This window comes from Melampsora larici-populina, assembly GCF_000204055.1.
Source record: "Melampsora larici-populina 98AG31 unplaced genomic scaffold MELLAscaffold_9, whole genome shotgun sequence".
NCBI classification, from domain to species: domain Eukaryota; kingdom Fungi; phylum Basidiomycota; class Pucciniomycetes; order Pucciniales; family Melampsoraceae; genus Melampsora; species Melampsora laricis-populina.
The window spans coordinates 160,764-224,904 of NW_006768773.1; the positions used below are offsets into that span (position 1 = coordinate 160,764).

General features: G+C 41.9%; 16 protein-coding genes across 16 annotated transcripts; 8 read left to right on the forward strand and 8 right to left on the reverse strand.

The window, feature by feature from the left end:
- Nucleotides 1-7,162: 7,162 nt before the first annotated feature.
- Nucleotides 7,163-8,860, reverse strand: MELLADRAFT_96263 (uncharacterized protein; the record flags this gene model as incomplete). The annotated part of the gene is made up of 4 exons (XM_007407630.1): nt 7,163-7,377; nt 7,427-8,197; nt 8,298-8,348; nt 8,743-8,860. 4 exons carry the CDS (start codon nt 8,858-8,860, stop codon nt 7,163-7,165), a joined length of 1,155 nt encoding a protein of 384 aa, XP_007407692.1.
- Nucleotides 8,861-8,910: 50 nt separating this feature from the next.
- Nucleotides 8,911-10,903, reverse strand: MELLADRAFT_71259 (uncharacterized protein; the record flags this gene model as incomplete). The annotated part of the gene is made up of 3 exons (XM_007407629.1): nt 8,911-9,976; nt 10,079-10,184; nt 10,618-10,903. The coding sequence occupies one exon, from the start codon at nt 9,969-9,971 to the stop codon at nt 9,516-9,518; it is 456 nt and encodes a 151-aa protein (XP_007407691.1).
- A 2,751-nt stretch (nt 10,904-13,654) lies between these two features.
- MELLADRAFT_104263 (uncharacterized protein) lies at nt 13,655-15,038 on the reverse strand (the record flags this gene model as incomplete). The annotated part of the gene is made up of 6 exons (XM_007407628.1): nt 13,655-13,701; nt 13,785-14,346; nt 14,436-14,558; nt 14,661-14,698; nt 14,810-14,896; nt 15,011-15,038. The coding sequence occupies 6 exons, from the start codon at nt 15,036-15,038 to the stop codon at nt 13,655-13,657; spliced, it is 885 nt and encodes a 294-aa protein (XP_007407690.1).
- Nucleotides 15,039-15,622: 584 nt separating this feature from the next.
- On the forward strand, nt 15,623-16,077 carry MELLADRAFT_104264 (uncharacterized protein; the record flags this gene model as incomplete). Its single annotated transcript, XM_007407328.1, has 2 exons — nt 15,623-15,837; nt 15,990-16,077. 2 exons carry the CDS (start codon nt 15,623-15,625, stop codon nt 16,075-16,077), a joined length of 303 nt encoding a protein of 100 aa, XP_007407390.1.
- A 1,623-nt stretch (nt 16,078-17,700) lies between these two features.
- On the forward strand, nt 17,701-18,572 carry MELLADRAFT_61240 (uncharacterized protein; the record flags this gene model as incomplete). The annotated part of the gene is made up of 2 exons (XM_007407329.1): nt 17,701-18,208; nt 18,322-18,572. 2 exons carry the CDS (start codon nt 17,701-17,703, stop codon nt 18,570-18,572), a joined length of 759 nt encoding a protein of 252 aa, XP_007407391.1.
- Nucleotides 18,573-18,873: 301 nt separating this feature from the next.
- MELLADRAFT_61241 (uncharacterized protein) lies at nt 18,874-21,224 on the forward strand (the record flags this gene model as incomplete). Its single annotated transcript, XM_007407330.1, has 7 exons — nt 18,874-18,926; nt 19,208-19,316; nt 19,780-19,895; nt 19,964-20,054; nt 20,175-20,277; nt 20,341-20,533; nt 20,714-21,224. The coding sequence occupies 7 exons, from the start codon at nt 18,874-18,876 to the stop codon at nt 21,222-21,224; spliced, it is 1,176 nt and encodes a 391-aa protein (XP_007407392.1).
- Nucleotides 21,225-21,751: 527 nt separating this feature from the next.
- MELLADRAFT_104267 (uncharacterized protein) lies at nt 21,752-23,515 on the forward strand (the record flags this gene model as incomplete). The annotated part of the gene is made up of 4 exons (XM_007407331.1): nt 21,752-22,358; nt 22,646-22,723; nt 23,291-23,413; nt 23,463-23,515. 4 exons carry the CDS (start codon nt 21,752-21,754, stop codon nt 23,513-23,515), a joined length of 861 nt encoding a protein of 286 aa, XP_007407393.1.
- A 6,711-nt stretch (nt 23,516-30,226) lies between these two features.
- MELLADRAFT_96267 (uncharacterized protein) lies at nt 30,227-31,079 on the reverse strand (the record flags this gene model as incomplete). Its single annotated transcript, XM_007407627.1, has 3 exons — nt 30,227-30,347; nt 30,435-30,488; nt 30,568-31,079. 3 exons carry the CDS (start codon nt 31,077-31,079, stop codon nt 30,227-30,229), a joined length of 687 nt encoding a protein of 228 aa, XP_007407689.1.
- A 980-nt stretch (nt 31,080-32,059) lies between these two features.
- On the reverse strand, nt 32,060-33,705 carry MELLADRAFT_96268 (uncharacterized protein; the record flags this gene model as incomplete). The annotated part of the gene is made up of 7 exons (XM_007407626.1): nt 32,060-32,075; nt 32,135-32,321; nt 32,381-32,434; nt 32,493-32,709; nt 32,765-33,038; nt 33,157-33,165; nt 33,236-33,705. 7 exons carry the CDS (start codon nt 33,703-33,705, stop codon nt 32,060-32,062), a joined length of 1,227 nt encoding a protein of 408 aa, XP_007407688.1.
- A 1,639-nt stretch (nt 33,706-35,344) lies between these two features.
- MELLADRAFT_123299 (uncharacterized protein) lies at nt 35,345-35,824 on the forward strand (the record flags this gene model as incomplete). The annotated part of the gene is made up of 2 exons (XM_007407332.1): nt 35,345-35,697; nt 35,794-35,824. 2 exons carry the CDS (start codon nt 35,345-35,347, stop codon nt 35,822-35,824), a joined length of 384 nt encoding a protein of 127 aa, XP_007407394.1.
- A 1,451-nt stretch (nt 35,825-37,275) lies between these two features.
- Nucleotides 37,276-39,563, reverse strand: MELLADRAFT_61245 (uncharacterized protein; the record flags this gene model as incomplete). Its single annotated transcript, XM_007407625.1, has 11 exons — nt 37,276-37,486; nt 37,559-37,677; nt 37,739-37,834; nt 37,902-37,982; nt 38,046-38,192; nt 38,251-38,367; nt 38,440-38,682; nt 38,760-39,093; nt 39,114-39,318; nt 39,366-39,467; nt 39,536-39,563. 11 exons carry the CDS (start codon nt 39,561-39,563, stop codon nt 37,276-37,278), a joined length of 1,683 nt encoding a protein of 560 aa, XP_007407687.1.
- A 282-nt stretch (nt 39,564-39,845) lies between these two features.
- On the forward strand, nt 39,846-41,382 carry MELLADRAFT_96270 (uncharacterized protein; the record flags this gene model as incomplete). Its single annotated transcript, XM_007407333.1, has 5 exons — nt 39,846-39,931; nt 39,987-40,189; nt 40,240-40,557; nt 40,712-41,275; nt 41,345-41,382. The coding sequence occupies 5 exons, from the start codon at nt 39,846-39,848 to the stop codon at nt 41,380-41,382; spliced, it is 1,209 nt and encodes a 402-aa protein (XP_007407395.1).
- A 5,594-nt stretch (nt 41,383-46,976) lies between these two features.
- On the forward strand, nt 46,977-48,953 carry MELLADRAFT_47521 (family 58 glycosyltransferase; the record flags this gene model as incomplete). The annotated part of the gene is made up of 8 exons (XM_007407334.1): nt 46,977-47,141; nt 47,217-47,329; nt 47,397-47,544; nt 47,632-47,789; nt 47,857-47,977; nt 48,059-48,362; nt 48,435-48,570; nt 48,656-48,953. 8 exons carry the CDS (start codon nt 47,115-47,117, stop codon nt 48,849-48,851), a joined length of 1,203 nt encoding a protein of 400 aa, XP_007407396.1.
- A 478-nt stretch (nt 48,954-49,431) lies between these two features.
- MELLADRAFT_104273 (uncharacterized protein) lies at nt 49,432-51,418 on the reverse strand (the record flags this gene model as incomplete). Its single annotated transcript, XM_007407624.1, has 6 exons — nt 49,432-49,952; nt 50,067-50,498; nt 50,624-50,902; nt 50,960-50,989; nt 51,093-51,167; nt 51,319-51,418. 6 exons carry the CDS (start codon nt 51,416-51,418, stop codon nt 49,432-49,434), a joined length of 1,437 nt encoding a protein of 478 aa, XP_007407686.1.
- A 1,580-nt stretch (nt 51,419-52,998) lies between these two features.
- MELLADRAFT_104274 (uncharacterized protein) lies at nt 52,999-54,361 on the forward strand (the record flags this gene model as incomplete). Its single annotated transcript, XM_007407335.1, has 2 exons — nt 52,999-53,190; nt 54,146-54,361. 2 exons carry the CDS (start codon nt 52,999-53,001, stop codon nt 54,359-54,361), a joined length of 408 nt encoding a protein of 135 aa, XP_007407397.1.
- Nucleotides 54,362-58,167: 3,806 nt separating this feature from the next.
- MELLADRAFT_96272 (uncharacterized protein) lies at nt 58,168-60,624 on the reverse strand (the record flags this gene model as incomplete). Its single annotated transcript, XM_007407623.1, has 5 exons — nt 58,168-58,324; nt 58,396-58,685; nt 58,733-59,220; nt 59,281-59,445; nt 59,490-60,624. 5 exons carry the CDS (start codon nt 60,622-60,624, stop codon nt 58,168-58,170), a joined length of 2,235 nt encoding a protein of 744 aa, XP_007407685.1.
- Nucleotides 60,625-64,141: the final 3,517 nt, after the last annotated feature.

Below are 64,141 nucleotides of genomic sequence, written 5' to 3' on the forward strand. Positions count from 1 at the left end.
AGCTGTTCCAGGAATTGGTGTCATGGTCGCACCAATTCCTGGTGTTTTTCCCCCCAGCGCCACCGGGCTGTACAGGCAGTGCGCAGCGCAGCACAGCTGTAACGGGGTGTGGACTAGTCTATCCGGCATCATCGGATGCCCTAATGTACCGGTCACGGTAGTTTGTTTGGGGTTATTTGCAAAACCGGTTCAGTCACCCACTAGATCTATCCACCACCACACAAATCCACCACGATACCTCCATCCACATCCACCACAATCCACAATACCTAACTCCTCCACCACTTCCTGACCTATATCGACCTATATCGATCCAAGCCCACGAATCGACACAGGGTTGACCCAAAATGAAGTCATGTTTGGTCAACCCTTCTTTCAATTCAGTCACGCAAAGCCATCCGAACAATCACTTCAACCACGAAGTGACCCATCGCTCCTCCCGGCCTCGCTCACCCCTTAAAATGACGGCGTCTCTGACTGATTCCCCCATCAAGAAACAATTTATTGTCAATAAACACTCATTTGTCATCCAAGATTCCGTGTTCTCAATTATCACTCGCAGTATGGTCAATAAAAAAACTTCCAACGTATCCTCGTATGCTTGTTCCCTTCAATCTGTTCATGTCCTATCTTTTTATTCTTTTTGAAACCCTCCAATTCGCCTTATTTTCTTTTTGATTCCCTCCAATGATTCCATATCCTTTCTTTTTTTCTCTTTGATACATCCACTGACAAGTTTTACTTTATTTCTTTACAATTCCATCAGGTCGGCTGCTGGCAAGATCAATGTCATGTCCTGGGTCCTTCGGAATCGCACCTATTCACAAGTTCTTATGGGACAAAATATTGAGAGACCTACGTAAGTTTTTTTTCCAACTCATTGAATCACACTGACTAACTTTGGTACTTATTGTTTCTCCAACCTCCACACCAAACGTGCCCAGGGTTACCAGGAGTTCAATATTCCCCACTTCGAATGGTTCAATCATGCCACCCCACCTTATTGCTCCCTCGCTCATTAGTGCCTCATCACCCCTAGCATCGCCTTGCAAGGAGCCTTCTAAGCGAACTTATCACCAAGACAGCACGATAAACCCCTCAATGAAAGCTTTTCGAAATGGTAGACCTTCGGCCCTCACTCCTTCCGGCTCACAAGCTTCTTTGGTATCAACCATGAACCCAGCTTCTTCGGTATCAACCTTGAACCCCCATCTCAACCCTTTGATATGTGACACGCCCGACTCTTCAGAACTGTTCCCAGAGCTTCCTCCTTCGATTGTCCGCTCAACTTGGTCAACTCCGGTCAACCCGATTCCAGATTCTTGTTCCTCAAAGAAGAGGTCGGCTACGGCGCTTGACCTGGACTGTGACCACCCGGACAACGATTATGGTAGGTCCAAAGTGATACTGGTTCTTTACCCGAAATGAAATTCATACTGACATTCATGTGATGTAGATCTAAGTCAGGAAACTGACCAACTAGATGCTGATTATGGTCAGTGATGACATCAATTTGTTCTTTACCTGAATGATCGTCAAACTGACAAACCATGCTTTTCTTCGCAGATCAATCTCTCGATATGCTCAACGAGGACGAAGATGATGGTAAGCCCTTTCTCGAGCTTTCTCTTGTTATTTCACCCTCATGAATGTCAAACTGACATCTATGCTTTTCAGATATACCTTTAGATATTTTCGAAGACCCCAAACCAAACCCCGATTTTCCAGTTGCTGGACCTGTTGACTCTCAACCTGAAGACCCCAATCGTGCGCGTACCTTCCAAGTCGCGTTCAACCTCTGGCAACCGGTGGTTCCCGAGGATCCCGAACCCTCGGCTTCTAACGGAAAGAAACGCAAGAAATCTCAAACCTCTCGCAAGACACCAACTCCCAAGTTCGAGAACTACAACCCTAAGGTCCCCCACAAGTTTTTCATCACGGACCCCGATATCCACTTTGCTTTATTCAGATCGGGGCTATTCAGCAGCTGTGACAAGCGACTCGATGGGGTATCTGTTTCACTTAGAAAAGCCTGGTATGACAATACCATCGAAATTCAGGGTTTCATTCACGGGTCTCGTCATCACAAGGCCACCAAAATCGGTATTGATGATAACAATAGTTTTCAAGAGTTCATTGGCTTAACTCTGTCGGTTCCTGCTTCCACGGTCATGGGTTTCAAAATCTACCACGAAAACCCTAAACTCACTTCCAACGTCCAAAGGAACTTGGAGATTGCGCGAAAACGTTCAGCCCCTAAGGTACCTTCTTCTGATGACGAAGCTCACCCGGAATCAGACCACTCGGCAGGGGTAAGTGATCTTATTCTTGCCTACACTCATAAGTCACCTGAGCTCACTTTGCTTTGCCTTTGCTTCATTAGTCCGAAATCTTGAGCAATGGCGAGCGACACTTTCGCAAGCTGTGGGCACGGTTTTCAAAGGACTTCACTGCGGGCGAAAATGTCACGTATGCGCTGAATCCAAAGGACCCGAATCTTTGTGTCGTGCTCAGCATCGCGCGCATCCGCACATGGGCGAGCGATTGGGTAAGTCTTTGTCATCTTCCATCCCTTTGACACTCTTTTTGTTGATCACCACTCGCTCTGGACTTAGGCTGAAGGTGTGGTAGGTGTTGATGAGGTCAATCCACCATCTAAGCGGCCGGATTTCCGTTGGATTCCCGTTGCTGAATACGAGAAGGAAAAACACTGCCTTAATGGTCGAACCAAACCTGGACCTGCGGAGCCGACTTCTACTACTTCAGGAACAGTGGTGCACCACAACTATTATGGTGCACCTTTCCCTTCAGCCACCCAGCCTTTCACCTCAGCGGCTTTTCCTTTGGCCACCCAACCCTTCAGCCAGGCTGCTGTCCCGCCCTCCCAACCCTTTGCTTCGCCCCATCCAGTTCCTGCACCCACTCTCATCGCTCCCTCTGATACGGCTCGATTGTCGCCGCCTCCTGAGATGCCATGTTTCGAAGACTTCCTCATTTTCGCGGGGATCAAACCGGAAATGAAGAAAACTCGGGAAATTTTAAATGACGAAGGGATCAATGATTTTCGTCGACTTTTGGACTGCAAGACATACTCTTTTGAAAGCTTCCGAAGTATGGGGATAGCTTTTGCTCACGCTGATGACCTTTACAAGGCTGTTGCTGAGTACAATCAATACCTGAAATCCCCTCGAGAATCTTCTTGATTCAATTCATGTTTCTCTTTGTTTTTCTTTCTTTGTGATCAAAAGAAATCAATCTTAGGAACTCTTGTGATACGTTTCTTATTACTTTGTGAGATCTTTCTTAATCTTTTGTGAGATCTTTCCCCAATCTTGTGTATTTGGTCTAGTGCAACGCCTCAGTTTGTGTTTGGCGCGATCAAGAAAGAACTATCCCCCCCTTAAAACTGTGTCATGTGTTTGTCAATCTTTCTCTTGGTTGTTCGAGTTTATCAATGTTTCTGTTGGTTGTTGGAGTCATACCTGGTGAATGCTGAGGTTGGTTAAACCTCTATGTGCAAAGATTCGATGTGCGATATCTACGGTGCCTTGAGATTGACAAAATGTGCCTCCTTACAATCTACCCCAGACCTTTACCCCAGAGTTTTTTTCTGGGGGATCTCTCAAACCGGACTTTGCTTTCGCCCTTCAAAGTGGGTCACTTACAAAATTGGAAACTTGTCAAATTGAGAATCGTCTTTTGAATTGAACATGTCAAAAAACGAGTCTCAGCTCTCACATGAGGGACTCTATCTTCGATGAGGTTTTCTCACGGTCCGGCTGTGTGAAACAATCGGATGTCAATTTGAGACTCGTCCTTTGAATTGAACAGTTCAAAAAACGAGTCTTAACTCTCACATGAACGATTTGTTCTTTGATGGGGTTTTCTCACAGTCAGGCTCAGGCAATCATTCGGTGTGATTCAAATAAGCTTGACAGCATGTTCATTTCATCAAGGCAAAAATAGTAAAATGGCTTGACTCCATTTTACTACGGCGGTCGGATCAAGAAGAGTACTAAAGCCAATAGCCACATACTGCATACAACTTGCCCATAAGCTGAGATGTAAACAATTTCCAAGTTGTATCCATAATAACATCAATTTTATCTTCAGTGGCGGTTTGAATGAGGATTTGGGTGCGTCGAAAGTGATATTTAAGCACGCTGAAAGCCTTCTCAATCGGGTTGAGATCGGGCGAGTATGGTGGGAGGTATAAGATGCGGATCCCTCGTTTGGCGGCGAGATCATTGATCCGACCTCCGTGGTGGATCCTTGCATTATCCATCACTAAAACTGAGTTGGCCTGAGGGTAAGGATTCATCATAGGAAACTATGGAAAGTGCAAGTCAGTTTAAGAAATTAAAAGAGGAATGATCGATGGGAAAACAAACTTACCAAACGATGTTTGAGGAATCCCTCAAAGTCATCTCAGTAATAGCTACCCTCTTGGCAGTCCACAGCTAATACACCGCCTTGGAAGATCGCCGGGAGCAGTGGGTATCGTTTCCCGCCACGACTCCATGGAATTCGGGTGGTACGATGACCTCGTCTAGCGCGGCCAAATGTCCTACCAAGATTTCTTTCCTGGACCGAGCACTCGTCTGGATCGAATGAGAAGTCAGGGATGGATTTGATTCAAAAGATGATCAAAGAAAAGACTCACCAAGGAAAACAATCATGTTGGGGTTCAGAGCACTGGCTGCAAATAGATACTTAGCCCTCTTCGAAGGACTCTGGTTAGGGTGCACAGTCCGAGCCTTTTTGTGAGTCAGGTGGAGTCAATCCTTGAGATCACTCGCAATCGTTTGCAATGCGACCCATTCGCCGGTTTGTCGATAAACCACAAAGCAATACTCATCCAAGTACAGAGCCGGATTGCTGTCTAATAACTCTAACATAAAGTCTCGATCGTCGTCGTCCAGACGGGTAGTTCTTCCAAGGCGACGGTAATCTTCAGGGTTTTGAATAACCGAATAGGTGCGTCGATACAAGGAGTGCCAACGGGATATCGTTCGCGCGCTGACTGGAGACTTCAACAGGCGCCGGACTTGATCAATGGTTTTCCCAGTGCGGAGGTGCTGCACCGCCAGGACCTTGATGCCAGTATCGTATGGACCACGTCGAGATCGCATCGCTAGAATGAGGGCATGGGATAGTCAGCAAGTTGGTTTTATCTCTATAAAAGGGGAGAAACAAAGGAGAAACGAACCTAGGGATGAGGAGGTGGTGCGATGATGAGGGTGGTGAATGATTTGGGGGTGGGCAAACCAAATTTGATGTGGAAAATTTTTTCACCTTAGAATGACGGGGTTCGAGTATGGGTAACTCGTGGTTCGGGGCTGAACTGCCCTTCTCCCCGCTGCGCGGCCCACTGCCTGTACAGCCCGGTGGCGCTGGGGGGAAAACACCAGGAATTGGTGCGACCATGACACCAATTCCTGGAACAGCTGTACAATGCTCTTTGTCCTGGATTTTTTTTTGGAGTTCCTTGAAGCCTTATACTCACCATCAACTCAACAACAAATTTATGATGTTTTCCTGAAAGCCATCTCAAAGAAGTTCAAAAAATCCAAAAAAAAAAACAGGAGAGATCAGAGATGCCCTTTGCGATCTCTCCAATTTCTTTCAGATTTTTTGGTCCCTTTGTCTTGAAAAGATGGCAGTATAACATAAAAAGTCTGTAAAATTGATTTCAAATGGATTTTGGGTCACAAATGCATCCAAGTTCCACATATTGTCTCCATACCATGTACATATAATGATACATCCTTTGTTGTGTTGCAAAAGTTTGTTTGAGTGGTTTTGAAGCCTTGTACATATGTCAGTAGCTTTTATATAGTTTTCATAAAACACATGTGATGACTGTTATGATCTCAGGATGTGTGTAAAGGCCTGTGAAAGACCTGTAAGAGATGTCACAAGATCAGACACCAATCCTTGTTGTACATCTCACGCTTGTAGATCCTTTCTCTTTCCCTCTCATCTGACAATCTATATACTAGGCTTGAGATACTACTCCTCAATCCCTGTCAAAAGATCTGCACCATGGCCTTAACAATGAGTTACATGCTGAGCCAGAAAAAGCCCAACCCAAATGTTCAACAAAGGGGATATTGTCCTTCACTTGTCACTTTTTTTTTAGATTTCTCTTGCCATTTTTTAAGGCAAAATCTAGTGGACCAGTTGTGTGTTTCTCTGTATTATTTCAAGAACACCTTCAACATCACCAAATTGTACGCTGGGATTTTGTTAAATTGGCCAAATTCTACCAACAGGAAAAATGTAGCAAAATTTGACTTGCCTCATTTCAAATACTAGATTTGATTGTTTTTCAGTGGGGAGAAACATATGATCTATGCTGTGTTCATGGGGTTCATAATAATAATGCTACACACTGAAAGCAATTTTTCTTCAACTTTGTTATAAAAACCTGAACTACAGGCTAAAAAAGATTGAAGAGGCTTCTTCCAAATATATGAGGGAAATTCAAAAAGTGGATTGTGAGTTGATACATGATTTGGTTCAATATATATTCCATTTTCAAAGTACATGATTAACACCTTCTCACCAGATTCTTCCAGTTCTATAATTCTTACACCAATCAAATTTGCCTTTCTCACACTGTTCTGGCTCAAATCATCCTAAATTTTTTTGATTGCATGAGACCGAACACACTAGTAATGAGCATGTTAACATCCATCCACAAGATAATATTTCTTAGTGTGTTATTTATATTACAATGTGAGTTTGAGGTGCTCTGTATTACTGAACAGTTGTTAGAAGCTCTTACAAAAACATATTTTGTCAATCAAAAGGTTTCCAACTTTATCATCCCCATCATCTACTGTGTAAAATTGGGACCACTTCCTCAGCCCATGTCTTTCTACAAGATTCCTATTTGTATGTCTGGATAAGTTTTGTGCTTCTATTTCATCCAACAAATAGTATTAATATTACAATCAAAACATTTTTAATGAAAGGGTTCTGGTCAGGCTCCAAGTCTACTTGGCCAAGTCCTTCTATCAGATCTCATCATGGAACAAATTTATTAAAATTACATTTCCTCTGTCCAATTCTTTCCGTACGTAGGCTACAACTGACTCTCAGATTGACATGTGCTTCTCACTACTTTTCGTACACATTTTAATGCCAAAGACTTGAACTAGAGAGAGTTACAGTAATTATATAGACTCTGTCTTCCTTCACCATTCCAAAATAAATTTATCTTGCAAGCTTTTTCTGCTCTCTGATAGAGCACCGCAATACAAAACCTGAGTCTAACATGATGAATTAATAAAGACGAGTTTTCCCGAGTTGAGCCTATGAATGTAAATTTGCTTTCCCTTAATTTGATTCCTAAACTTTGATCGGATCTTGCTTGATAGGATGCATGGTTTAGGTAACTCTTTACTAGAGATCTTCGTACTGTTGATCTTCAGCATGGTTGATGAAGCGGTCAAGTCACTTTCAATCAGTTCATCCTGACCGTTGGGATTCGTCAGGGCCAAAGGACGATTCTTAGAAGGTAGGATGTGCGAGTGATCCAACACGGTGGTCTTCATTTTATTGGCTGTAGGTAGGCCACGTTTTTGAAAGGGATAAGGCAAGCCATGCGACCAATCCCGGTTGGGAGCAGAATGAGGCGATCGAACAAAGCCGGGCTCTTCGCCAACCAGACATGTCCTCACCATACCACTTGTAGCTTCGCGCTCCTCAACACCAACATTTCGATTGTGATTCACTGTGTTGAATAATGTTGGTGGTGTGTAGCTAAAGTTCATGACCATTTCTGAAGGCTCTATTGATGATCTTGTCTTGTCGCTGGACCTATTTCGAATTTGCTGAGAACACTCATGTGAATCCCTAGAATTTGGCGACGTTGTGGTTTTCATCTGTGACGACAAACACCACCATCGAGCGCCAGTGATGCCTTTATGATCCGCGCGCTCATTGTAGTAGCAGGTCGAAACAGGACTTTCATCCGCGCAACTTGAGGTAAACGGCCATGTAAGAAACTGCGAAAGAGGTCTCCATACACCAGGTGTATCTTCGCTTCCGTTCTCGCTCTCGCTTCCCTGCATCCGATCGCCAGAGAAGTAGGTCGCCCAAGACATCGCAGTCCGTTTGTCTTGTTGTATGTTTGAAGACAAAGAATAACCTGATTGGATCGGTCTTGAGAGTCGAGAAAAATGAAGGACTATTTGGATAATTGGTATCTATGACAAGCATCCAACAAAAATGTCAATTAGAGTTAGTCCTAAGTAAGAAATCATTCATATCCTCTCGAGCGGGTTTACCTTTTTTGAAAATTTTCACAATTATCGCCACGAGTTTTGCTCTTTGAATAACTGAAGACAATCAACTCTTATGGTGGTCTTTATAGGCAAGCATAAACTACATGATAGCCGGCAGTCAGTGTGACCGGTTGTTATGAATTCAGGGGAACGGTATAGGAGCTAGGAATCGGTGTGAGAAAGCTAGATCATCTATCTGGGTTTTGAAAGAATTTACAATCGTAACAAGGAAACAGTGGTTAACTCAAGTTAGTTACGATTTGTGAAGATGCAAAGACTTGACGACCGACCACAAACTCCCATCAAGTTGTGCAAAAAGCGATTGGCCACGGTGCATAAGACGGGATATATTCTAACACAATTTGAGTGAACTTGCGTTAGGTTAGAGACGTATCTGACAGGGGATCATGCTGGAAACCAGTTTTTTATCGGTCCAGTGGATTGAAACTTGTAGAGTTCCATGAAGTCTTCAGACATTCTTTTTCACCAAATGAAAAAATGGATCGCTGGATGATATCGTCCATAAGATAGCACAGCACCAGGGATTCCCAGAGGTTTTGATTCATTCACTAAGATATCTTGACCATCCTACTTCATTACTTGACTCTGAGGAGTTCCAATGGTAAAAGTTTGTGAATTATTCAACTCGGTCAAGGTTTTCCAGAAGTGAGGTTGTAGTACAGATGAAAGAATGTGACCATGTAAGAATCAAAGGCTCATTGATCGGGACAGAACTCGCTGATGAGGTTTTTGTTAAGATAGAACACCTTGAGACTTTTATAAATCAATCGTCTACATAACTTGCGCCGCTCTGATACATGTAGAGGATTAGTAAAACAGAAACCGACCACAGGAACGTTGCCGATCTACAGACCAACGACATAGTGAATGAAAAGTAAAACAAATTTCCTTGGGTAGGAATCAAAGAGAAAAATGATTGTCGGCTGACTGCAGGAGATAGTAAAATAAAAGAAAGAAAGAGATAGAGAAAGAAAGCATAGCAAGTTTACAACAATCCAACGACCAGATTGAATTTTTTCAAAAAAAAGAGAGAAAGACTGTGCTCAGACAGGACAGTAAGAGAGTAAAGAATGATAGTATGATAAAAGCAATAGAAGGAATGTCTGGAAATCTAAGCTAGGTCATATTTTGTTATGATGGCAGCAGAATGAATGAAATGGAAACGGGTTTTGATTGGTACATAGTGATGAAACGCATACACTATGGTTTATAGGACCACAAGTCACTGAAATCTTCATCACACTCAAATCGCGCCAAAGAAGGTCTCTGAACAGATTCTCTAATCATTTTACGTTCTTCACGAGTTAAACTGAAAAAGTATGGAAGGTATTCGCCTTGTAATGTATCGATCTCGTGTTGATCTTTCTCTTTGGTCTGATGGGTACTAGTGCTGAACCTCGTTTCAGGGTGGATTGGAGAAAACTCAAATTCGATCATCTCGTCGTCCTCCCAAACTTCTACTACTGATGGAGAGTTGAATGGGGTCGAAGTACGAGAGCTCGGTGGCGTATCGAAGTCCATTGAATTAGAGGGGCATGAGCTACTACTGTCCTCGTTGTCCGTGGGTTTTTGATCGAGATTGAGAGATGAGGTCGCGTTCAAGATGAAAGCATCGCACACCTCTACTCGGTTATTGGCCATGATTTGGTTGTTCATGGTGTCTATGAGCGAAAATGATCAAATAATGGTCAGCATGCTTGGAAAGAAAGGGCAGCGACTTTGAATAAATCTACTAATGAACGATCACCTGATCTTCAACTCACTGTTTAGTAAAACAGAATTGCTATAGAGAAATACGACAGACTATTGCAATCCAATGATATTTGATATTTGAAGTGTGAGACAGAAATCAAAGCGTCCTATAAAAGTCTTCAGGGATGCAGGAAAATGTAAAGAATTAGCGAGTGTACCAAACAAACTTTCAGATATGTAAGATTAAAGTACAATCATCAAAGTCGCAATTCATCAAAAATCCGCAGGTCGCTTCAAGCGAGGCATTAATGATCTCATTATTCATAGAAGCAAGTGGAAAGATGCAGTGCCGTAAAGAAAGCGCAGCCATGGGTGTACGGAAGAGATCGTCATGGATGCCGGCTTCATCCTGCCAGCCTGAATCTATAAACAAGGACTTGGCGCGGCACGTGTACTGCACTGATGGGCATAAGTGCGGACAAGATGCGTGAAGCCAGAGCAACATGGATTGCGAGACAGGAAACCAGAGCAACATGTATCACGTGACACGACTGATCATATCCAAATCGATAGAGTACGAAAGAACCGTTTAAAGAAAGAAGATACTGACAATCTGAATTCAGCGCAAGCTTAAGTCGAATGATGAGGTTTATTTTTTGAAGGAGGAAGTTATCGAAGTTTGTTCAGAAGAAGGCAATTCTCCTCAACCTACTTATATAGCTTCAAAGTCACGAGAGAAAGTACGGAAGCAAAAAAAGAAAGGTCCGAACCCTTCTGCACCTCAACGGATGAGATTCTTTATGTATAGAACGCTGAGAAGTACGTCCAAATAAGCGAAAAAATGCTATGTATCGAATCTATGTATTACAACGAAAAGTGGGCTGGGAAACTGTTTTTAATGGAAATTTAACTTGAAGATTAATGGGAGTTGGACTTTGAAGCGTGAGCTTGCGTAAAATTGACTGTGTTGTGAAAATGACTATATGTCCAAGCCAATGGTCAGATTATGTAAGTGTGTTCTTGGTGTTTAGATAATCAAATTTAGGGTGTTCAAACCTGTGCAAGAAATGTGCAAGACCGACGTGCAAGATCCGTGCAAGATCCGTGCAAGATTTTTTGCACTAATCTTGCACAGTAATTTTTTTGACAACCCGAGTTATTGTGTTCCAAACCGTGCAAAAACCGTGCGAGACCGACTCTTGCAAGTTTTGTGCAAGATCCGTGCAAGTTCTATTCATATCTTGCACAGAACTTGCACAAAACTTGCATGAATTGATTTTGAGGTTTGAACATCAGCAACATCTCTTGAGATTGATAATCAGCTAAACACCGCCCTTTGTCACGGTTTTCTGCAATGATCGGGCCTTGGCCCTTCAGGTTTGAAAACAATCGAATTTACAATTGGGCATGTCGTTTCAATTAGCGTTTGATATCTGTCAATTTGATTCAACTAAACAGTGGGAATCTACGTCCAGAGCTGCCGATCACCTGAGACGGGCTCTTCGAGGCTCTTCGGTCAGAGCCTATAAATTCCTCGGCCTCACGACTTCGATAAATTTATCCAAGTCCCACGTTGCTTCTCCACGCTTCGAGTTGAGTTTACGACTTCGAGAATTTTGAAATTATTAGTGTATTGTACAATACATATTTAAATAGACAAATACAATTTAAAATTGCAAAATTAGAAGTTCATTCTCGTTCCTGGCCTCGACCTGGCACGCACAAGAAGCTACAAGAAGCCTTCATGACTTGATCACGGGAGCCGAAAGCTGCCGAACGTTAAGGCCATTCGCCAGAATTGTTCAGGAAGATCGATATGTGAAAGAATTTAAATAGGTATTTCAACATGAAGATCGAAATCTAAATTCGTCTCTATGGGATGAGGGTATGGATCATGGATCACAAGTGGTCAACAATTCGTCAATCCTCTGAGTCTTCTTGACCCCTTTTTCTTGGTTTTCTTCTTTGATAGCCTCAGCCTGTTCCATGTTGGATGCGCCCTTACCTGGGAAACTCAGGTTTTAAATAACAGCTTAAACTTGAAGTTGAGACTGTGGAGACATACATTCTCTTGATTTGATGCAGTATCAAATAGAAACGTTTTGGACGCAACGGTATGCTTGAATGATAATTGGCGGATACTAACGGATGCTGACTTGGTAACTCAAGATCACAGGAAATCCACAGGAACTCTACATAGAAGGCTCGCTTTCATTTACATTTTCTTTGATAGTCGAGGATTGTGATACAGTCAAACCGGAAAAGCTTGTCACAAATTCCCCGCCAAATTGCTCGAGTTTTGCGGGCAGAATCGGTCAAGCTTTTCCGATTTGACTGTAACACTTATTGAAAGTCTTGAGAATTGTACTTTCTTGCTCCTGCATCAACCAAAGTGTGGGGATACGAATCATTGTCATGCTGAGAAACATTTTCCTTCATCTTGCATCAACGCAAAAGTGATGAGAATAGAGATAAATGAGGATAAATGTAATGAGTGAAGAATTTCCTTGTGATATATTGCCTCGAAGGTAATGTGAGTCGATTAGATCATAGAATTACTATCACTAGCTTGGAAACCTCAGAAAGAGTGAATCAAGTCTTATATTGAACAATGTGACATTTCTTGCTACATACTCACTCTTATCTTCGGTCCCCTATTTTTCTTGCCTTCAGCGCACGACCAGTCGATACTTTGAGATCAGCCTTACACGGGCACTTTCATCGAGTCGTTCTATCTACAGTCAAATCGGAAAAGCTTGACCGATTTTGCCCGCAAAAATCGAGCAATTTGGCGGGGAATTTGTGGCAAGCTTTTCAGGTTTGACTGTATCTGATCTTCAAAATTTCTTTCTCAAGCACTGCCCAGCCCAGGTTATGAGTGTGAACGATAAACCGCCTACGTTGGTCAGGCAAAGCCCTTGGTGTGGGTTTTGGTTCGTGCAATTCGAGTGCATGATCAACACCGCTTGGTCGTATGTTAAGGAAAATGATGTGGATGAACAAAGATTTCCACCATGAATGATTGTAGCATTCTCCTCAATCACATTTTCTGAGACAAGTTTTGCTTTTGTGCAATGGGTGTTCAAATCAAAGACAACCATGGTCCCGATTCCCATCTTGAACTTCCCCCAGAGTCCCCTTATGCTCATCACCAATAGTGTAACTATACCATCAGTGTTCTTTTACTCTCATATCTACCAATCAATCATGACACCAAGGAAAACGTGCATCGATGTGTCACTGAAATCTAATTCATTCATGCTTGAATTCATATCTTTCCTCAGTCTATCTCTTGATCACGCACCATTACATACCTCTAGGAAATGATTGTGAGCGTGGCGTATGTGGCACATATCATCATGATATGTCATCTCTCATGTTTGGTCTACGCAATGAACACCAGGAATGATATATGCAAAGAAGTTACAAGTCATAGCGTGCTGAAGACTATGAGTTCAGAAAAAGCTTTCCCTTTCCTCGAACCTCTCCTATGCCTTGAATCCATCAAGCACATTGATAACCAGGAAGTGGAATTCAAGACGTAAGACAGCACAAAGGAACAGGGCCACAGCCAATATCAGCTTTTGCAGAACACAAGACGTTTATAATAGTGACTTGATTGCACTCAAAGGAAAATGGATGCTGGATCAGGATTGTGCATTGAGACCGGATGTAATCGAAGATTTAACCAAATCTATACAATGGATGAATTTGACATACTTGAAAAGATAAAGAAATCCAAAGCTGATGATTGTAAGGTCAAGAATCAAAACCCACGTTCCCTTTCATAACAATCTAATTCTGCTTCACGATACCTAGAATCTGATGCATTATATAATCGATCCTCATCATCATAAAGTCGATCTTCTAATACTCGGTTTTCTAAAATCTGATCATCTAAACGTTCTTCAATATATCTCGCTTCATATGCTTGACGTTCTAATCGGTCCTCTTCCCTCATCCTTTCTAATCTTTGTTCCTCAACCATATCATATAATTCCTCTTCAACTTCTCGACCACGTTCACGTTCTCGATCTTGTCGTCTCATCGCATCAAATAATTCATCTTCTTGAGCAACATAGAAAGCTTTATCAATCTCATCTTGAGCTCTATATAAACTTTCTTCTACTCTGTGGTTTGCTCTTCTTAAACTATCATTCAATCCTCTCATTGATCCATATCGATGACCGAGAGTAGACGAAAGTGGTAATCGATCTGATGTCCAAGTTGTTAATCTATCTCCAAACCTTTCTCTCCATCCTCCATTTCGATGATGACCTACTCCATATCGACCTGCCCACCAAGAGCGTCCAACCAGACCGAGTCTTTGACGTTCGATCTAAACCAATTCAACAACTTAGCTCACTCGATTCTCAACCGATCCTCTTTGTGTAAAATTTAACAGAAAGAATCGACTTTCAAACTTACTTCACTCATTCTTTCGTATCTACGCATCCTTTGTTCATGTTCTAATTCCTCAAAGGCTAATCTTTGTTGCCACCTACTTAATCTTTCGTCTTCGGATAAATCACGAGCTAATCTTAAAGCATGCTAAAATAAACATAAACCAAACCGATCAGTTTCTTGTGTAGAATCAAATAAGAAACTGATTTTAATTTAAGTTTCTCTTGAAGAAAAAGAATGATGACTTACCTCATATTCTAAAAGATCTCCATATGATCCATAATAATCTATGAAAGAAAAAAAAACCAGATCATGATGATAAGAAAAGAATAGATCAGATTGAGAAACGTTAAAAAGATCAGAATCTTTTGACTTACCATCTTCGAGTGTATAATAACTTGAATAAAGTGATTGGTTATAAGGATTTAGTTTATCGAAATAAACTGTAGCTGTACCTGAACCAAGATCAGGTCTCCAAACACCAGCTACACAGAATCAAAAACATATCAGAAATGAGGTCTTCAAAGGTATATGGATGTGAATTTGATGAGGAACGGGTTTAGGAAAGATGGAGAGTCAAAAGGGTTGCAAAGATTTACCCATATCATAACTACCACCAAGAGTCATATTTGTGATTCTGGATGTGTTTAATTATCGATCAAATCAAATGATACGATTTCAAATATCAAAGTGTTTTTGGAAAGATTTTCAGAAATTTCTAATCTGTTTTTTGAATCAAGAATTCAAGAAAGAAGATGAGATGAGATGATTGTGAAGAAGTTCTTTTGTTCTTGATCTTTGCGATTTGTGATATGAAGAGTTTCGATTCTTTTAAGTTTGCCTCCTGGATCGACTCCTGATTGCCAACTGAACAGCAAAATACGTAGTCCAAATCAAGATCTCTAACATGATATGTACATAGTTCAAGGAAGATGCGGAGGGTGGATAGTCTATGGATCGGGTTCATCCTTGAATCTTTATCCTGAATAAACTCAACACATCCTCCTGAGCCTTCCATCCGGTCGGGTTTCATAAACAGGGGTTAAACTGGTCAAGTGGTGTTAATCGGTTTACGTGAATTCTAAATCTGATATCAACTGATCACAGCTACAAATAGGTTTTACGGATGTGGCGATTCAATCAAATCAACAAAGATTGGTTTTCAAGGATGAAGTTGATCATCTGAGGTCATCTGCTGTTGTGGGTGAAGAATGACATCATGGATGATCGAACAAAGTGGATGTATTGCATCATTAATTCTAATTACAGTCACGGGATTAGAAGATTATAAAGAACACAGCCTTCATCACTGGGGTATGGCAGTTTGGAAGTTCGGCTCAAACATATCAAGTCAGAGTAAAAGGCAAGACCCACCCTACAAGTCAAAGACCGAACAGATGCTGCAGAATGAGAAAACGATTCATGAGTCAGTATGAATTTTCAAGATTGATCAAGATTGGAGTTTTGGAAATAAAGCCTCAGTCTGACGTGCAAAACGTTTATGATCATAATGTAAACATTCTCTAGTCTAACATGCTTTGTTCGGTTTGGTTTCACATCTTCGGCTATGATTCTCAGAAATAAAAAGATGCAAAAGTATTCACCTTTCAAGACATCCACTCTGACGGTTTGCGGTGTGATGAAGCTTGAGGTCGATGAAGCTTGAAGTCGGTTAGGCTTGAATGTTGAGGTTATGATATTTTCGAATCGAGTTTGATAAATCTTGAAAACCAAAATGAAAGAGAAACAAAAGATCAGTTGTGAATCCAAAATAATAAAAAACCGCATCAAAAATCAACTGATCATCTAAGAAATCCGAATCAGACAGAAAATAAATCAACACACTAGTCAAAATGAATTTCAACTAATTGAGAAAGCCATGCATGTATAATTTTCAATTAGGTTTATCATCATTTATGAAAGAATCCTCAAAGAAAAGGAAAAGAAAAGAAAAAAGTCGAGGTGAAGAGAAGTGAAGGATTTGGAAAATTACCTGCATGGCATTCTCATGTTTATTGGTTTTGGTTTGGTCAGTCAGGGTAAGTCGAAGACGACGATGGATGAGTTCGCATGATTATAGAAACGGTTCGATAGTGGTATGGGCAGTATGAAGGTTGCCCAATTTCAGATTTTAATCTTTCTACTTTTGGGGGCCAACTTGTGGTTGACGTTAAGTAGGTCTATAGCCGCTTAAGATGTCTTAACACTTAAACTCTAGACCTCAAGGCTCCAGGCTGACGGTTCTCCAAGCTGCCAAGAGTCAAGTCGCTCTTCATCATCATGTTACACCAAAAATCATGCCTTTGTGCACACCTTCCATAAAGAGTCTTTTCAAAAAACAGAACCCAAACCCCTCAGCAAAACAAATTACCAACTATTACGGTACTCAAAGTTGTGTATACTTTGCCGTGTATAGTTTTTTTTTGCTTTTTTGTAGCTAGACACAACCCGGAAAAAGTATATCTTGTGTTCAAAGCTCAAAAATATGTACTTCTGAGCCAGAAACATAGTTTTTCCTGGTCGTGTGTAGTTGTGAAAAAGAAAAAAAAAACTATGTACGGCAAAGTATACACAACTTTGAGTACCGTATATGTTTAGCTTAACACAAGCCCTCTCTGCGCGGCCACGTCTGCGCGCCTTGCAGAGGGGCTTGCGACTAATCGTGGATTCCTGGCACGGAGACTCCACTGGTTAAGTCCTCTTATGTAGTTTTTTGATTTTTCCCGCTTTCCTCACTGATCAACACGACTTTACCTTGCAGGCAAAGTTGTTCATCTTTTCGTTCTACACATCCTTGCAGTTTCGGATCATAGACAAACCATCTGATGCAGCAAAAAACATGGCTTGAACATTTTTACAACACCAGCCTGTATCGTGGTCTGTTCCAATACATTTTGTACACTAGTTTCTGCCTGTGACAGGGAGAATACCTTTTGGACTTTCAGACATCGTATTTTCTTCTAAATCACCACCCCTGCGTTCTGTATAACGGCTTTCATAACATCACTTATACAGTACACCTGAGCTGCTATGACAAGTGAATCCCTGCATCTCATTTCCGGCGAGATTCTCTTACACAACATATCATTTACATACACCAAGATCCTGACTTCACAACTACACAGATAAAACCTGAGTAGACTCGGTGCAAAGGTACCGGCTCCACGGTACAAGTAACCCGCTCAGCCAAGTCATCATAGTCAAAGTTGGACCGGCACCTCAATCGCATCACCACATCACCGCTTCCATACATATTGTCAGACATCTCATCTCACCCATCACCGACAACATGCCACGACCCAAGAAGCAACTATGCTCAAATCATTCTAATGAACCAGACCAACCTCCACGGCGCCGAGTTAAAAAACGTGATGCAGAGGCTGAACAACAGTTTCAAAAGGAAGTCAAACAAGGAGCTCAATTCCTGAATGGCATCCTTCCCAAAGATCAAAACAAACGCATCCCCCTACCCCCACCTATTCCAAACAATGAAAACGAAGCACCTCATGACAATCTATATGACCATTATATGCCGATCATCTTACCTGCTATCGAAGGAGAGCAACGGGAAGTCAATGCTCCAGGTGGAGTTGAAGTCAATGATCTCATCGCAAGATTTGTCGCACAACAACGTGAATATCGGTATGCGCGACGACAAGAAGAACTTCAGCAGCACTGGGACGGCCTCGAAAACCAACTTACCGCGGCTTACCTTCAGTGTCAGACCAGGACTTCCAACTGGACGGTCAAATCCTCCTACCTTGAGGATGTCAGTGATGTTTGTGAATGTACGGCGGGTCAGTTTTATTTTCGGAAGGTGGATCTCATCAATGCAGTTGGTAGGATACTTCAATCTAAGATATTTCATCTTATCTTTCGTCGACACTGACTCAGACTTTATCCCAACTAGACAGGTTCGCAGCAAAGGCTGTGCAATTCTGTCGTTGCCTTCCGGAACCAGTTCAACTTGTGTATAAGGGATACGTTCCAGCTTCACCGAAGAAACCTCGGACTGCGTTCTCGATCCCCTTACTACAGATGTATCATTTTGTCTGGCAAACGTCTGTTGCAGCCGCTTCAAGTTTCTTTGAGGGCATGATGAATTTCCACGACAGCCGAGTCCGCAAACCACTTCGGGGCCGAGGCGCTCCAGGAAATTGATGTGATCTAACTCAGCCTTTCTCAAGTGCAACCCACCTTTACAGTCGCATCTTGGTACTCAGCAAATGCCTACTTCACCACGGACTTCAACTCACCAGCAAAGATATATGGGCTGCTCAGTGTGGCCGGTGTTTTGGCCCTGCAAAAAACGAAATCATGGAGTCAGAAGCCGAGTCGGACATCATTGTATGTATGGACGGGAATTATCAACATCGACATAACAAGCTGGCCAGTAAGGATCAACCAAACAAATCACAATACCCCGACATATTTGTACGGCCCTCGCAAATAGCCAAGCATGATGTTAATGCTGACGCTCCTCGGCGTGGAACTAACAATGATGACAATGATGATGTAAGTTTTTTTAAGTTTTACTGTTACATATTTGTAAATTGTTTCTTATTCAAGTTGATATTTGACACAGGATCCATGTGGTGAATCACACAAAACCGCAAACGATACCAGAAATGCCTCCACGTGGGATCAATGCGATGATACAGGCTTATTTGCCTTGGCCTGTCAACACGATGTGCCGTTATTGCTGGCTAATATTTACCAAAGTGGTGAGAAGTAAGTAATTTTCTACATTTAATTCCCATTAATTTCAAGACGTTGATTGAATCACACTACCACAGGCTGTACTATCCCTTAGCACTCATCCAGTCGCTACTGGACGACTTTCCTGATCTGCGCGTCGGCATCTTGTACGACATTGGTTGCCAACTCAACAAACACATCACCAAAGTACGCACAGCAAGGTTTGTTCATACATATATTACTTATGGATGCTGAGTATGTTTATTTCTTACAGCAAAACAAGCTTCCCGAGTATCAACGTCGAATAGTACTAGGTACTTCAGTATTCCACGCGTATGTGCACTCCTGGGGCTGTCAGCTAAAGTACAACCCACGATTTCTACAATATTGGGGTCTCTCTGACGGCGAAGGACTCGAGCGGCTGTGGTCGGACCTGACACCACTGATTGCTCGATTACGGACATCTACCCGCCTGCATCGACTCCAAGCTATTGCCTCAAGGTGCGAATATCTGACTGGTCGAAATCAAATGCACACGGCCAATTGGCTGCACCGTCGATTGGAAAAGACTTTATCAACCATCAAAGAAGCACAGGTAACTCTGGACATATGGTTAGAATCACCAAATCCCCATCAACCAGGCCAAATGTATACAACGGCTTTTCTTCAGGCTCAGTGGGAGTCGGAAAGACATCATAACCTCACCACCGCAATAGACGTCAACATTCGCCAAAAGCTTGAGCTGGGAAGGCTGCTATGTCTTGAAGATCGCATGTATCGTGTCTGGTAAGCCATCATATATATCTTATCTCAATAAATTTTGATTATATTTTGACATTATCCTTTAAAACTAGGGATGAAGATACTCTACTCGAGCTCAGGGCGTTTGATCGTCTAGACCGATTCCAGGACTTGGCCACTCAGATCGCCGAGCAGCGGAGGAAGGTGGGTAACGTGGATATAGTGAATCTTCCACGTTAGTGTTTCTTCAAGGCAATCAAAGTTGATCAATGAGTTGACATCGAATTAAATACCACAGAGGCGGCTGTGGATTCTTTCCTGAAGGTTTGGTTTGCCAAAACTGAGGTTCGAAGACATTTCCTGGCTTTGAGGGCGGAACAGTGGCCGTTGGATCCTGAAAATAAAGTTGGGGGTAGTTCAAGGCTTGGTTAGTATCAAAGTGCTTTGAAAATACTTGCTGTGTATTTGCTGAAGTTGTTCAAATCACCAGGTACGCACAAGAAAGAGAGGATCATGGGAGCTATCGCAAGAAGGACACGCACTATGAAAAAGACGCTCAATAACTATAACGACCTTGCTCGTGCCTTTGCAGAGCAGAACCCCGACCAGCCTGCTTCGCCCGAGGTCGAATATGTCAATTTAATTAGTATGGAGCCCGACGATCCCTTCTGGAGCAACGGACTGTTCACACACTCGACTGAACCTTGGGCTGTGGATCGTGGTACTCAGTTAGGAATGCGTGCCTTAGCTCGCTCTCAAAGAGGTAAGGAGGAGCTTCGCCGGCTTGGATGGGAAGTTCGAAGAGCCATGCGATGGGCAACACAGGAGCACGAGCGTCTATGGGTGTTTCTTAATCAACTCAGAGTACAGGACTTAAATCAACCCACCCAGCTCCTTCAACCTTTCCTCTCTAACAAATCTCTCGACTCATTATCGATTGGCGGGAAAGTTGAAGTTGCCAAAGGACTCCTTCACAACACCTTCGTGAGGATTAGCACTTTGACTCTCCATTGGGATTCAAAAGCAATGTCAGTGATGATGCTAACACCAGCTCAGATAGGTGATCTGGCGCTCATGACGCTATGGAAATCACAAGTATGTAGAATTAATGATTTGCGCTCAAAAGATTGTGCGTCAATAAAACTAGGTGATTTTGAAAACCTATTTGGACCAGTTAATCAAATGCAAGAAGATCCGCCTCAAAATAGACTACTCGTAATCGAAGAAGGTGGTGAGGAGGAGGAGGAGGAGGAACTATGGCATATTGGGATAGAAGAAGAATGGGAGAATCGAATTAATGAAGGCATGCTGATCAACATGATGGCCAATGTAGGATTAGAACGTGATATTCCTCCACCTATATTAGTCTATTGAACATACTGTAATATATCTGATTGTATAATATATTTAAATATCAAAAATTCGATTTTGACTGCCTGGAGAGTCATGCCTTTGAAATACATATGGTTATTCACAATAGAGAATTATGTGACTTTGAGATTTTGATGGTAGCTTCCCACCAAAGGCACGACGTGGTAAGGCATTTCTATTGTCACCAAAAGGGTAAGAGACGAGTAGGTGCACATGTAACATGACATACACGACAGAGGCGGGTAGGTCAAAGAGTCAGAGAGTGAAACGAAAATTTTCATTACACTCTCTAGAAATCCTTTCCTGCACCTTTAGTCGTAGATCTTGTTTATCCAAGCTCTTCAAACTAGTTAAACTTGATTTAACAATTTTTCGCAATTTTTCACATCAAATTATAATCTCTTGAATCAATTCACTTTAGAAACGCAAAAAAAAAAAAAATAGAACTCATTCACTGTCCCCTTCTAAAAACTCAATCAAACAAACAACACTCCAGAATACAACCAGACTACCACTAGAAGCAGACTAGAATGGACAGCGAAGAGTTTCAAAAGCAAATTGACGAGGCTCTACGAAAGGATGAAGAGATAGGAAAAGGAAAAGGAGTAGAAGGAGCAGGAGAAGAGGCGAATGACGGAAGAGAAGGGAAAGAGAGTGAAAGAGAAACAGAAGGTCAGGCTAGGGAGGAAGAACTAGACAATAATCTGGCCCCAACAGTAGAAGAAAACGTACCCAAGCAGATCACCACTAGGCAGTCCAAAAGGAAAACGGCCCCACCTCCTCCATTCCCACCCCCAAGACCAAGTACGTCAAAAGCAATCGGCACTATACGAATTAAGAAAATGAAATTAGCAGAAGAAACGATTGTGAACAAACCAAAACGAATCACCAAACCTCCCACCAACAAACCAGCACCTGTCAAACCGGCACCACGAACGCAATCAAGACTGATCCAACAACAACCCGCTGAACAAAACCTTCTAGAGACCAATCAACAAATCGACTCGTCAGAAGAAGAAGACGACGAAGAGAACCAAGGTACAAACGGTGGAGGGATGTGGTCCGGTGCATACCAGACCAAGAACCGCCAACAACGGATGACAGTTGGCGGGATAACCTTGGGCGATGCAGACGAACGTTAGTAGAATAACACCACTTCATCACCCCAAACCCCCCCCCTCCCCTGTCTCTCTTCTTTCAAACAAACCCCCAGGGGAATTCTTCCAGAAAGGAAATGCCTCTACGGAGAAGAAAAAAAAAAAAAAGAAAAAAGAAAACCCAAATGCTCTACGCAAACCAAGGGAAGGGAAGACATCAGTCAATGATCTTACACAGACAACCCATTCAAATTCTCAAAAAAAAAAAAAAAGAGAAAGCAAAAGGAACTAACCTAAAGCGCACTTTTGACAAACTACTTTTGGTAGAAAACCCAATCGAGGAACCAGTCTCAACTGAACCATCGTTCGACAATAGCATTGCTATGCGCCTAGACGAAGAGATTGGTGCGGCATTCACAGCCGGAAACCGGGTGCTCTATGACCGCCTAACTAAGCAGAAAGAAGCCTGGTTGTCCTTTGTCAAGAAGAAAACGAACCCCACCACCGAATCATCAGAGAAAACCTCCAAATCTGCGGTGATGAAAACCATGAAAGTCCAGAAAGGCGAAGTGATTTCAGATCATCTCAACGCGCTCTCGCCTTATTGGGACCAAGCCATGAAGGATTTTGGACGATACATACCACTCTCGATCTTTGATCCCTCGTGGTTGAGACAAGACATCGCGTTCATATCCAACAAATCGTCACGAGCAAAAACGAAAGACGTAGAATCAAACACCTACAACGGATCTCCGATCCCGAGTGAATGGAGGACCACTGTAGCCCAGTGGCACCGTCAGAAAGAACTCTTCCTACAATACCTAGAGCGTTATAGACAAACCGAAGTCTTACCAGTGATGAAACGACACTTCGAAAACGTTCTAGAAATCCAAAACGAACAAGACGGTTGCTGGGTGTTAGCCTTTCGATATGATATGATGATGCGTCAGACTTACATGGTGTTTAAAGTAGGACCAGAGGGTACTGAAATGGCTGATATCGGCATGAGAAACCCAAGGATTTACCGCTTAGCAGAACGCGACACTATTCGGTACAACGATGACATGTACCTCGACAATCCTTACGCAATCACGGGTGCCAAGTCCTTCATCGACCCCCTCGATGGGTCCAACTGGGCAGGTAGACCAACGAGATGGGACGACCCAAGTCGAACCAACTCAAAAGAAGATCGTCTAGAACAGGCAAAACCAACCCAGTCAACCAGATCAGCACTCTGGTCCCAAGCTCGACATGAACCACATGAAAATCAAAACGCTTACCCGTCAACCCCTCAGGCATATCACCAGTACCACCTAGCCCAACACTCAAACCCCCAACCGTACTTTCAGCAACAACACGTTGAACAATCAGGAGTGAGAGTGAATCCTAACTTCAAAGGGAAGAAGGAAAATTGTATAGTGAATTATAAGAAAGACAACGGTAGAGGAGGTAGAGGCGCGAGGAGAGGAGGCGGCAATAATTGGGGGAGAGTGCAAGGCAGTGGTGAGAGTGTAGGCCCAATCACGTCAGGTTCCCAGGGAACGCGCACGAATACGCCAACTGAGGGAAGCCAAAAGACGTGAGTATGATCTATAAATAGATAAAACACTCTGCAATAAATCCGTGTTTCAAACCAGCGCCCCATGTCCCAATGTGAGAGTGAAGAGTGAGAACTGACATATGCCCTCGTTGCTATGGAAAGGCCCCTACGAATCACAGAGCGGAGTGATGAAATGCCAGGGAGAGCCCAGATTCATGACCTCGAGAGACCTGAACCCAAACGACACAGAGCAGAACCTACAAGTAGGTGGCCGACCAAGGCAGAATGCGAATTAAATATCGACAAATGGGAAGCCCTTATGATTGAATGCAACCTGATGGACGAGTGGGGTGATGTGTTAGTGAGCTTGAGAGAAGGCTTTGACCAGGGTATACCCAAACATACAGTAGAAGACCTACCATGGTTTACACCCCCAAACCAGGCATCAGCACTCCTGGTGAAAGACAAAATCGAGCAAACGATCCAACGGGAGAAAGCAGAAGGCAAGTTGTATGGCCCTTTCACGCATCAAGAAGTGGAGCAACACTTCGGATTCTTCCGCTCAAGCCCAATGGGCAGTGTCACGAACAACGACGGGACCTTCAGAATGATCAATAACTTGTCGTATCCAAAACGTGGTACCACACCAGTAAGTGAAAATGCGGAACAAGAGACTCGTGAAGAAAAATACTGACACACACACAATTGACAGTCGGTTAACTCCTTTGTCGACAAAGATGAGTTCATCACGACGTGGGATGATTTCAAGATCCTAGCAGACTTCCTGAGGAAAGCCGATAAGAAATGGCAATTAGCTCTATTTGACTGGCTCAAAGCATACAGGCAGATACCAACTCACCCATCACAATGGAGGTATCTCCTCATTCTAGACTTCCTCACACTACAAGAAATATAATATTTTCTGGGCAGAAAATTAAATTATTGATACACAAAAATATTGAGAGGCCAGGCAAAGGGCAAAAAATAAATAAAAATATGCATCTTGTTCCCTGCGTTGAGAACTTCACTCTCCAGATTTTTCCGTATTTTTACAGTCCATATTGATAAGTGTACTAACAATAAACCTTCATTATCATCCAATTACAACCTGTAACAAGCACTGAAATTTGGCTCATTAGTGTTTAGAGCTTTTGATTTCTGAGAAAACTCATAACTTTTTCAATTCCGGGCCAAAACGCTCGATTTTGAGTGCATTGGCAAGCTGGAATGGTCCTCCAAATAGTTCATAATAAGACCACACAGCATGCTGGTCTGCTAAAAAAGATATCATCTTTTTTATACATTTGCACATACAGATCCATAGAATGTTTGTCATACTAGCTACATAGTTATTGATATTATGAAAGTTTGAGAACGGGAGTTCAGCTTTCTAATGCACCTGAAATCAAGTGTTTTGAGGCATATTTGACAAAGTTATGGGTGTTTTCAGAATTCAAAAGTTTCTCTAAACACTAATCAGCCAAATTTCAGTGCTTGTTACAGGTTGTAATTGGATGATTATCAAGGTTTATTGTTAGTACACTTATCAATATGGACTGTAAAAATACGGAGAAATATGGAGAGTGAAGCTCTCAATGCAGGGAACAAGATGCATATTTTTATTTATTTTTTGCCCTTCTCCTGGCCTCTCAATATTTTTGTATATCAATAATTTAATTTTCTGCCCAGAAAATATTATATTTCTTGTAGTGTCAACAGACTCTGGGTTGACACGAGGGTTGGTTTTGGAGGCGTAGCCGGTTGTGGCACCTTTGGAAGGGCGGCCGACGTTTGGAAAGAAATCATGCAAACAATACTCGGTATCCCCAAGATATTCCGCTGGGTCAACGATAATCTCATCGTAAAGGAATTGGGATCAAACATCAGTATGGACTCGGTACTCCAACTCAGTGCAGGAATGGGAGTGAAAACGAACATGACGAAATACGCCGACTTTGCCGACGAGCAAAAATACCTAGGTTTTATATGGAACGGTAGGGAAAAGACGGTCAGACTCCCACTCGAGAAGCTCGAAACCAGGATAAAACAAGTAAAAGCCTTACTTGATGGAGAGAAGTGGAAGAAGAAACCGGTCGAAAAACTTGTAGGCCAACTCTGCCACATAACATACATCATGCCGGATATGAAGTGTTACATGAAAGAATTATACGGCTGGAAAGGTGCATGGCGGAATAGCGAAGCACGTAGAGGCATAACAGATTCAGTTAGAGATGACCTAGTAGAATGGCTAGACGTTCTTACCAACTTCGAGCATATGAGGATTATACCTAATCTAGTACCGGAAGACATCAAGTGGGTCGGCGACGCGTCCACATCTTACGGAGTAGGGGTCCTGATAGGCACGAACTGGGCAAAGTTCAGACTCTTACCAGACTGGGACGTCGTACGAGAGGATAACGTGAAGCGCAATATCGCGTGGATTGAGACTGTCGCAGTGAGGTTAGGCCTTCTCGTGGTACTGAAGATGAAACAAACAAAAGGAAAATGTTTCATTGTCTGGACAGACAATACAACTACTGAGGCAGCCATCAGAAACACCCGATCCAAAGACCGGGCAGTCAACAACGAATGGAAAAGAATTCAGAAGCTCCTAACGACTCACCAGTGTTCGATTAAACAAGAACGGGTTACCTCAGACGACAACGACGCAGACCGTCTTTCAAGAGGTTTAGAAACCAACCTCCACTGGGCCGAAGAAGTACTGATTCACATGCCGGAAGACCTCGCACCTTTCTTGAGACAAGAACTTACACCAGTCCCGAGACAAGAATGAGCGCCGACACCGGACCCCCAAAGAAAAACCTTGACCTGAAAAAGATAACGAATTTCATTAGCAACGAGAATGGAGTAGTGACAATGGAAACGGATCCCGTACAGCAATTGATGGTGCTAGGAGGAAGCTGGACTAGAGATACACTAATCCAATACAACTCCGCGATAACAAAATACTTGACCTTTGGGAAGAAGGACAACAAGACACGGCAGCAACTCCTACCAGCCAGCGCACAACAAATCCTCCTATTTATACAATGGGCCGCGCCGAAAGTCGAAGGTGAAGCGAGAACAAACCAAGAGATTCGACCTTCGACAATCGAAGCATATCTATCTGGCCTACGAGCCTGGCACCTATTCCACCACTTGAGCTTCCCGGACATCGACCAGAGAGAAATCAATTGGGCGCTCAAGGCAGCAAAACTTCTCGATTCTCGAGCCAAAGAAAACCCACAGAAACGCCCTGTCCAGATAATACACCTCGCCAGCCTGTTGAGGAACCTACCCAGAAACGATGGAGCAGCCGAGTTAGCAGTGACAATGGCACTCGTAGCATTTTGGGGGATGGCGCGCTTAGGCGAACTCACCACACTTCGAGAGGAGAAAGAAGTTCGGATCAAAGATGTGAAGATCTCGGCCGATGAACAAGTAATGTCGATCGCTCTCCGAGAAGCCAAGACAGCAAGGCCAGGCGAGAAACAAGTACTGACGTTGAGACGACACAAGTCAATCCTCGACCCCGTGGCAGCTGTAGAACGTCTATTAAAAAGGCATGTAGAGAACGGTTCATACGCGGAAGATAGACTGTTTACCTTCGACCTCGAAGAAGGGAAAGGAGGAACTAGATTAGTTAAAGAAGGAGTCATGGCAATCCTAAAGAAGTTATGGAAGAAAGACGGCTACGATAAACTCACCGGTCACTCATTTAGAGTTGGCGGAGCCTCTTTCCTGTGGAACGAAGGCCTCCCACTAAACCAGATAATAGAGAGGGGTCGATGGAAATCAAAGTCGTACAAAAGATACTTGAGGAAGTTTAGCGATGACGAGATGAGAATCAACAGAGAATGGTTGAAGAAGATGGAAATAAAGAGTCCAGAGTGAAGAAAGACAATACCAGACTTACAAATGAATGCGCTACAGATCAAACGTAGAGGCGCAAAAGATTGAATGCCTTGAGAAATACAGTGAGAATACAAGGGGGGATCTGCAGGCGTACAAGCCACACAGAAACCTTGTGGCACCTGCGAGAGTAGGTCCTAGTGAGCTCGGGGCTCCCCGATGCCCCAAGGTTCGGTAGGCTAGGACTAAGCTCTCCGGTTCCCTTTTCAGGCACTTTACGCCGTCTGGAGCTCGGAACAGACCAAGAGTCCGTCCCGCAGGACCTCAGAAGTAGGCCCTGAGGCGACTCCGGTACACTCCCGAGCTCGAGACACCCCCCCCACACTATTCTCAACTTAGGATACCCTAGGTAGGATAGCATAAGGCTGAGAACGGATATATGTAGAGTACACTTGTATACTAAACATATATGAAAATACTAAGAGCTTGTAAACCTAACTCTTACCCATAGAGTAAAGATAGAACTGTCTTTCTAAAGCGAAGATGAGGCACCATAACCAAATGATCTTAATGAAATGATCTTAATGAAAGAACATTTAATGTATCATTCACATGAAGTGCACAACTTTCGATAGTTGTGTTCAATAACTTTGTATAAGATTCACCCTAAAAAGTGAGAGAAAAGGTGAGCTTCACCTTCAAAAGTGCATTTCGAAGGTGAAGATGATGCGATAATAAAAATTTTTGTTAATAAAAATTGTGCGCAAGAAAATGAAGCACTATATACAACGTGCAAACATTCGAATTTGCGTCATCTAGAATGACTTTGTATAAGTTTTACACCAGAAAGCGAGAAAAACACCTACTTTGTCAGATTGAAAGTTGATTTCGAAGGGGAAGATGACGAGATGGTGAGAAATGTCATTATTAAAAAAGATCCGCCGTGCAAAGAAGCACATAATTCAACGTGCCAATATGTTATTCGCCCCATGTACAATGAAATTGTGGCGGTTTAATGCGAAAATAAGAGCAAAATACTGGTATTGTGGGACTGAAAGTGTGATTTGAAGGTGAAGATGAACAGTTACAACAAAAGTTTATTAATGAAAAATGAGCGCAGGACCAAGAAGCACATTAAAAATCACGCCAACATATAATTCTGGGTGATCTACAACGAGTTTGTATCACTTTTATACAAAAAACCTACCGAAACACCTGATTTGTAACTTCGAAAGTGTTTTTTAAAGGTGAAGATGACGAGTTACAACAAAAAGTCATTAATGAAAGTTGTTTGTCGTGCAAGAAAGCATATAAAATCACGTGCAAACATGCAATTTACGCTGACTTCATAATGTCTGGTACAATTTGACCTCAAGTTGTACCAGATATGCATAGCAAGTGTTTGACTAGAATTCGAGAAAAACCACTTCACAAGGTTTTATGTACAAATTTCAGCACAAAGTTACCACAAATTTGGTGAAGACATCACAAATTCGATATTTCGACGTGACTTTCTATGCTTCTTTGCATTGCCGACAATTTTTATTAATGAAGTTTTTTCATAACTCAACATCTTCACTTTCAAAAGAAAGTATCAAATCTAAAAATGGAGGTATGTTCCTCGTTTTTTTGTGTAAATCTTCTACTGGGTCATTGTAGATGGGCCAAAAATATATGTTGGCGTGATATACAGTGTGCTTCTTCATCTTGCGCACATTTTTCATTAATGAAATTTTGTTGTATCTTGTCATCTTCACCTCCAAATCACACTTTTGATCCTACAAACCAGGTGTTCTGCATGTTTTTTTGTATAAAACTCATACAAACGCATTGTAAATGAAGCAAATAAGTGATTGGCACGTTGACTTATGTTCTTATTTGCACGGCGGATCTTTCTTATTAATAACATTTCTCACCATCTCGTCATCTTCCCCTTCGAAATCAACTTTCAATCTTACAATTCAGGTGTTTTTCTCGCTTTCTGGTGTAAAACTTATACAAAGTCATTCTAGATGACGCAAATTTGAAGTTTGCACGTCGACTATTGTGCTTCTTCTTCTTGCGCACATTTTTCATTAACACACTTTTTCATTATCGCGTCATCTTCACCTTCGAAATGCGCTTTCGAAGGTGAAGCTCACGATTTTCTCTCACATGCTTCTTTGCATTTTGGGTCTTTTTCATCAAATAATTACTTCATCGTCATCTTTCTTCAACTTTGAAATCGATCCTTGGAAAGGTTTGTTCCAAAACTCTTGTATACAGCATTTGTCTTATAAAGTAATACATTTGATTCCTACTTGCATCAACATCGAGAACAACTAAACTAGCCAAGATTTCACTAACAACCGATGAGATATTTTTACTACAAAGGTCATGTCGAAGTTATCATGTATCTTATTCTTTTGAATATTGTAAGCCATACTATCACTCGGATATACCAACTCAAACCTAGCATCTCTTGAAATAAAAAAGAAACAGATAATAAGATAAATAAATAAAAAGGCCGGTTCAATTTAATCATGACAAGGGCAGGCACAACCAGCATCCACAAATAACTCTGCCAAAGCTGATTCCAAGGGAATCGGACGAGTAGACCAAGGGATGGCCGGAGGTTTGTCGATTGAAGAGGTTGATCTAGCTGCCGCATCGAAAGGTCAGTGGATCATGTATCGGATCTGAACTTCATGATTCAATGATAACTAACTGTCGAAATCACCTCACATGTGTACGTCCAACATCATAGCGTCTGAAGCTTCATTATCAGCTTCCAAGGTTCTAAACAATCAAAAAGATAACAAAATGTACACATGTCAATAAGGGAGGTGATGAAATCGAAAAGTTTTGTTTGACTTACTCAATAACTGGGCCTTCAATGGCAATCACCGAGGGCCAAAGAGCCCTTACACTGTATAACTTCTTCGGGCCACATGGGCCAAACCTCACCAGACGCCAGTCGTCGAAATGCTCAGCCGCTCGAGCACCTTTACGATCAGGACAAAGCGCTTGTCGGTGCCCGAATTGACCACAATGAAAGCACTGGTCAATCCAATTCGCCACCTCCGGTAAATAACGCCAACTCGGATTCATTGGTATGCCACGATGAATCCGGAAAGACTGTTCACGAGGTGCCTTCGACAATCGTGGCTGATGTTCCGGTGGGCCAGGTGACAAGCATCCATAGTAGTTGACCCGGGTTTGTGGTTTTGGTGTGGTTGGATGTGGTAAAGGGGAACCCGGTGGTGTGACTTGGGTTTGGTACGTCTCGGGTGTCGAAGTAAGGTCAATAGGAAGAGTCGGCTGAGATGAGGTTGGTGGAGGTGGATCAGAACCAACAGAAGGCTCGGAAAAGACGTGAACGGTGACCATGATGTGACTTGACGATAACAATATCAGATGTTTAAGATCAAATGTAAATAGAAGAATATGATCAGGATGAACTTACCGAAACAGATGATACACAATTGATACAAAAATAAGTAAGGAATTGAGGAAGAGATAGACGATCGAGAGAAGAATATGGGTGGGATTGATGAAATGATGAAAAACTGATAAAGATAGAAGAGCAGAAGTTGAGGTTGGAGTTGGAGGGAAGGGAAGGGAAGGAAGCTCTCCTCCTTCGACCTCTTATATACTCGAAGAAGTATACTATCACGTATCACTCAATAGTGACTTGCACACGCTGAATCAGAATCTTCTGGCCTTCTATCGCGTCTCGACGACATCATCGCCGTGATCGGATGCAGGGCGTGACTGCGTTGTTTGTCAGGCAACGCGAGTCAGCAATATATCAACTTGATGAACAAAACTATGTTCATATAAAGTTCGTACTGATCACCTTAATGACTATGCAAGTGACCCAAATTTAGTCACCATCCGGTGAGTTACTTGATTGAGTAGAAGTAAGATATTGATTCAAACCATGTGTTCGAAAACTCTCAATCGGCACCGATATCCATTTGGGCTTTGATATTCAATGTATTCGGAAGTGTATAATGGTAAATGAAATTACATTCAAGCTCAAGATTTCAATTCGGAGGTAAGAATAAACAATTTGAAAAGGAGGGGTGCACACTTTAAAGTTGAAGGGACAAATGGAAAAAGGAAATGAATAACTAAGCAACATATTCATCTTTGTTTACATGAATCAAAACAATGAGGGGTCTACAACGCGGCGGGGTTCCATGATGTTTGTATTGATGCGATTGAAACGGGGGAGGCTTTGTGTATTGATTACAGAATCAAGATCTCCGATATCTAATTGAATTTGGTTGTTTCTGATATCGGATTGACTTTGGTTGTTGCTACCTTGAGATTGAGGCTCCATATCGAGTTGAGTTTGGGGGTTGCTAGTTTGAGTATTGACTTGAGTTTGGTTGGGACCATCAAGTGGAGTTTCTTCGGTACGTTGAATTGTGACCAACTGGATCAAGTTCTCCTGGAGATCTTTTTTGATAGATACAAGCTTGGCTTGATTGAGGGCTTTGCTGGTTGTCTTGAAGGTATTGATGTCTGATCGAGCACCTGGTAATAACTTCAGTTTGTATCCGGCGTCTGCAAGAGTCTTGTCACACTTGCTCCAAGGCCAGTTCTTCAATCCAGTGGTTTCCACTATTGACACAATGTTAACGTACCGTATTGAGAGTCTAAGAGATGTTTGGTGCACTTACTTAGGAATGCCGAGAGTGCGTGAACAACACGGGATTGATACCTTTTGCCTATATCTGAGAAAAACCAGAAGATGAGCAGAGCTCGCTCATATGATTAGGATTTGATACTCACTTTCTAAGTCCGCTGTCATCGCAGCAGGTGTCTTACCCACTATGTATGATTGCAACTGTACAGGTAATGCTTTCTCACCATCTTTTTCGTATATGATTTCGAGGGCTTTGTCGATTCCAATAGTATTCTTTGTTAGCTGGAAGCTGTGTTTCGCAATGTGCCTAGAGACCGCAATGATGGCCACCTCGAAACCGTTGGCTTTTGCAACGGGAATGCACTACGTGGAAAAGTTCAGATTCATTCCCGCCAATGTGTGTAAAGTAAGAACTCACCTTGACCAAAGTTTTGTCCAATAGGCGAACGGCAGCTTCTTTCTGTGTTTTGAGACAGCGAGGATTCTGCAAAATGGTGGTACGGGGCTGGAGGATTTCATCTCGAGCTTGTTGTCCAAAATCTAATTCGGCCAGTCCTTCGTCGAGGTGGCTTGTATCCTCCGTTACTTTCTTATAGGTGTCCTTTTCGCTTGGTTCCATCTCGGCCCATTTAGCACTCAATTCACGCATAGCCTCTCCACTGCCTATGCCGCCGGCTATGTGTAATACAAAACTTAATCAGTTGTTTTTGGACTACATATCCTGGAGAAATGGCTTAAATTACCGGCTTTGAAGATCAGTTTCGCCAAGACACTTTGAAGAAACCTGTTCCAAGGTGAGGGTCGACGTACCCCCACATACTTGCCACCACACATACAATCTGAAGTTAAACTTTGTGAATCGGGTGATCATGTATATACAGAAACTTACAATATCTCTTCGATGACCGAGACCGTAGTTCCAAGCTCGAGGGCCTTAATAGCTATGAGGGTTTGGATTTCTTCATGAAAATTCAGTACGGATTGAAATACTTCTTGGCTCATGCCAGTCTGGGCATGCTTTTCAGCTAAGCACCTGAGCTCAACGGCAGTCTTGTTCTCGGCGATTATGTCGGCGACGTTGATATCTCGTGGTGCGGTGTTGTCACTGTTGACCTTGTTCTTTTTGCTCTTCTTATTGTTGGTCTTAGTGTTTCGCCGTTTCCGTACATCCTGTGCCTGAACGGTAGTGCTTGCTTGGGTACTAACGGGAGCCGCTGGTTTTTGACTTGGTTGAGTATTGGTCGTTTGCGTATTAGTAGGCGGAGCTAGACTGCCAAACGACTCGGCGATGGATTCCAGTTGGGATACGATTTGGTTCCCAGCTGAGCGGAAAGGGGTTGGCATCGTCGGTGTCGCCATAATCAAGGTGTAAGATCTAAGTTTGGTGTATGGTGCGGTGACGAAGAGAGCTTGTTGGTATATTTTAGGTTTGAACTCTGATGATTTGAGTTTTGATGAAGTGTGGAAGCGCGTTGCGGTTACTTGTACCGTGGAGCCGGTACCTTTGCACCGAGTCTACTCAGGTTTTATCTGTGTAGTTGTGAAGTCAGGATCTTGGTGTATGTAAATGATATGTTGTGTAAGAGAATCTCGCCGGAAATGAGATGCAAGGATTCACTTGTCATAGCAGCTCAGGTGTACTGTATAAGTGATGTTATGAAAGCCGTTATACAGAACGTAGGGGTGTAAATCACGTTCAGTGCAAATACAGGCTGTACATCTACTTACATGTGTGACATAAGAGCTTGAAAAATCAGCTCATGATCAGGGTGATGAAGTCGTGATGACCAGGAGATCAAGGTGCCACCACATGTAAGAAGTTAATATGAACAACTTTGCCTGCAAGGTAAAGTTGCGTTTGTGTGTGAGGAAAGTGGGAAAAATCAAAAAACTACATAAGAGGACTTAACCGGTGGAGTCTCCTTGCCAGGAATCCACGATTAGTCGCAAGCACCTCTGCGAGGCGCGCGGACGTTGCCCTGCAGAGAGGGCTTGTGTTAAGCTAACGTATATGTAGAGTGCATTTGTACGCGTCATTTGTACTAACTACGGCTCCTGAATGCGCCCTTAAGATCACATTGAACGGTTCATGCTAGTAATTAATCTACTTCTAGCATTCTTTGCTGAAATCAAAAGTTATAATTCTTGTGGAAGCGATGTTGGGTACATTTCATTCAAGTCTAAAATTATAGAAGCTTACATATCTCAACACACCTACATATATGTAGATATGCCCTTGGGTGATTCAACTGTTTAGCTCATCAGATTCCTGAGGAATGTAAACCCTCATACACTCCGCTTCGCAGAGTATGTTAAATTGGTAGAATTTAGCTTGGATGATTGAAATGTTTGCATGAAAACTGATACTACAACGGCTTAATGCTAGCTAAATTAGATTGGAATTGTTAAAGTAGGTAGTAATCAATATAAGCTGTAAGTAAGAAGAGAAATTTTAATCAGGATTCTTCTCAATTGATGGTTTTTTGAGAAGGTGCTGTTGAAGATTGATCCTTTGATGAATGTTTTTGACCAGATTGTCATTACTCAGCAGCGTTTTGCTTGTCAATCACAACTTCATCAAACATGAGCAATTTGATCAAAACCTTTTGCATGGAAATATCTGAACGATTCACAATCAAGTGCATTCTTGATAAGAAAACAAAAAGTGCAGCTAAGCTTTAGCTTACCTGTAGGCAAGCTCTTTAAGTGAGTCGTGCAGGTGCAGCATACCGGCTCACTAAAGCTCATATACTCTCTAATTAATTGAAACGTAAGATGAAGCCCTTGCTTTGGTTCTCTGGTATAACTACGTGTGCAACGTGCTCTCAGAGTCATATAAATACTGCACTCTTTCTCTATACTTCCGCGTCCTCAGAATCCATAGAAACTTAACAACTGTAGCATTTCCAAAACCACTCCATCTATCCAATTCACAAAACCTACAGAACCATTTAATAAACATCTCAAGCAATCAAAGAATTAATAAGAAAAACCAAAGATGAATCTACTTCTTACTCTTTACCTACTTTGCTCAATGACAATCTCATACGTAATTTCAGTAGAATGTTATAACGGAGGTCAAACTTGGGGTAATTCAGCTCAAAAGGAAATCTTAATGGATAACTTAGATAACCTTTGTCGACAATTAACCGGAAATTATCCAGTGAATACAGCTGCTTCTAGGTGTATGCAAGGAGAAGAAAAACCGGGAAATCAACACGATTTCGTTTTTAGGAATCTGGCTAATTTTCCTAGAGTCTTGACTATGGATGTTTGTCTTAAATTGATTAAAGCTGATATTCAGGCTTGTCCTATGGGTGGTTATGTTAATGGAAAAGATTGGTTTCATACGTTTGTTTGAGATTTATATTTTCATTTTTGGTTTTTGATTGTGTTGGTTTCTTTTACTGATCATTTTGGGTTTTGACTTCTTTGATCATATCATAGCTCTGACCCCAATGAAGGTGAATGTGATTGAAACATTTTATATCAGTCATCCTTGGCTATGATCAAGAGACTAGAATTGTTACCAGAAGATACTGCAAGTCAATCAGGATAAATCAATAAAGCTCAATCTTGAATTTTTCAACTTTCTTTATTTCTAATTCTTTTTTTCTGGTGATGAGTCTACATTAAAGATATACTTTTTGATTCTTATGGTATTTTGTTTGGTATGATTATAAAGCTTCAACTTGTGATGAAACTTTTCTTTGACATTACTTCAAAATATTTCAAAAGGCAAATGATTATCTGATTTGGTTCTTCATTTTTTGTTTTGTATCAATTTTTCTATTTCTTAACTTGGTGGATTCCTATCAAATGTTCCTCTCATCATAGGCCGTAATTACAAGCTATTGATGGGACTTATGTCTTGTTTAGTAACAATTGATTGTTTCTTATTTAAATGTTACTTCAGAATTATACACTGTGCCCGTGGAGGGCGCCCTAGACGTCAGGGGCCCTCAAGAGTACAAATGGAGGCCTTTGTACTTGTTGGAGCCCTCGAAATCTGGGGCGCTCTCCACGGGCACAGTGATATGGTATGTGAAAGCTATGATACTTGGTCTTTGTTTCTTCTGGAGCTATTGATATCTAGAAGACAAGTGAGAAAAAGTACGTGAGCCATTGTGAAAGCTTCCTTACATCTATCGTGCTCAATACACTATACTCTCAACTTCAATAATTTTACAAACAGTCAAGTTGTTTGTAGATACAAGATTATCCAGCTTTATGCACATTATAGATAGACTATTGTTGCTTCCTTCATGAGTTTCTCCAGAACAATCCTTGCATGCTCAAGACTTCAAACTTCAAAGTGAAAGATGTGTGATCAAATCATTACACCACAGAGGCGTCTCGCTCGCCTACAGCCGGGCGAGGCAGCCCATCTGAAGGCCGTCAGCTCTTGCACGCGGGCAGGCGGTCTCCAGATGGCGCTCAGGTACGCCGCTTGCAAGCCGCCTGCCGCGCTCGCTAGCAGGCGATCTGGATGTCGACACGCGGCGAGCTACAATCCGCCTGCAGACGGTCGAAACGGCCCCTCGCCTGCAAGCCGCCTGCCGACCTGGCATTGATGAGGGCAGCTGGCGATCAATTTGTGGCCTGCAAGCGGTCCAACGGGTCTGTTACCCAAGAAATCCGATGGGCCTCGTGGCCTCGGACCCCGTATTTGGATTAGAAAACCCGTCTTAATTGGGGCAAATGTCGCTCACGTTACAATCCAGCTCAGCTTGAGCACCTTAAGTGATATAGGAAACCACCCGAATAGCATTTCAGCAAAGCACTCGGACAACATCTCGAAGGTTAAATTAGAGGAAATGATTAAATGGTAATGGGATTTTGGCGAGTTGAACAATTGGATATAACAGTCATAGTTTGTAATATACATTGTAGATATCCACTTAATCACTTGAAATTCATGTTTTTTATTTAAGCACTTGTTGTTCCTTGGTTGCCGCCGTTGCTGGTTCCAGGACCACTCACACGCCGGGCGTCCTCTAGCGCCATACGTGCCATGATGGCCTCTTCGGAAGGCAAGTCCAGGGCCTTATTCTGAGCGAGCTGATTGGCTTTGATGGTTTTGAACCAGGTCTTGCCGGTGAAATACTGTTTATCCTCCTCAAAGACAAGGTCATAAAACCTGCGGTAGAATTAAGCAGCGTCAGGTCAAGCTTCTGACGACCAATATACACATGCTCTGGTGTAGACTTACGCGGCAGCATAGTTTTCATCCCGCTTCGATCGCAGTATTGAAAGCTGGTGATCAATATTGGCCCAAACGGATTCATTTCCTTTGTGGCCTTTGCAGATCACCCGCGCGGCTTCCCGACGCTGAGCAAGGTTATATTTGTCAGCGAAGTGTACCAATTGACGCGAGTTTATGGATACTCACCATGTAGGCTACTCGTGCCCTAGTCTCATGATTGGTAGCTTTCCACACCGCTTCCTCCTCGGCCGATGTGTCAGCTACACCACATCTGATAGCCACCTATCAATTAGCAGATGCACTTCAGTTAATGGCTATGCTATCCGCGATTGAATGCAATTGAACTTACTCGTTTGACCATGTCTTTGATTGAGGGAACGGGCGTGCCCACAATCTCCTTCGATTTAGGGTCATGTATACCTACCAAAAGCTACAGTTCTTCGACGTCAGCAAGGGGACAGGGACCTCAATGTACCAGGAAGAAGTTACATACCACGTTGTGTAGCTTCTCTCGCCCTTGTTTGCCGGCGTCTCGGAGGGCTGAAGCATACGCTGTCGTATCGGCTGCGTGCTCGACTCCTTTGCGTTGGGGAGGGAGGTGCTGGGCCTTAAACGCCGCAGTTTCCCCAGCGAGTGTTTTCTGCAGGTATATCACGGTTCAGATCTAAACATATTGCATCACTATATAGAAAACATACCTTGATCATATTAAACAATGACTTTGGGTGATAACCTTCGCGTTCGTTGCTAATCGCAGTGTATGCCTCCAGCTCTGCAGACCATAGGAATTTAAGGGCCATGGGGTTGATCAAACCCTATGGCCGATTGGAATGCTAGTCAGAATCTTTCCTCTTTGTGTAATAATGAAACGCCAAACGGTGGCTTACCACCAGCTTCCTGCTAGCCTTCCACTTCTTGTGCGTCGTATCGTCAGCAGCAGATGACGTTACTACATCCTGCCCTTCCTGTGCTCCCGGTGCTGGCGTTGGCGCGGGTGCAGGGGCGATGGTGGACCCCGTAGCAATTTGGTTGGCTAGCGAGTCAACCTTGCTATTGAGTCGGGATATTTCCATCAGGAGCATCGAATGAAACGTTGCTCCTGCAATGTGCCTATTGTTCTCGCCATAAATCTTTGGCAAAAAGATGCAGGCCAAGTTTGAAATTATAATCACTTCACTATGCCAGGTATTAAGACAATGCGACGTACCTCAGAATGGGACAACGCGAAGTGTCGGTGCGTGTCATCCAAACCGCAATGATTGGCCAAAGCGTTGAATACAACCATGTTACGCTCGGAGAGATCATGAGCAAACGGCTGTGGAGCATTGTCAAGGTCCTCATCAGGCCATCGATATCCTTCGTTGGAACCTTGATTCTCTCGATTTGGGGAGTGCCCAAGTGGTTCGCGAGAATGATCATGAGAACGTTCTGGCAAGCGGGAGGCGCCTCGGCGATTTGGAGAGAGAGACCGATCGTTTTGAATGCGGAGTTCTGGTCGATCGCGGCGGTTATGGTCGCTGTTTGGTGGCGGCATCGTGGGGCTGCGCCTAGGTGAGTGTACCGAACTGAGAGCTGGTTTTGATGAAGTTGGTCAGAGATGCCAGGCGTCAAGTGGAACTTAAAATGGAAAAACTCGCAGGTTGAGTTCCTCAAGCCCCCTTGGCTGCTGAACCTTTGAACACCAAGGTTTGATGGTGAATTAAATGCATCGCCAAATGCTGGGGAATCGATTGGGGCCGCGGAATAGGATCCAGTGAAGGATAACACTAAAAGTTAGTGTTATCCTTTTTACTTCATAAATATACTGACTCACCGTTCGAGTTCCTCACATTGCCTTGGGTGTTGAAGGTGTTCAAGCCACCTGTGGATGGGGAATGAAATGCATTCCCACCACCTTGAGAGTCGAAGGATCCGCCTAACAAAGGTCAAGCTACGAATTAGAGTGATTCAGAAGAAGAGAACAAGAGAAAGAGGGGTACTCACTAATACCTAACGAGGAATCGGGAAGCATTGCCACAACGTAACACCTTGACCACGCAGAGCGAGCGATAAATTATCACTGAAAGAAGACCACTCGAAATGGCCAGTGCGAGAAACTTGACGAGAAAATTGCAAAGGTTGCTTTTTGGGTCACCAAAAAGCAACCTTTGCAATTTTCATGTCAAGTTTCTTGCACATCATTGACCCACGAGAACATCTTCAATGATTTTTGGCCCAATAGATTTTTTGGGCCAAAAAGTTCCTTTGCACCTCTTCGGCCCAAAAAACCTCAATCCCAAACCACCATTTGACAATGACCAACCAAAAACAAAGCCGATATGCCACCAGAAGCAGCACGCAGGGACTTTACCGTGGGTCTCGAAAGGTTCGAAAGACCTCGTAAGTATACTTTCTTTTAATGTAGTTACCTTATACCAATACCTTCTTTTCGCAGATCTAGGGCAACGGCCTCCAACCGCCAAACCTCTGAAAAAATTCACCCAGAAGATGAAAAACCGATGATCAAAACGGAAGCCTCTGTAGTCAGTTCCCGCGGCGATGGTGAAGAGGACGAGACACCTACACCAAGCTATCGCGCAATCAGCGCTGGTTCCGAAAAACGTACGCCGGACCAAATTCCGAATCGACCGGTATTAGGTCGGTTCTATCTCAACTTCAGCCTAATGTAGTACCTGTTTTTGATAAAGAGGTGTTTCCTTTAGAGTTCCATGTTGACGGGGGAAATGTTATCTTTCCGGCTCTTCGGATGATCATGGATGCGACTACCCTCAAAGATTATTTGGAATTTGCCCGGGTGGAACCTGATGAGATTGCCAGAGTCATTCCCATACTGAAAGAGAAGGGTGTCAATCACTTCGACTTATTTTTATTCAAGGAATATGTCAACAAGGATATTATGAAATCTTGGGGTATCTCTCCAGGCACGGCGGCTCGGATGATGGTTTACGCCCATATGTTCTACCAAAGCCAAGTCGAATTGGACGGCCAGTATGTGGGGCCTTCAGGTTATTGATTGTAATGAAACAATGCGGATATCCAATCTTGCATCTTGATATCGATATCAATCGAATCGAATGATTATTTGTGCCATTAGAATCAAGTCTATCTGATTTTATATCAAAGTTCGAACAATATCGAACATGATATTGTTTGACTGAGCCCAAATACAACGACATGATCTCCGGCAAGTCTTTGAGAGGCCAGAGATTCTCTCAAAGACTTGCGAGATTATTGAAAAAGTCATCCTCATTCAGCCCCAATTCCATTCTGTTCAAACTTCTTCGCGAAAAAACATCATGGGCTATCCCATTGCACCAGTTAAAATTGAACAACCTTTCATCTCTCCCAAACTAATTGAAGCTATCGACAACGCACACGACGCCGGTCAAGATCTTCGATCTGTGGACGACTTGCTCCGTTTATTAGATTTGGGTACAATGAGGTTGTATGCGACCATGACTACTCGATTGAAAAAGGATGGGTCAAATTATAATGAGTGGGTGGACACTTTGAACGAGAATGTTTGGTTCAAGGCGAGGATGACTCGCGATTATTTGGATCAACCTCGCCCGGAATTCAACACCCTGTTTGATTGGGTTTTGGACGAAATCCTCTTGGCGATAATTCGTGCCACCGTTCATCGCGACGTGGTCGAGGCCCTTCGCATAGCCTCTGACCCACATGACGCCCTCATGTGGCTCAACTGGTACTACAATTGTGATTGTAAGTCAGTTCCTCAACCGCATCAGTATTTTTCCAATACTGATGGATTATCTTATACATCCATTAGAGGGTACTCATTTGCAATACGCGGCATTGTCGAACAGTAGGTACAAACTTCGGATGGTTTTGTACGTCTCTTTCAACTTTCAGCGTGAGGTCCAATCTGATGATGGTGTTAAATATCAGCACAGTAAGTTGGCCCAGATTGACGACCGAAAGCGCGCTGGTGTTATGTATTTATGGTCACACCTTCTTCATCTCCTATTGTAACTGAATATTGAAATGGGTGGAGGAGTTAGCGAAATCGAATTTGTGAATAAACATTTGAAAAGGTGTCGCACATCTTAAATATCCTCACCCTCCTGTGTATTATTCTGCCCTTTTCGAGCGCCTCGTGGTTCCGACTTCCATATTTGGAGGCCTTCTCTCACTGCGTCTTTCCATTCGCCAGGTGAGACTTTAGATCCATGTAATCCTGAAAGCCAGCGATGAATGTGCCCATTGTAATGAGCGCCCACATTCAGAATGAATTTGGGCGAGTCCACATGATCCACCCCCCAAAGGCTCATGGTGGTCACCCTGCGCTCAATTCTTTTCAGAGCGTTCTTTGCAAGCGTACATTTTGCATCATGGCAGTTATGTTGAATGTTAATTACACACTCAACATCCTGGAAGTCATATCCAATCAAAGCCATTAGTTCCAAGTTCATCAATATATTGGCAAAATGCATATACATACTTTGACATGGGTAAGTGCTATCTGTTCGGTTAATTCAACCTCCCACATGCCATAGAAGGTGTTGATGGGGCCCCTTTGACAAACTTTGAGGACAAGATGTGTCTTGCTCTCAGATACCCCGTCTAACTTCCAGATAGATTGGACTTGACCTATCCCTGGTTGAGATTTGACCTGTAAGGTCCATATATGCTCAGATATCCGTATCAATAACTGAAATGATCATATAAATTATGACTCACAAATACAAAGTCTTGCAATTCCACCTTGATATCTCCAGGCAACTTAATGCTTTCATATTCCTTCAAATGGGCGCGGTTGACGGTGTTTGGAATGCATGTAGGTGGCTGAGATTGTTTGAGGCATTTTCCTGAGGGGGACAGGTCAGATGTGTTAATCAATCACAGTCAACAAAGGCATCACCTACGACCAATGGTATAATATGTAGAAGCCCCTGCAGAGTTGTTCAGGCCCATAGCTTGTGATAATTCGGGTACCATCGATAATAATTCTTTCAAACGAGGCCCACCAAAAACCCGAGAGTCGAGCTTATAGTCGAAGAAAGATGAACCAGAGATAAACACTCTCAACAATTGCCGAGTGTTTGATGTATTAGCAATGTCTTGACCAGGACTTTGATGGTTTGAATGAACCGATGCGTGACGTGTAACCCCGTTGAAAGATTCAAGTTTCTCGGTGGCAAAAAGACAAGCCGGACCAAACCTTCGAATGGAATCTTGTAGGTGAACAAGCATGTGAAACTTGGGCTTGTTGACCCAACGAGCATTCAGGGCAATGAGATTTTTGAGGAACCTTGAAATATGAATGTCGAGTTCGGCTAAGTATGTCTTCATGTCGGGGATTTCAGTCTGAAAAATATAAGAGCTCAGAAGGCAGAGAGATGTCCACATTTCACGCTTTTGGTCGTCAAGATGTTCAAACAACACAAAAGGAACAGTCTGTAACACAGTCCGGAATTCTTTACCCACTAAGCTCTGATAGTAGGTGATCATTGTGTTTGGTTGAATAGGTGGCATATTTAACCCTCTGGTGTTGAAAGCTCTCCATCGGCCAGAGAGATTGTTGTACATTTTGGAACCGAGTTTGATATTTCCAAGTTTGTTCATTTTGTGTTTGAATAAATACTTTGTAATACCCAGCAATTGAACATGGAGCACCTCCACTGGAGTATCCTTGTGACCATCAAAGCCTACACAAACAATATTCCTCAGTCTAATATCAATATCAAAGACAAAGGTGAAGATTTCAGACCTTGTAGTCTCAACATGGGATTGAAGATGTGTTCACCGTATTGAGCATTTACTTCTGTACATAGTTTCTCGACCTCTGCAGGAGGCAGAGTCTCGTGAGCAAGTTGAACATTTTTCTGAAAAGCATCATTCATAGGATCTCAAACTCCAAAGGTTCGGGCCATTGCTTCAACTCGGGTTTTGCTGTTGCGTTTTTGAGATGTGGACCACATCTCCTTGGTCCACCGTCTAGTTTGGTCCCAATCGCGGGCAGGTAGTAGGGACTATATAAATCAATCCAGCTTGTAAGTTCCTATATTCCAAAGCAAAAAGAAAGAAAGTGGCAATTTTGAACACTACCTTCTCTCCATCCTCGTCTATGCCAAGAAAATCTCTGACAAAGTTCTCTGATTGTTTGTCGGCCTGCTTTTTCACATGTAAATCACACATACGACAAGGAGTAAGAGTGTCTGCTGGGTTGAGGGTATTTGATATCTCCGCGTGCATCGGTGAATCACCCAGATGAAAAAGAGACACCGCCATGACCATTACTTCCTCGCCAAGGTTCTCATCGTAAGCAAAGAAGCCATTGGTTCCATAATCACTACGGATAGACACCCCGAGTCAATACAAAATTTAGCAAACAGATAAATTATAATATTACTGCGCTTTAGATCATCAACAACTTGATCAAATAGCTCTAGAGCTGTAGCACAATTTGAAGTTGCCAGGAAGTGGATGTTGAATTCTTGGTTGGATAGATTGGGGGGTAAGCCAGCCAGAGTGAAGTAGATACTCATGTGTTTGTTCCACTTTTTGGACACGTTTCCGGAAGTGTCGTCGGAATATAGAGCTAGAGGAATATGTCGGATTACTTTTCCTTGTGCCTTCGCTCGCCATGGGTTCAAAATTGGATGACAAGGTTCAGTGGCATTGGCCGAATCTTCAATTCATTTGTCAGCACGGCAAACGGACCACAAGGATGCAAAATGAGACTTACTATACATACACTGTAAACATCATTCAACTTCCCCAATTTGGCAGAGGAAAATGATTAATAGTACAGTTTTTCATAAAAGAATCTAATACTGCACACCTGGGCCATTTCACCCACACTACATATGTGCAGCAAGCTAAGTCAATAGTTGTCTATCATGTACATACAGGTCTGCTCAGTTTTTTGCCCATCAGAATAAATAAATCACATGTTATACCACATGTAACTTTTTTGACTTTGAAATTTTTTTCCCAAAAATTCACTACATATAATTCTGTAGCTGCTCAGGCAATATTGTTGAAGCTATGTCTTAGTAACAGAAAGTGTGTTACATGCAGTTGAGTTGATGAGATCACACCAAAACATTGAGTCAGTGTATGTAGTCAATCTTTTGGAAGCTTTTTTCAATCTGAAAGAAGTTACAGCATGTATTACATATGAATAACTTGTCCTGATGAGCAGATAACTGAGCAGAACTGTATGTACATGATAACCACATATTCACTGAGCCTGCTACACATATGTAGTGTGGGTGTTATGGCTCAGGTGTGGAGTGATAGACCATTTTATGACAAATCATACTCCCAATCATTTTTCCCTGCCCACTTGGGGAACCCGAATAATGTCTGCAGTGATATAATCGCCACACCAGTTTTTCAGAAGTACTTCATGCTCCAACTCCACATGATCAAAAGTTCGCCAGAAGTCATTGCAAGGAATGTTTAAAAGTATCTCTGAATCAAAATCTTGATTTTCAGGTATTATTACTCGAAAATTTGACTGGTGATGAGGGTCGGGTTTGACCACTGCTGGCAGACACCTAGCCATAAGCGCACGGTCTTGTTGGAAGAAGAAAACAGGTACTACCAGCTGCTCAGTGTGCAGTTGGACTGGTTCGTAGATGTAGTAGTGGGTATTGTTAGATGATATCATTTGAACTCGTAAATGTGGCGGATAATATTCACGCCACTTTGCGCATTGTGACAGACGGTTGATTGGCCCATCAATGGTGAGCTCAGGCACGTAAACCAAATAGGGGCTGACTAAGGGGTTCGCCAACTCCTAAAGACAAATTTAATTAGCTTTATACCTGAGAAGGACACGACTTGTGAAACAAGAGGGCTAACATTAATTATGATTGTCTTGATATCTAATCCAAATAGTGGATTACCACATGGACTAATCCTCTCACGTATCTTGAGACCCAACTGGAGTTTCAACCTTTTGACCAGTCTCCTCAAAGTACCCCATTCCGGGAGAGTGACACCAAGCAGTCGAAGGAGCGACCGAATGCGGTGGTATTGAGGCCGTGAGAGGAGGTTTCGGTTTGACCCAATCATAAGCAAAGCCACCACATGCTAATACCATTTGAACGATTGCTATTAGTAGCCAGTCAGTGAAACAATATGTGAACAAAGCTTACCTCTTTCTTTTTGAATGGGTACCAATCACCAGTGTCTTCAATACCTCCAACGTCAGAATCCAGCTCTTCGTTGAACACAGCTTCATCTTCGTCTTCAGGATCATCATCACCAGATTCAAGTGCCAGAAACGCTTCACGAAGCGTGTCGTAATCGAGCTCACTGGCCAAGTCATCATCTGTGTATTCGTGATCTTCGGTGAATGACCGGAGCAAAGTGAGGGGTGAAGGTGGAATGGAAGGTGGCTGCGAAGATTGTTTGTCGGAATCAAAGAAGTGGTCCAGATTCAGGTTAAGGATATCAACAGGTGGAGATGGGGTTCTGTCCAGCTGAATTTCTTGTTGGGATGCTAGGTCTGATACTTGTCTTGTCAAGAATTTTTCCACCGCAGCTCTGTGTGTGGTTGTTTGCACGTGAGGACCATAGTTTAGCATAGTCCGGCTGTGTGGGCAGACATGACATTGATATCTGATGGGGACCCCAGTGAGTTCGACGATGTCTGGTTATTGACAGATTGGAAATCAGTGGCTGACCATGACCATAACCACCATGTGACTTACGTGGTGGCAGTGAGCTATGAAGGGTTGCATTACTCATGATGATGAATTGGATGTGGAGATGATGGGTGGACGGTGCGGTGGAATGGGCGGCGGAGAGGCTCTGACAATGGTGTGTTGGCGGATGATTGTGTTGGTCGAGTGGAGAACAGCAGGTGGCCAGTTCAACGCGATAAGCCGAACGGATTTGGCAGGTTAGCCGAAAGGTGGACTGCTGCCGGGCTGTTGATGGCCAGAGGGCGATCTGCCGATCGGATTTGGCAGGCTCGCCAAGAGCCAGGCATCAGGCCGCCTGAGGGCGGCCAGGAGGGCGATCTACACGCCGCCTTGAGGCCTACTGGCAGGCCGCATTTGGCCACCTATGCGGGCGATCTGCGGCCCGACAGCTGCCGGTCTGCTGGCCTATTGCAGACAGGTTTTAGATCGAACTGATCAAATATGGGTGATTGGCTGAAATGCCGCCTCCCGCCGGCTTGAAGATGGCCCACAAGGCGTCCTGCGGGCGGCCTTCCGCTTAGACCATTCTGAGACCTGGCAAGACCATTTTCAGATTCAGAGTGCCTCCGTGGTGTAAAAGTTACTGACTCCACGATATAAGGATATTGATCGGGAAATGCCAATATAGAGGGTGGTGTGTCAACGTGTATTTGGCGCATGTATGTAAACTGACTAAGACGAGGTCTGGAACTTCAACAGTTGTTTCACATTTGACTGGTCAACAAAGATATTTCCAGCAAATCCAACTCGATAATTCACTCACTCAAAGATGCTGATGCAGGACTCATCATCAGTCTTCAAATTCTGCCATGAGGTACTGTGTTCGAAAAAATACTTCAGTTGGGTTGCCGGTCTGATCCTACTAGGCGAAATCGTTTTGAATGGACTCATCATCAACCACGTTCCATGTCAGTATCAATGCTATTGTTCTTCAAAAGATGAAGCAAATAGATACCTCTTACTGATTAAGATTGTATTTTAAGGATGTATTTATAGATACCGAGATTGATTGGAAAGCTTATATGCAAGAGGTTGAAGGATATTTGCATGGAGAACGTGATTATCTCAAGATCAGAGGAGATACTGGTCCAATTGTGTGAATGTTTTTGGGTTCTTATGCCTTTGTATCGATCCCTACTAACTACAACCTGACGGATTTTTAGTTATCCAGCTGGTTTTGTTCATATTTACGCTACCTTACATCACTTCACCGATAAAGGCTCAAACCTGCGATTGGCTCAGTATTTTTTCGCTGCTATCTACTTGATCACCCTATTAGTCGTCTTTGCTATCTTTAAAAGATGTCAATCGGTTAGTCACTTCCCTTACTCGTTTGAATCTTGTTTATTATCTCGCCTTACGTTTGTTTTGCAAAATGTGTCTTTTGATGTACATAAGATACCTCCCTACGCATTGATTTTCTTAGCTCTTTCTAAACGATTGCATTCCATCTATGTACTACGGCTCTTTAATGATGGAATCACAATGTTAGCGTTTTACATCAGTCTTTGGTATCTGATCCGCAAGAAATGGAACTGGAGTGCCATATGGTTCAGGTAAATATCCGCTATGGACCTTTTCTCGCGCGATCATAAGGAAATACTAAATCATCTGACCGTGTAGTCTCGCTTTATCCATCAAAATGAATGTACTTCTATTTTTTCCGGCTTATGGTCTCATTTGGTTTCAATCTCTCGGCTTATTGAGAACGTTACGACTGGGTTTCATAGTACTAGGTGTTCAGGTATAAAGCTCACTCTATCATCACTCTGTTTCACAATTTTTTGTGATGTGCTGACTGAAATTGAGACTTACGTTTTTGTAGGCATTGTTGGGAGGTCCATTCTTGATGGCTCACCCTATCTCGTACCTTTCAAAGGCCTTTGAGTTTGATCGAGTATTTTTCTATAAATGGACTGTCAATTGGCATATGATATCAGAATCTGATTTTCTATCTCGAGGATTTGCTACCATGCTCACAGTCACTCATGTCTCATTACTGGGACTCTTTGCCTGGACGAGATGGTGTCGAGCGTATGGTGAGAAAGGACCAATCCATATCTTGCTCCGAGGCTTGGTGAACTTTGATCAACCTGCTAGCAAGCGTTCCGTAGAGTTCACCCCTGATCGTAGGTTATGTTTTGACTTAGTTCACTAGAACTATTTCATGGGTGCTGATCCAGATCATCTTTTTTGAACAGATATAGTGAAGCTTTGCTTTGCCTCTAATCTGATCGGGATGGTGTGCGCACGCACATTGCATTACCAATTCTATTCATGGTATGCACATCAAATCGTTTACCTATTTTGGCAAACCTCATACCCTCTTTGGATCAGGTCAGCAAAACGGGTTTTTCTCATTCCGTCTCTCAAAGTTTCTTTTGTGATCTCATGATCCTAATGTTATGATGTGTGATTTTAGGGTGGCATCGATGGCTATCATTGAAGTCTGTTGGAACATTTATCCCCCAACAGCTTTATCGTCATCTTTTTTGTTAGCTGCCAATCTATTACTTTTAATAGGAGTTTGGTATTCAGATGGGAATCCATCGAAGCAGAACACGTTTCAAAAAACTAGAACCAAACAAACTCCACCTACAAAACCCAAGATCACATGAAGTCATGTGTTTTGGTTCAAGTTTTTTTGTAAATATATATATATGAGGATTGGTTCAGGCTCTGAGATTAATCAAATCGTTGAATTTCTGATTTGGTGCGATAAAGGTATCTGAGCCGTAATGAAATCGAATTGAGAATGCCAAGAAAAGATCAAGTGATTTCAATGAAAGTCTCCTTGTCAAGATCAAGGTTACTGAGGGTTATTGACTGAAGAGAAAAGATCAAAAGACAAGATAATAATTTAGAGTTGTTGGTGAGTAATCTCCAAGGTGCATGAATTGAAGAATGTGAAGCTATTTTAAAGCAGTATGTAATTATAAAACTAGTGACATCTTTACAAATGGGTTTCTAGCGTTTTTGATAGTTTGAAAGTCTGACAAGTTTTTGATTAGCTCATAATCTGGAATCTCCAAATCGAAGGATTTTGAACTGATCTGAGTCTGAGATATAAGATAGAATGAATCGTATGTATGAGATTATGTATCAGAGTAAAAAAGGAATATTAAATCAGCTAAGGAAAGAGTTTTCCCCAGTTCCATTGAGATCAAGATTCATACATTCAAAAGATCATGACCATATTCAATTTGTTAAATGAATAAATCTTCGAGGATGAGCTACAATTTCCATATCATATTGTCTTAACCAATAGGTAGATAAAGCTCTCAACCAATCATAAACTCTTGTAGGTTCGTGACTTGAAGTTTCAAAGATTCGATCAAAATCGGTTTTCAAATACTTGCATAAATGTTGCGCAGCTTGGAACCTAGCAAAGATGCTCGATACACCACCATCCAATTTGAAAGCTGGACTCAATTCAGGAGAAAGACGCTGATATCCCGGCAAGTCTTGATTTGTATAAAGTTCTTTTTGGCGATTGAGTCCTGTGACTACCTTGTCATAATCTACATCTACACTTTTGATGAGTTCTTCTACTAATTGGCGCACTTCCCCTTTCATCAGATCTGACGATGAATCTAACCACCATCCTGTGGGCAGCGTAGTGAGTCTGGAGGCTAGAGTCCTTGGAGTATTTGCTGAGTTGGACATTACATTGATGAAGAAAAATCGATCTAGTCTTTCCTTTAATTCGCCGTGGCCCTCTGAGATGCGAAGTTGTGTTCACACCAATCAACATATACAAAATAAATCAACAAGAAGTAGAATCGTCAATTCCTTTGTCACAGATCAAGTTCAGATAAAGGAAAACGGTATACCATTGAGAAGTCGATCATAGTCTTGATAATAATCGGCTAACCACGAAAGTTTTGTAGGAACAATCCTTTTTGCTAGTTCATCAGATAGTGAGATAGGTACGATTGTCATACCACCAAACCAAGCTCTACTTCTAGCTTCCTGACAATCATAGGTATGAGATTTTACAACAGCATGTAGGAAGTCATCATTTCTAGGATCACGATATAAATTTCGAAACACTTCTCGGTCCACTTGACTAAAATAAGTTAAAAGTTGAATCTCTTGCCAAACCATTTCGCGTAATTGATCAGTAGGTTTCAAGGTCATGAACAATTTGCTCAAAGATTCAATATGCGGAACCTGTTTGAGAATCCCTAGTTGGAGTTCGATGGGGAGTCTCTGTGCATTGTTGGCAAGCTGTACGTCTTTTGCTTGGCGCAAAGGTTGTCTGTCTAGGTAAAAAAATGCGTCGAATCAATGATGCTTGTGATAGTTGGTCTATTTCATTTGGCATCATATTGCTCTTTCTAAGAAAGGGACTGTGTGGGATTCAGATGGTCTATAGCATGGTACATACCATTACTAAGTGTCCACGGTTTGCGTTCCTGGCTCTTTGCCGCTTTGTTCACCTCGCTCTTTGCTGCTTTGTTCGCCTCGCTCTTCGCCGGCGGTTTCGCAAATTGTACAAGTAGGGAGAGAAGATCCTCTGGAGTTGAATACTTCTCATGATCCTCGGCCGTATGCACGCGATGAACAGTTTGTGATCGGATCTTATCCAGTAGTGAAGTAGCAAGAGGCAAAAAGACGTCTGCATTCGAGAGGTAGTATAGTAAGACAAGTGCCGTTAGGATCACACCTCAAAACATTCAAACTGGAATCAACTTGCTTTGATCGTTCATCCACCTTGGCTCACGATACGAATCTGGGTTTTCACCGTCCCAACCTAATTTGAAATATAGAAGATGAGTAAGCTTCAAATTTGAAAAACTAACCAAGAGGCTTCAAGGGATTCAGTGTTGAAAGATTGAATGAAATAGGCAACTGACGATATGTTACAATACTTTCGGGTTCAATCCTTTGCGGTTCAACATGATCAATTTGGATGGCACCTGCGCGCAGATCTACAGTCATCAAAATGAATCCAGCCAAAAGTCAGGTTGGCAAGAATAGTTATACGAGAGCAGATTATATTTTAGAGTAGATCTTTTTGCAAAATATCTTTCATGTGGTACAAGTCAATGGAGAGTAGGTTGTTTTGATGACTTTACTGACGTCTGTCGAGGTTCAACAAACCCAAGTCTCCAGGGACCGCCGGAACGGCATACGACGAAGCGGTGAAGCAGAGAAATATTGAAGATCGCGTAAAAAACATGATCACTTGCTTGTCGAGATTTAACAAATGTCTCCTTCAAGAGTCGGGTGGAGATCAGGCTCATTATATGCGAACAGCTTAGCCCAGTATGATCAAGCTGAAGGTTGAGCTCTGAAGTAACTTCATGTTTCCATCTTAGTTTACACCTCCGTATGACAAAGCTTCAGACCCACTAGTGAGTATTGCAATGTGATGCTTTGATTCCATATGCTCTCGGTGAACTTCAAAGACGTGTTGCATTGGAATAATCCACTATTTTGAACAAAAAAATTCAACACGTTGGATCAGATTGACTCATTTACATCAATCTAGCATGTTTTACTGGAGGTATAGAAGATTAGGATAAATCTTAGAAACATGCAAGCGTGATTAGGTTATAATTGAATGTCCAGCCGAGTTGAAGGTAAGGATTCAAGACATCAAGATGCAGTGGATCTTTTTACAACGTTTCATAATCGGAACTTGAGGGCCGAGAGTGAAAGTGATTATTCTATATCCACCCTGGATTGAAACAACCGGGGGCGGACCAGCGGATTTGACGGTCTTTTGACCCTATGGAACAAGGATGGGGGATGGGGAGAAATTGTGATCCGTCACAAATCAAATCTAACGGCCTTGATACCGAGAAAGATGCATCTTTTTATTGAATTAGATCAAGTTAACCGCTCGATAGACTTCGATGATTCGCGAAAACTTTTATCCATCGGATAAGGTAGCATATATCTGGTGACAGCCAATGCGTGTGAGGACAAATTTGGATCGACAAAGCCGATGCTCGGTTGGAGTTGAAAACTATGTTTTGATAGCGTGAAACGAAGAGGTTTTGAGTATAAATTTACTGCTTTACCATCCCGGGGGTAGTAAATAGTAGCCGATATCAGGTTGATCAAACGCAGAAGAATCATGAGTGTACGAACACCCTGAAGCACTCTGTATGAACTGAATTACTCCAAGCTTTCGAAGCTTTGGGGACCGTATGTAGATGGGTAGATCATCATGATACTGTTAATCAGATAAAGAGTCAAACAGTCAAGAAGAGAAATAGAGAAACAGAGAAATAAATTGTAGCGAGATGAAAACTACGGAGTCCCTGAGCGGGGGGGGTGTGACACACACATCGCACACAAAAAACACAAAATCCAATACACCACTACATATGTAACTATGTAACACAGCTGTCACATCCATGTTTTTCTAGAGTCTACCTCAACCTTTGCCGGTCCATTCCTCCAAGTTACACTTTGGAATACGTTTTAACCCATTTACTTGCACCAAACGGCAACAAAATTTCTTACGCAGCCCTTACTATGGCACCAGACCCCGAATTGGACCGACTTTTAACTAAAATGAGCGAGGAAGGACATACTCGAGCCCACATGATGGAGTATCTTGTACTGGAGAAGAATTACACTATTTGTCTTCGAACTATTTCACGTCATCTGAAGAGGCTTGGCTTAAGTACTATGCAACCTCATCTCACCAATGAAGAGAAAGATAAGTGTCTGCTGCTCATGAAGCTGTACCATACAAGACGTTGGCAACAAAACGAAGTTGTTTGAGTGATTCAAAATCGACATCAAATGCCTCTATTCAGTATGACGATGCTTAAAACACTTTCAAAGCGGTCAGGATTACACTGGCGCAAAGACGATATTGAACTCGGTATTATCACTCCAGAGGAAGCAGCTGAAAAGATCCTTAAACGCAAGCAAGGTGGTGAAGAGAATGCTGGCTTTCGACGTATGGCTCATGTCATGGCAACTGCAGAATCAGTACGGCTGAATCGAAACTCAGTTGGAGAGCTTCTTGCAATAGTTGATACTGAAGGTGTTGAAATGCGGAAGAAACATCGACTCAAGAGGAGAGTATATCGGGTGGCTGGCCCAAATAAGATTTGGGCTAGTGATGGACACGATAAACTCAAACCATTTGGAATTTGTATTTATGGGTTCATTGATGCATGGTCACGTCGAATTCTCAGCTTGAAGGTGGGCATCAACAACAATGACCCTCGACAAATTGGAATCTATTTCCTTGAGACGGTCAAAGCCTGTGGTGGCTTTCCTCAAAAAACCTCGACTGATCACGGTACCGAAACTTTGGATATTGCAGCTCATCAGATGACACTATCACGCATTTTCCGCAATTTGACTTTGGAAGAAGCTGAAGCAATGCACATCTTTACAACATCACCACATAATCAGAAAATTGAGGCTCTATGGTCACAGCTAATGAAGGCCAAAAATATTTCAATTCGTAAAAACATCAAACAAGCTATTGATGAAGGACGCTACAACCCAGGAGATCGACTCCAACGGTAAGTCTTCCTGTTCAACTTTAGTTAATTCATTTGAATACTGATATATTTTCTCAAACAGGGCCATCTTTTTGCATCTATGGGTTCCGCTTGTTCAACACATGATGGATGAGTATGTTGATGAAAAAAACTCATACCGAACACGCAAAAACACCAATACTGCTCTTCCAACTGGTGTACCGGCTGATGTGTGCTATTTTGCTCCAGAGCATTATGATGGACAGCAAGGGCTTACTCCTGTACCAGACGAAGTTATACAAAGAATGATGGACAAGTTTTATCCTGATTGCGAAGATCTTTTTGTTGTATCTCCAAAACCATTCGATGATCTACTCAATTCAACCATCCGCGAGCTAGGCTGGACCACCGATGATCTTGACATCAACTCCGTCTGGACATTGTTTGAAGAGTTACATGAAGTGATAGTCCAAATGGACTTGGATCTTGACAATCTAGAAGCGGGAGGAGATCCTCAAGAGCTTTATCCACTAGTACCGTTAGATGAGGAGGACGAGGAGGACATAGATGAGGAGGACATTCTTTTGGATAATTTCTTTTATTTTGAAGGTGAGGATATAGATGTAGAAGAAGGTGAAAATCAAGTGTCTGATCAAGAATTTGAATGAGATAATCATGGTTGATTCAAGGACTACAATATTACATTTGGAACTGAATCATGTGACCAGTTATGTGCACGATTTGGAGGATGTGGGATAGTACTATCTAAAGACTTACTGGTCCATATTTTATTTATGAGTTTGTAGCCTTAAATTTGTCACCAGATGGTTTTTATCAAGACAGTCCTTTTTTTTTTATTTTTTGCTGCCCGTTGTCCACCTACTAATTGTCTTTGCATGGCTTGTCAATGATGACTTTTGTGTTTTTTGCTTAATTCAAGTTGTGTGTGTTTTGGATGTATGCTGTAGGTGAAATGAATTTCAAAGTATTCTGACTCTTACAACGCTTTTCCACATATGGCAACAGTTTTACACTGTGGTATTTATATTGTGTTGATACTCTATTTGAATTCAACTTCATCAATCATTATTTCATTTTCTGTTTCACTTCACTAGAGGTGGGCAAGATAGGGGAGACAATATATTTTTTGGATTTCTTGTAGCATTTTATAAAAAGAGATGGAGTGAAAGGGACAATTATTGATAGTTGGAGACAAATAATGAAATGAGAGATATTACAAAGATTTCAATTTTGCTTTAAGCTCTTCCATCTCTGCCTTTTGCTTCTTATCTTTTAACATTTTAAGTTTACGAGCCAACTCATCTGCATAATTTTCAGCCAATGTTTCTCGATATACCTCCCATTCTTGATCACACATGTCACCTTGCATGTCAGTAAGAAGTTTGATGCGTGCGACAATACTTTTTGCAATTTGACAAGACGATCCAAATCGAGTTATCTTCGCATCTTCCGGTGGAATAGGCTGATGATCATGTGTATAAGTCTTGGAGTGAGTACTATAGTGTCTGATATCTGAAGCCCAAACCATCTCTACAACACCATCACATTCATCGAAATCAATTTCCACATTGTAGTCAGGAAATACAAATCGAGCACCTTTGACGTAGCCGTGCTTTGAGGTCCTTCCACGTTGATATAATTTACCTGTGTCACAATGTATAAGGCTAAATAATCCAAAAGTGAAACCAGAATGATCATTATCAACATGGATCATGTTGGCAAACTCATCACGTGTTACAACAAAGTTTGACCCAAAGACCCGTCCATTTGGAGATTTGAAAAATGACTTTGAAGACCAAGAGGGTGTGCGACATTTAGCAGCTCAATGACAATTGGATTCGAAGGCTCCAATAGATAGGGAGGCAAATCGTTCGGCTAGAAAATGGTTGATGTATGGGAGATACATCTGGCGGCGTAGGTCGTTTTCCATCCGGGCAACAGAACGTGCAGTTGTTGCATTGAGAGCATAGGTACCTAAATTAAAACATACATGAACAACCAAAATTTTAAAAACCAAAAGAAAAAAATGAGAAACTACGCACCTCCAAATTTTTTCTTTCGGTATCCACCACGAAAACCCACTACAAACATCTGACCAGATTTCATATGCTTCAGACCTTCAGCTGCACCATTAGTATAGCAGCGATAGCGGGCTGTTGCATGTTGATACAAGGTCATGATTGAGTTTTTAAAATTGTCGAATAGTTTGGCACAATCAGGTGTAAGTTCTCGCTTCAGCTTTCCATTATTCAACCGCTTTCCTGTATATTCTCGCTTGTTGAATTGGACGACCGCTAGGAGTTTAGTTCCATAGTTATTAAGTATAACTACTGTACCAAACGAAAGCGACAAAAGGGCCTGTCCACCATGCTCAGTTCGGAAGACAAAGGTAGCATCTTTGGGGAGGCCAAACCGATCACGGATTTTTTGTTTAAATTCAGCTCTGATGCGTGCTCGGTTTTGAGCGCAATTCAACTTGAAGGGTGGATCAGAAGATGGAGGTTGTGGGGTATTATAAGCAACCCATCGTGCAACAATTTTACTTTTCTTGATTGCAACCCGAGTTTCGATCTGACTAGTAATAAATTTTGTTTGAGCACGTTTCTGTGCAGGGGATCTATATTTCTTATTACTTATGCGGAATAAAAAAACAACAAAAATTAATCAAACAATCTTCCATGTCAGATATCAACTTTTTTTGAGTGTCACAACTCTCCCACACTCAAACAATGAAGATTAGGTTCGCTCAAGGTTTGCGTCGAGCCCTACCCACAAGAATTTGGTGCGTGAAACCAACCCAGATTCTTGCGGAGGACAAGTGCAGTTAAACCTATAGCAGTGACCATCGATCATCAAGGTCCGAAACCAACTTGATAGTGGAATGGAGACATCAGGTAGTTCTGCATCTTGACTATGTCAAGATAGAACATGCAAGATGAAATTCCATCCATTATCAAGTTGGCCTGTGGGAGCTCTGCTATCCTCTAGTTGCTGATCATGACAAAAGAAAGATAAAGGAAGAATGAAGAAATATGAAAATCAGTATCTCACATCATGCTGATTTGATGAATAATTTCAATCGTTTTCAATGTATCGTTTTTTGACCGGAATCAATTTGTATTGATTGTGAAGTAAATTGGAATGTTACTAGAATCGAAGTCTAAGGAATTAGAATTGAGATTGTTTTTTAAAAGCATTGTATTGATTATGAAGAATTGTAACAATTGTGATTAGATTTGGATTTTTTCAAGACACAAACTGGTTTAGAGACTAGATAGACTGACCAATTACTAGACTAGAGTTGGATCTAAAGTGGTTTGAATCAATCACCTGATTGATTGATTAACAATATAGATGGATCGATAGTGATCGAAATCGATTTGTTTTTGACTAGGATCTATTAGTTTTGACTAGAAAAGGATGAATAAGGTGAAGTAATTTGAATGTATCGTTTGAATTGATTAACTGAATGATTTTGAATAAAGGAGATGGATCGATAGCAATTCAAATCGATTTGTTTTCGACTAGAATCGATTAGTTTTGACTAGAAAAGGATGAATAAGGTGAAGTAATTTGAATATATCGTTTGAATCGATTAACTGAAAGATTTTGAATAAAGGAGACGGATCGATAGCGATTCAAATCGATTTGTTTTTTCGAGTAGAATTGAATAGTTTTGACTACAAAAGGATGAATGATGTGAATCAATTTTAAGGTGTTGTTTGAATTGATTAAGTGATTGATTTTGAATAAAAGAGATGGATTGATACCAGTTCAAATCGATTTGTTTTTTTTTGACTAGAATCAAATAGTTTGAAATGGATGAAGTACAAAACAGATTAGTCAGACATGATTCTATCTTGTCAAATATTGAACAGTTGAAGGACTTACTGAAGAGAGATTCGATCAAATGGTGGTCGATTTGAGTGGAGAAGAGGACATAGCCAAAAGATTGAGATGAGAAAGCTTCAAAGAAATCGCTTACACTGCAAAGATAATGTATTTCTCCAAGGTGAAAAATAATTAGATATAATGCACAAAATGATTAATAATGCAGAATTAATGCAGAAAAATGCAGACTTAATGCAGACTTAATGCATTTTTAATCATTCTGTACATTAAATGTAATCATTTTTCACCTGGGAGAAATACATTATCTTCGCAGTGTTATGTGGCCCCTGAAGAAGATTCAGGCACAGGATATGCTTATATCCAATCTCATGCAATTGGGTACGATTGGGTACGTCCACAACAACCAAGATCTCAGTCCTTCTCATTTGTTTACTCACATCTCTGTACTCAATTCATGTCCTCTCAAATGTAGAGCATTGAAAATATGTTTTTATTATCATTGCCTTGTTACACTTTGAAGAAATAGAGAGGAAAAGAGGATTCAAAATAAAGAAGTTGAACACAATGAGGGAAATCTTTTGAACTCCGTTTCCCAATAACATCATAAATCATTTTGATCTTTGAGAATATGAGCTTCATTTGTATCATATGGTAGATTGAGTTTATGGAGGCCAAGCAGATCACACAGTGGTGGGCAATGGCTGGATTGAAATTCCTTGATTGCCGCTTTGCCTTGGTTATCTTTTGTGACGGGCCATCTTTAAACAAATGATAGCAAAACAATATCAATATTAATGTGATAGGTCTCTAAAAATGGTGAAATACTAACTTCAGATTTATCATTGAAAGATCGGTGACAATTTGGCCAGCACCTTTTAACACAACAATGACGGCCTTGCCTTCATAGTCATCCAAGCTTGAATGGGAGAGTGCATGCATTATCTGATGCATATTTTCATACGGTTTTTTTAGGACAAAATTGGCTGGTGTCATGTATAGTTCTTCCTCCTCTTCCCTTTTTTCTTGACAGAAAAAAAACTTGGCATCAAAGGAACTGTCAATGCTTTGGAATAACATAGAAAAAGCCATCTGAGACATGAACCGGATTGAATTTGCTATCTGTTAGATTCATATCATGTGTCCCAGAAGGAAAAATAAGTACTTACTCGCAATGAGAGACACATATCTCTTAATTCAGATGTAACACCTGGGGTGCAATTGACTTTCCTTTGAAAGCTGAGTATCAACCTCTGCCCCTCTCCAAACAGCCGATGTTTATAGATTGGATTGGAAATATTGTAGTCTGTCAAAACTGAGCCCCAAAAAGGTGTTATAATCATTCCACTCAATGTTTGAGGGCCAACACTAATTCGTCCCTCCCATGATTGATGATTTAGGTCATCTGAAAGATCTTCTTTATTTACAGCCTTGCTTGCAGCATCAATTGTAACCTCGATCCACGCCAAATTTGCTTCTTCAGTGACAGAGTAGGTGGTACATGAGCTGGTGTCATTGACTTCGGATGAATTTAGTCTATATCGTAGAATCTTTGAAACTCCAAAAATGCCGTGATCAAATTGAGGCGCATCTTGATGAATGGCTACAGGATCCATCATTTCGAGTGGTACTGGTTCCCCAATAATTCCTTTAATTGCTGTTTGAAAGAACACGAATTAGCTTTATTTAAGAAAAGAGTCAATTGAATTTAACCAACCTTGGAAGCTAATCAGGGAGCGGGTGTAACAGTCAAATCCTAAATCTTGTGAATCATCAGGAACTTTGCTTGGTGTTTCACTACCAACACTTTTGGTCATGAGTTTAGATTGACTTCGAGTGATTACCTGGTCTGTTGAATTATTTGGAAACCAAAAAGTAAGCCCTTGTATTTCAATTCATATTATAGTAGGCATAGAAAATATTTACGGGTGGAACAAGATAGATCATCATTGGGTAGGCTATAGTCTTCAGTCTGGTCAGATGGTGAGTCAAGACGATTTTGTTTTGATTTGCGAAAGTTGTTGGAACTCCCTTCGTATTGATAATTGGTGTCAGACTGAGGATCCTCTGATTCGTATCTGATTTTTCGTTTCTTGCTTCCACAAACAAGCTCATTTTCTTTGGCTTGAATCACAAGATAGTTGTCTGCATTGAACAACACACCAAGCCATGCCATGTTGCTAGCTTTTTTATGATCTTTGAACGCTTGCAGGAGATGATCTTCTGAAGAAAACACCACAACCGACCTGTATGTAACTTGAACTAACTGGACCCATCGAATATCAAAGTGTGGAAGTGGTGGAAACCCATCTTCAGTTTGATCTTCGGTTGGAAATCGTTCATATGCTTTTTCACTATAGAAATTATATGCATCTTCTGCTAATTTAGTAAACCATGAAGAATCCTTGAAGTCGACACTCTGTGTAATAGAACCAAGCCCATGTTCAATTGATTTGTTGCTGAACTGGTAGACAAATCGTATTGGAACAAATTGGACTTTGGGCTTTGATTGAACATTGGCTGGTATCATTGAAGAATTTCGGTTGGAGGAAGATAATACATGAGATCCTTGTCCAAGGGGAAGTCGGGGCTGAGTTCGTGACAACGTATCATTGAATTTTGAATTAGTTATTTTTTGCTTTCCAACAGTGAGTGAGTTGCGGATGTTCGTCCCAAGTTTTCGGCGGTGAGAAGCACTTTGGTAAGAATCTGATGCAAGTTCATCAATCTCAGCCATTATACTAGAGGTGTTCGTATGGACAGGAGAGCTATTGACTCGGTTCAAGGATTGATTCAACTCGTGACAAAGAAGTAGACTAGGATGAGTACTAGGAGCAGGGGTTGAATTTGATATCTGTTTACAAGGGTAGCAAATATCTTCCTTCATTCGTGGATATCCAGCACCACAATGATGACAGTAAACCTTTTTTGGCACTGGAATACCAGTAGCCTCACTTTGATGTTGATCGTCGCATGCACCACATGGATCGTTGACTCGATTGATGAAAACACAACTGCAACTAGAACAAGGACCTGTCTGGCAGGTAGGTTGATCTGACATGATGAGAGGTGTTTGAAGGTATAAATATGATTTTATAGGTTTTTGGAGGTATTAATCTGACTTTATAGGTTTGAAGCGGGTAAGAAAGAAAAAAAAATATTGAGTGAGGAACACGGAACATGGGGTTGAATATATAGGTAACAGTGTTTTGGAATTATCTACAAGATGTTACAATAATTTTTTTGCTTTTAAATCTATCTTTGAAAATGTGTAACATCTAGTGTTTTTCTTTTCTGTTTTTCTATCCTCATGACATCAATAATTTATTCACATCATGATTCTATCATGTTACGTAAAATTATTTTTTTATTGCAATGTTTTTCATATAGTTAAACCGTCAAGCTGTCTTATGTGTTTCTATTCTTTTTTATTTGTCATAATTTTAAAACATTCAATACACTAAACCCATTCTTATTCAATCAGTTAGGAGTCTAGATTTGTATGAACAAATAGTGTGTACTAACAAAAGAGCCTTACAAAGAATGCAATCAACACTAAAATGGTAGTCCGATCCACGGAATCCACAGAGAAGATGATGATAAGCCAGATGCAATGTTAATTTGATTTGAAGACTTGAAATTTAGACTGAGATGAATAGAGATGACCAGAGGCAAGCCACTCACGCTCCTAGTGCTTTGATTGATTTTAACCAAGGATTGCTTGGAGTTTGGTGTTCCTTCATGAGCTGGAGCTTATAGGTATGGTTGATAGCATCGTTTCTAGAGTGCTATCATTGTGAATTGATGGATTGCTTAGCCAGTTGAGCTTGGGATCGAGAGTGTATGAGGTGGATGTTTGAAATGTGAAGGTCATTCAGAACAATAGTTGTAGAATATGTAGTTTGTTGTGTTGTGTTTTGTTATTTTTGGTGTGTTTTTTGTGTGTGATGTGTGTGTCACACCCCCCCTGCTCAGGGCTTCCGTAGAAAACCGATGATGTGGTGACTTTGAAATTGTAGAGCACGCCCGGGCGCGAACCTCACCTCTCTAAGCGCGCCCGAATAGCAGGATGGACGCGCCTGGTTAGTAAAAAAAAAATCAGAAACACACAAGAAAAGTCTAAAAAAAATCAAAGATTATTTTTGAAAACACCAATCAAGCCTTATGCGAGAAAATGCCTGAGTCGAGTTTGTGAACAATCTTACAAACTGAACATGATACAAAAACAAATGAAAGGGAGTGAGATTAACAACAAACAGCATGACTTCATTGCGGCTGGCAGCTCAACAATGTTTGCTGGCCATGAAAAATCCGTTCCACTAGCACCACGTCCCGTGTTCCTCAGTGGCAGCTATCCACTGGACAGTGTATTCAGATGTGTTTGTGATTTATCCGCTGATAACAATACCACCACCTGACTTTCAAGAGTGGTCAGATCACGTGTGTACTATGTGCATGTTTTTTTTGAAGTGCATATTGGCTGGATTGCATGAAACACTATCTAAACAAGTTAAATTGGAAGGAAAACTAGCATACCTTGGAAGAGTGGCCATCTAGTCAGAGCAAAGGATTTTGTGGTCTATAGATTTTGAGATATTAATTTTTTTAAATAATTGCAACTTTGTGCAAGCACCTCCTAAAGAAATTCAGGTGTGTTTTTTTTACAAAAACTTGATCAAATTGGTGTCCACAGAGCAAAGCAGGAATTTTATCCCTCTCCCTAACCCCCTATCCTAGCATCAACCAGAATCACAGGGGAGAAAGGAAGGTGCTGATAGGTGTGGGTAACAGTGATGAAAACTGTATGAGGATTCTGGATTAAGCCAAAAGATTTGTTTATGAGCTATGAAGCTGTAAAGCTGCCATGACAGTATCACCCTCCGTACCCTGTAACAAGGTCAAGCAGTACACTGCTTCTGATATTTTTCAATCAATCCCAGTTACAACGTGAGAACTTATCAGTGATTTTTGGGATATTGACCCTTGGTAGCACCCCGGGCAAACACGTGACACATCCCAGGATGTGTTCGTGGATGCTATATGTGCCACAGCTTTACAAGCCTTGGCCCCAAGTCAGCATCCGTGTGACACATCCTGGGATGTGTCACGTCCTTGCCCAGGGTGTAGACTGTCACAATGGTAGTGTCTGCCGTCCTGATGTTGTCTCGTCAGGACCTGGTTGCACAGAATTTAACAGTGATTTTTGAATTTGAATTGTCTCTTTATCTTTTGACACCAGATCCTTTGCTCTGTGGCCGCCTGCCTTGATGTTGAGTACATGTTTTACATAGGGTCTCAAGAGGAGCCCGTGGCAGAAATCTGGACGACTGACAGATATTGGATATGGTGGAGACAAACCAATGTGGATATCAATACAGACAAGTACCAGCCTGTACCGCTCTGAGGAGGTCAACTGCTTTTTACAGAAGGTCAAGCTGTAGCTACTAGCATGAAACACAACCCAATCAACACTTAAAGTGGATTTTACCTGTGAGAGTCAGGTAATCAGCTTATTGAAGCTGAGCACTTGACCGAACTGAATGAGAAAAATCTGAGATGAAATGAAGATTGTACAAATGAAAATGTTTAAGTTTGATGAAGGAAAAGAATCTAGGTAAACAGCACACAAGAGTCTTTTATAACAAAGTTAAACATTGATGTCATACATCTTACAGTAACAATTGTAATATGATGAAGCAAAGAAGTCTAGATGAATTTATAAGCCAATGATTATGAATCTCAATTTCCCCCCAACTTTGCTACATCATGCAAACCCAATAAAGAACAGAACTTTCGATGTTTTATCGGTGTTAAAGCCTTCGTAAATATATCAGCTACCATCTCCTCAGTTGATACATAATCGACTTTTAATTGTTGATCTGCTACAAGTTCTCTAAGCCAGTGAAACTTTACATCAACATGTTTTGTTCTTGATTTAAACTGCTCATTTTTAGTTAAAGCAATAGCTCCCTGATTGTCCAAATTCAAAATCGGAGGAGCTTCTTGTTTGATGGATAAATTATTTAATAAATGTGTGAACCAAACAAGATCTTGTCCCCCTCCATATGCTGAACGGTATTCTGCTTCAGTTGTTGAAGTTGCCACGTTTTTTTGCTTTTTGCTCTTCCAATTAACAGTACTGTCTCCCACCATCGTACAATATCCCCCAGTTGAACGTCGAGTATAAGGACACAAGGCAAAATCAGCATCTGCATAACCTTTCAATTCTAATCCTTTTCCTCCTAACATAATACCAACCGTCTTTGTACCCTTCAAGTATCTTAACACACGTTTGAAAGCTTGCCAATGTAATATCAAAGGATTATTCAAATGCTGAGATAATTGAGACACTACGAATGAAATGTGAGGACATGTTGCATTGTTCAAATACATTAGCTTTCCAGCTCCATGCCGATAATTCTCATCTAACACCTTAAATTCTCTCAAATCCTCATCTGTTCCTGGTACTAAATAACTTCCTGGTATCATTGGACACCCTACAGCCTTACAATCCTCCATATTATACTCTTCTAACAAATTTTGAATGTATTGAGACTGAGTTAATGTAATTGTCCTTT